Consider the following 72,089-nt stretch of genomic DNA (forward strand, 5'->3'; position numbering starts at 1 on the left):
TTCTAATACTTCTTGTTGCCTCCCATGTACTCCAAAATCAAATTGCTCATGCAAGCTTCAGACTAGACCTGAGGGTTAATTAAGTAAATAAAAAATCATTTTATGAGGTTTTCTCACAAGCTGTGCTAAGCCCTATTTTGGGGTTGTGGAAAGATCATGCACTTTGTAATCAAGCAGATCTAGTTTTGGATCTCAGGCTCAAAACTGCTTTCCAACTACATGATTTTATGCAAATTTCTTAATCCCTTCAGGTCTGAGAATCTATACTTTAAAAGCGACAATAACAACAACTACTTCGTGAAGTAGAGGAATAACACTTTATAAGGGGCCCAAAGCACTGCTCTACAAAAGTGTGGTAAGTGTATGTAGGCCGTAGAAAGCAACATGCACTAAGGAAGGAACCGAAATTTTTTAGGGTAGTCCCAGATAATTTAACCGGGATTAATGGCTTGAACTGAAGCAAGGAAGTATTAAAACAAAGAACAGGAAAAATAGAAAGGAAGTTGTATTAAGTGATGTAATGATATTCTCCAAGGGGAAAGATGGAAGTTCCTTGGTTTGAGTCATTTCACACTGAATTGATGTAAGGTAAAATCAAATCCTTTTGGGGATCAATCCTTCCCTGGCTGAGAGACTAACAAGATGAGCTAATAAAGGCTTTGCATCTGTCTTTTTTCTAAACTGAGAATGGAAAAGTCTTCTAGATGCACATCTGTCTGGGGTCTGAGCCAGCTGGGAATGATAAGAAGCAAAAGAAAGGTGAGAGAGAGAGAAGAAGGAATATAGAACAAGGATAATGAGAAGGAATGAGCAAAGAGAGGATAAGAAAGAAAAGACAAAGACAATTAAGAGGAAGAGAAATGAGAAGAGAATAAAGTATAGAGGACTGAAGCAGAAGGAAAGAAGAAAAAGCAGAGAGAAGAGTGACTGAGAAGGGCTTCACCCAAGGCCATGGAGGTGTCACTATGCACAGTGGTACTGATCTCCACTGTTCATTAGTGATACATGCTCCCATTACATGGGTCCATGACCTGGGACTTGGCTTCAGAAAACAGTTGATTCCTAGCAGCTGATAAATAAACAAGCACAAACCCAGAGACAATCAGACAGAGATATCTTTTTTTTCTCCCCAGTGAAAGAAATGTCTTTTTTTTTCTGCTCTCCAAAAGGTAAACAATGCTTGTTTCCTAGAAACAGCTGGGAGTATAGGGAAGAATATCATCTGTTCTTGCCAGCCCCAGAGTTCATTCCAGGGATCCAATTCCCTTTCCCATCATTCTGGTTCTTTAGCCAACCCATTTGCAGAGACAAAGCTCCCCACCCTTTATACCTGTGCCAAAGAAAGTAAAGACTTTTGTTCTCTTGCAGAGCGCCCATGCTTAGGAAAATTCTCTTTATCCTGAAGTGGCACTACCTAAATACTGTTGTACAAAAGAATAACCCACTTCTAAAAGTTTTCTTTTAGAAAGTACTGGGAACATTTGTATCATAAGAAACTAACTACCTGTCTCAACCTGGATTTTTATTAATTCTGGTTCTGCTGTACCCAGTCTCCTCTTCCTCTCATTTCATATATAGTTCTTGCTCTTCTACTCTGCTCCCTTTTGCCCAAAACTACTCATATCCTTCAACCATCTCTGTCCATCTGTCTTTACATGGCTCCAGTGGAGAAGTAGATGATTTTAGAGGTAATTGTTAGCTTAGCAATCTTTAGTCAGAGGCCCTAGAGGCAAACCATCTGCCTTTTCCTATCTTGGGGAAGCTGTTCTTTAAATTCTATCAGAGATTAAATTGTACTCAAGCCAGTGAACATGATAACACTGATAATAACAATCTTCTATTTTTTGTGGCACTTATATTCATTATTATATTTGAAACTCAACAACTTTGTTACATTGTGATTCAAATATTGAATTTTCACTTTGAAGAAACAGATGAGCATGTCCAAATTGAAAGAGAGGGCGTTTCTTTTAGTGCTGGGGATTAAACCCAGGGTCTTGTGCATGCTACTACTTTACCCCTAAGCTATATCCCCATCCCAAAGTTTTGAGTTTGAAGAAACAGTGAAAAAAGTTGTAAACACTTTAACATAGCAATTATATATTTGTCTCATGACCAGTGGGCAGAACCAGCCTTATAACTGGTGGTATACAAGTTGCCCTGACTTAGAATGTCAAACCTTGTGAATAAAATTCTCTTTTTTGCTAACTTGATCACTAACATGGAATGATTGACTTTCAGGTTTGAAAGGGACTTAAAGATAATTTGATACACTCCCCAGGTGATGTCTTACCCCCTATACATTATTTCTATCAAATGGTAATTTGGCCTTTCCTTAGACATTTTCAATAACAGGAACTTGATACTTCTTGAGGAAGTCTATGCATCTAAAATATAGCAGGATCTTTCTATTAACTTGAAATCTGCCTCTGTATTATATCTACCTACCCCCAGTATACCTGCTGATTTAGGTTTGAAGTCACTCTTCTTTCCATCAAGAGCCCTTCAGATGAGCCCAAACCTTCATGAAGGGATATCTTGGCAAGATATCCCTGGTCCCTGTTCCTCCTGCTCTTCTCTTTAGCATAGTACAGAGTTCCTTCATCATCTTGATCACAGCCCTAAAACCTTTCCAGCACCTCTGTATCTCCCTTAAAATGTGATGCTTAGCTCTGGGCACTACGCTATTGCTATAACAGGTAAAGTAGGCCTATCATCATCAGAAGAAGAATCCTGGATTCTGAATTCCTGACCAAGAAGCCCCATCAGAAGGCTCTGTTAATTGGGAACTGCTTTAAGAGATATGCATTCAATTGGGAAAAATTTTATGTCTCCTGGAAAGGTCACACTTTACCCAATCTATTTATTTCTTTGCTCAAACTACTATCACCCTGAGAAGGGTAATTCCCAGTACTCTTAAACTTTCATGAATTACAGAATGTTTGAGCTGGAAGATGTTTTAGCAAACTCAGAGGCTCAGAGAGGTAAAGGTGTCATCCCAAAGTCACACAGAGTAGCTAAACTTGGTCTAGTACACAAATTAAATTCCCTGAGACCCAGGCCAGAGCATCTTAGGGCCTCAGAGGAGGTCAGCCTTGGGTAACTCCTACATCCCTTGTCTTTCAGGCCAGACCTCACTAGTTGAAACACAGATTTCCTAAGCTGCCAAATATTTTTCCTGGCTCCTCACCTTTGCCATAACTTGCACACTAATGCCTGACAATTGGAGGAGCTATAACATGGGAGAGTCTCGGAGTACATTAATAAAGCACCTAAATAATATGAGGGAAGCATAACCCGGTGGCAGAAATACTGCCACCAGGAAATTAAAACCTCTGGGGGTCACATGGTACTTGATTGGCTCCATGGTCTGTACGCTGGTGCCAAGCCCAAGGTCTCAGTTATTTCTTGGGGAAATTTAACTATACACTAGAGTATGATGTTCATTCAAGCTCTGGAGGCTGCATGGTAACACAGAGGCTTACGAGAATATTACTTTCTTGACACAGCCTCTGGAAATCATGGATGACTCTTCCAGATCTATCAACTGTGATTGATGGCAGGATCCCAAAGGAGCTCATGGTGTTGACACAGATCAGAGGGACTCAACTTTCCCTAAAGATATTTGGCTAGAAATTAAGCACTGTTAAGTACTGCTAAGAATGCTAATGTCACCAGGCACTGGTAGTTCAGGCCTGTAATCCTAGCTACTCAAGAGGCAGAGATCAGGAGGATGGCGGACTGGGAAAATAGTTTTCGAGACCTTATCTAGAGAAAACCCATCACAAAAAAGGGCCAGTGGAGTGGCTCAAGGTGTAGGCCCTGAGTTCAAGCCCCATGCCAGAAAAAAAAAAGAATGTTAATGGCATGGCTCAGTGCTGGTGACTCACGCCTGTAATCCTAGCTAATTCGGAGGCTGAGATCTACAGAATCATGGCTCGAGGCCGCCCTGGTCAAATAGTTCTCAAGATCCCATCTCCAGAAATAACCAGAGCAAAATGTTCTGGAGGTGTGGCTCAAGCAGTAGAGCTCCTGCTTTGTAATTGCAAAGCCCTGAGTTCAAACCCCAGTCCCACCCCCCAAAAATGTTAATGTCATGATAGATCTTTATTGTGAACAGTCTTTAATGTTTATTTTTATTTAAATAAGCTAAACTGTTGGGGACAAACAGTTCTGACCCTTTGGTTGACAGCTGAGACTACAGAAGGCAAGAGACTGAAGAGCCAAGGCTGTAAGAGCTGCAGGCCCTGGTCTCTGGAAGAGTTCCAGAGAGCTGAGCAGTCTAGAGTTAAAAGCCCAGGTTCTGACATCCAAAGCTGGGTTACTAGCTGCTGGGTGATGGGCCACCAGCACTCAAAGTACAGAGGAGTAAGCTTCTATCCTGAGAACCTAGAACTCTGAGTCTCTGCCTTTGGAGGTGTGAAACAATAATCCTCTAGTTCTCAGGACCCAAAGACATAAGCCTCTAGCTTTGAAAGCCCAGAGTACGCTCTGATCTGACCATCTACAACTATAAGGTCTCTGGATTTTTAAAGCCATAAACCTCTAATCCTTGGGCCTAGAACTATAAGCCTCTGAGTTTGTAAACCCATCCTGTAAGCCTCTGATACTTGAGAATTCAGTGCTGCCAACACCAAGGTTGCTGCTCTTAGCTGATTTGTGATTTCCATCTGAATAGAGCAAAAGAGGCCCCTCGCTCAGCCATTAGTGATGATACGGGTCAAAATAAAGGCAATACATCCTTTAGTATTCCTTCATCTTCTGAGTGTTTTAGGTTCTTTAGAGATAGAAGGAGTTTGGATTAAGATGGAAGAAATAAGCGTGCAAGGTGGGTGAGATGAAATTTATGAACACACAAGCACACATCTAATTTCATTATCTCTTGAAACATTACTAAAACTAAAACAAGGCAATATTTTGTGAAGGCATAAACCTACAAGGTGGATGTGGGTGTGGGAAAGGAGATAGAAGCAACTAAGTTTTAGCAGCCAGAATGAAGATGAATCATAACCAACTTAACAGGCCTCAGAAAACGTAATACAAGCTTATTGGAAATGGGAGAAAGCTGACACAAATATTTTATGCTGAATTGTGCCTCCAAAGCTCAGGCATGGTAACAATAGTTAAATCAGAAGTAAGGATAAAGGGGATTCTTATGATAGGCTATATTATCTTATGACTACAGACTTAAAACACAAATATTTATTTATTACTCATGGTTGATACCTAATGTAATCATTCAGGGGCTTAGGATTATGGGGTTCCATCTTGAAACATGCATCTATGATTATTGTATCAGGGAAAAAGTAAGATAGTAAATCACATACTTTTAAACTTTCTGCCCAGAAATCTCATGTCGTCTGCTCACATTTCAAAACTGAAACATGATATTATCTTACAAATAGGATGGAAAGTGAAATCCTATAATAAGTTTAGAATGAGGAAAACTAAATTATTACACTAATGTTTACCACGAAGGAAGCTAAAATAAGGATTATTGGTTGAAAGCTGTTTAGCAAGCAGTTTAAAGTTCTGGATTCTCTTTCCATTTTCTCCATGTTATTGGACAAGTACATGTCTCCACTCTGACAGAAATTTGGGCATTTGTTTTAGGGAGCTGGTAAAATGAAAGATATCTTGTTTGAAGAATACAAGGTACAACTGGGGACAGGGCTATTATATAAAATTGAAATTACCTCCCTCAAGTCTTCCTCCACTGGGTTCCCAGAAACCTGGCAGATAGGCCTTTGCTTTTTTGTGAAGAGCTACAATGGAAATGTATTTTAGGGGCAATATGACCATTCTAAAGAAAAGATACAACTGTACTGACAGTTTGTACAGTAATATGAATTTAAAATGAAGCTCACCATCAGCAAGTTCTACATGTAAGCTTAGAGATTCCAATAAGCTTAAAGTTAAGAGCAGTCCTCTCAGAATTATAAAACAACTAAGGAGACTAACAAACAGAAAAAGCAATTTAGAATGAAAGGAGATTATGTAGAGAGAGGTATAAACAAATAAGAATAAGATGTTACACAAATGGAACATCCAGAGGGGAAAAAATTCTCAGAACTTAAAAACATTATAATAAAAATAAGAAATTTCATCAACATTTTTGAGGATGAAAATAGAACAAAACAACAGAGAAATAGAAAATAGGAAAAAAAAGATAAATCAGAGGATAATTCCAAAAGATCTAGTATCTATATTAAAGGACTTATAGGAAGACAAATGAGTGAAAACAGAAGCAGGGAAATCATAGCATCCAAAATTTCAAGAAAACATACCAGGAATGAAAGGCCTAGGTTTCTATTCCAAAAGGATCTATAAAGTATCTATAACAATGGATGTAAGATCACCGTAAGATTTTAGAGTGCTTGGAGCAAAGGAGATATATTAGAGCTGTCCCTTTGCTCTGTTAATTATTTCCTTTACTGTCCAGAATGTTTTTACTTTAATGCAATCCCATTTGTCAATTCTTGCTTTTATTTTCTGACCTATTGGAGTAATTTTTCCCCTACATTTTCTTTAGTAGTTTCAAAGTTTCAGGTCTTACTTTAAGGTTTTTGATTCATATAGAGCAATTTTTTCTGTACTAGGTGAGAGGTTGGGACCAAATTTAAATCATCTACTTGTGGATATTATGTTTTCCCCAACATCACTTGTTGAAAAGGCTGTCTTTTCTCCAACATGTTTTTGGCACCTCTGTCTAAAATCAGATGGCTGTAGCTGTGAGGATTTTTCCCCCTGGGTCTTCTATTCTATTCCAGTGGTCTACATTTCTGTTTTGTCCCAGTACCATGGGAGTTTTTGTAGCTGTATAGTATAATTTGAGGTTGAGTATCGTGAGAACTTTGTCATTTCTATTTTTGCTCAAGATGGTTTTCTCTATTGGAAACTTTTGTGCTTCCATAAGACTTTTAGGATTATTTCTAGTTCTGTGAAGAAAGTCATTAGAATTTTGATAGGGATTGCACTGAATCTGTAGATGGCTTTGATAATTTGGCCATTTTGCAGAATATTAATTCTGCTGATCTATGAACATGGGCTGTCTTTCCACTTTCTAATGTCTTCTTCAGTTTTCCAAGGTTTGATAATTTTTATTGTAGTTCTTTCACATGTTAGGTTAAGTTTATTCCTAGGTATTTTATTGGGGGAGGAGAGCTATTGTGATTGGAATTGTGTTCCTGGTTTCTTTCTCATTAAATTTGTTATTGGTATATAGAAGAGCTATTGATTTTTTTATATTGCTTTTGAATTCTGCTACATTGCTGAAAGTGTTTGTCAAATCAAAGAGACTCTTAGTGGATTCTTTAGGGTCTTTTAAGTATAGGACCATATCATCAGCAAATAAAGATAATTTGACTTTTTTTCTTTTTTGCTTGTATTACTTTCATTTCTTTCTCTTACCTTATTGTTCTGGCTAAGATGTCAAGCACTATATTGAATAAGAGTGATGATAGTAGGCAACCTTGTCTCATTCTTGATTTACGAGTAAATGCTTTCAGTTTTTTCTCATTCAGTACATTCAGTATAATGTTGGCTTGTAGGTCTGAAATACATGGCTTTTATTATGTTAAAGTATTATCAGATAGCCTTCACAATGGGATAAAATCTTTGCCAGCTACTCACCCAACAAGGGAATAATATCCAAACTATATAAAGAATTTTAAAAATTAAACACGAAGATAACAAACAATCCAGTTAATAAATGGGCAAAGTGGATACTTTTCAAATGAAGAAATACAAATGGTCGATAAATACATGAAAAATGCTCAACATCTTTAGCCACTAGAGAAATACAAATCAAAATCACATAGAAATTCTCACCCCAGAAAAAATGGCTACCATCAAGAAAACTTAAAAAAAAATGTTGGTGAAGATGTGAGGGAAAAGGGGCCAAATGCACCATTGGTGGGATTGTAAATTAATCCAATTACTATGGAAATTAGTATGGAGCCTCCTCAAAATCTAAAAATAGAAATACCATATGATCCTGCTACACTATTCCTGGGTGTGCACTCAAAGAATCAAAAGCAGCATACAATAGCAGTACCTGCATACCCATGTTTAGTGTAGCATTATTCACAATAGCCAAGTCATAGAATCAGCCTAGAAGCCAATCAACAGATGAATGAATAAAGAAAATGTAGAAAATAAGCACAATGGAGTATAACTCAGACATTTAGAAGAACAAAGTCATGTCATTTCCAGGAAAATGGATAAACTGGGAATATCATGTTAAGTGAAGTGAGGAAAGAAGTCAGACTCAGAAAGACAAAGTAGCACATGTTTTCTCCCAAATGTGGTATCTAAAAAAGAAGACATGAAAGTAGAAAGCAACCAGTCTATACTAGTACAGTAAGGTTCAGAACCCACATCAACTGGATTCTTGCTGCTAGGATACCATTTATGCATTTAGAAAGTCCATACAAGGATTTTTAAATTTTATTACCTTAAACTTTTGTCAGTGCATATGTTTGCTATTTTTATTTGCTTCAACCATTTTTCAATGGTGAATACAAATAAACCCACTGATCCTTAAAACACAAATGTTCAGTGATCTTTAAAACACAAGGAATCAGTGAGTCAATTTGTAAGGATAGTAGGGGAGATAAGAGTTGAATAAAGTATACCCTACTTTCCAGCCAGCTATAGAGTGTAGAAGAGACATTCCCAAAATATACTTAGTTGTGGTAGCTCTGAATGTGTATGGGCTATGTTCTGTGAGGGGTGGGCTCTTCACCCTATCAGTAAGAAAGACTGAGCTGGTACTGAGAAGTGAACCAAGCAAGGGCTGACATGACATAGTATTCTATTTGCATGTGGGGGTGTCCTGATACATTCTGTGCCAGTAGTTAAGTGATACTTAGGGTCATATCTGGGTTACCCTCTTTCCATTTTACCAGGAATTGCAATTTGTTATGGCACTAGTGGAATTCAGAGCTTCCTTTATTAACTATATTTCTTCCATTTTGTCTGGGATGGCTATCTAGATATGATGTCATGAGAGGAAATTTGTGAAACAGACATAGAAGAGTGATGGAAAACTAGGTGGGGCCTTGTAAATGGTGAAATTGAAAGTATATACTTGGTAATTTTGACAACTTATTTTTTGTATTAAATCAGGAAGAATGTCTCAAAAAAGTACAAACTCAAGAGTTGATTGAACTTTTTCATTAGCTGAGTTTGCTCATGTGCCTTAAAGTTTTCTCCGATCTATAGAAATTCTTGGATATAAGAGGATAGTTTTTCTCAGCTAGGAACAGAGAAACTTTGAAAACATGTGCAAGGGTGCAATATTCCATGGATTGGAGTCTTCTTGGGAAGCCTTGACATAGTCACAGCATTGAGGACATCAGTTTAAATGACTTACAGTTACTATGTTCTCAGAGTAGTTCATACTTAAAGAGGAATTTTTGGAAAAGGTTTTTTTTATTGTTGTGCTGGGGGTACATTGTAGCATTTACAAAAGTTCCTACAATACATCAAATATATCATAGTTGAATTCACCCCCTCCATCATTCTCCTTTATCCGCCTCTCCCCATTCTTGGAATAGGTTCAACAGGTCTCATTTTTCCATTTACATACGTATGTACACAGTATTTACACTACATTCACCTCCTCTACCCTTTTCTTACATCCACCTCCTCTACTCTTTCCCTACATCCTCCCCCTCCCACTGGTAACAACCCCCCAGATAAGATCTGTTCTCCCCTCTTGTTCTCTTATTTTATAAAAGAAAAAAAAATGCCATTTTTGTTTGTTTAAGATAGCAATGCAAGGACATGACACTTCCATGTATATATGTATTATAACCCGAATTGGTTCATCTCCTCTATTTTCTTCTTTCTACCTTGATCCCCTTCTTGTGGTGATTTCAACAGACTTAAAAATTCTATATTTGTTCTTGTATAGAAAGTACCGTGTTCACCTTCTTAACTTCTTTTTTTTATCATCTCCCTCTCGTACATGACTTCCCCTTAGCATGACCTGTTTTTCATAATATTGCCTGTATTTGTATTAGGTCTATATTCTATATAGAGAGAAAACATGCAGCCTTTGGCTTTCCACAATAACATTTGTTGTTTGTGTCCTTGATGATAGCCATTCTAACAGGAACAAGGTGGATTAATGTCGTTTTGATTTGCATTTCCTTTTTTTTTAATTCTTATTTTATTCTTATGTGCATACAATGTTTGGGTCATTTCTCCCCTTTTCCCCCTGCCCCTGCTTTACCCGCCCCCTCCTCCCTCCTCCCCCTCCCTTACCCCCCCCTTACCCCTCGCTACCCGGCAGAAACTATTTTGCCCTTATCTCTAATTTTGTTGAAGAGAGAGTATAAGCAATAATAGGAAGGAACAAGGGTTTTTGCTAGTTGAGATAAGGATAGCTATACAGGGAGTTGACTCGCATTGATTTCCTGTACATGTGTGTTACCTTCTAAGTTAATTCTTCTCGAACTAACCTTTTCTCTAGTTCCTGGTCCCCTTCTCCTATTGGCCTCAGTTGCTTTAAAGTATCTGCTTTAGTTTCTCTGCATTGAGGGCAACAAATGCGATCTAGTTTCTTAGGTGTCTTACCTGTCCTCATATCTCCCTTGTGTGCTCTCGCTTTTATCTTGTGATCAAAGTCCAATCCCTTTGTTGTGTTTGCTCTTGATTTAATGTCCACATATGAGGGAGAATGTACGATTTTTGGTCTTTTGGGCCAGGCTAACTTCACTCAGAATGATGTTTTCCAATTTCATCCATTTACCTGTGAATGATAACATTTCATTCTTCTTCATGGCTGCATAAAATTTCATTGTGTAAAAATACCACATTTTCTTAATCCATTTGTCAGTAGTGGGGCATCTTGGCTGTTTCTATAACTTGGCTATTGTGAATAGTGCTGCAATAAACATGGGTGTGCAGATGCCTTTATTGTAACCTGACTTACATTCCTTTGAGTATATCCCTAGGAGTGGTATCACTGGATCATATGACAGCTCTATTTTTAGTTTTTTGAGGAGCCTCCATACTGTTTTCCATAGTGGTTGTATTAATTTACATTCCCACCAACACTGCATTAGGGTTCCTTTTCCCCCAAATCCGCAATAACATTTGTTGTTTGTGTCCTTGATAATAGCCATTCTAACAGGAACAAGGTGGATTAATGTGGTTTTGATTTGCATTTCCTTTATATGGCCAGGAATGGTGAACATTTCTTCATGTGTATTTTAGCCATTTGTTCTTCTTCCTTTGAAAAGGCTTTGTTTAGTTAATTTGCCCATTTCTTCATTGGATCATTGATTTTTTGGGGAGTTTAGTTTTTTGAGCTCCCTGGATATTCTGATTATTAAACACTTGTCAAATGTATAACTGGCAAAGATTTTTCTCCCATTCTGTGGGCTGCCTCTTCAATTTGGTGACCATTTCTGTTGTTGTGTAGAAGCTTTTTAATTTCCTATAGTCCCATTTGTCAATCCTTTCTCTTAGTTACTGAGTCATTTGAGTTCTATTGAGGAAGCAACTGTCTATGCTTATTACTTCCAGTGTACTCCCTGCTCTTTCCTGCACTAGCTTCAAAGTTTCAGGTCTTATATTGAGGTTCTTAATGCACTTTGAGTTGATATTTATACAGGGTAAAAGATATGAATCTAGTTTCAGTTTTCTGCATGGAGATATCCAGTTTTCTTAGAAACATTTGTTGAAGAGACTGTCTTTTTTCATCATATATGTTTGGTGCCTTTATCAAAAATCAGGTGGGTGTAGCTGTGTGGACTCATATCTGGGTCTTCTGTTCTGTTCCACTGGTCTTCATGTCTGTTTTTGTGCCAGTACCATGCTGTTTTTATTGCTACAACTCTGTAGTATAGTTTGAAGTTGGATATTGTGACACCTCTAGCATTATTCTTTTTGCTCAGTATTTCCTTGGCTATTGGTGATGTTTTGTGCTTCCAAATGAGCTTAAGGGTTGATTTTTCAATCTCTGTGATGAATGTCATTGGAATTTTGATCAGGATTGCATTAAACTTGTAGATTGCTTTTGGTAATATAGCCATTTTCACAATATTGATTCTGCCAATCCATGAATGTGGGAGATCTTTCCACCCTCTGTAGTCTTTGATTTCTTTCTTCAGTGGTTTATAGTTTTCTTTGTAGAGTTCTTTCAGATCCTTTGTTAAGTTTATTCCTAGGTATGTTTTTTGAGGCTATTGTAAAATGAATTGTTTTCCTATATTATTTCTCAGTCTGTTCATTGTTGATGTATAGAAAGGCTACTGATTTTTGTAAATTGATCCCACTACTTTGCTGAAGTTGTTTATGATGTCTAGGAGCTTTTTGGGGGTCTTTTAGGTATAGATCAAATCATCTGCAAATAGGGAGAGTTTGACTTCTTCTTTTCCTATTTGTATTCCTTTTATTTCTTCTTCCTGTCTTATTGCTGTGGCTAGGAACTCCAAGACTATGTTGAATAAGCATGGAGAGAGTAGACACCCTTGTCTCATTCCTGACTTTGGAAATGGTTTCCGTATTTTACCATTTAGTATGATGTAGCCAACATAGGCTTGTCATATATAGCCTTTATTATGTTGAGGTACATTCCTTCTATTCCTAGTTGAAAAAGTTTTTTCAGCTTCTGAAAAGGTCTAGAGGAATTTCTCTCTTCCTTGAATTGGTGAGCTTGGGGGCAGCATGAGAAAATACCTCAAAGGTTAGCATTCTTCAGTTAGGTAGATTCTTAATGTCACCTCATCTTTATTTCCTCAGAGTTATATTTTAAGTTATTTTTAAGCACCTAGCTTATTTGGTTGATGGAAATATTATTTAAAACAGCAGTATTGTGGAAGCAGCCTAAATGTTTCATTTCAAAGAAAACAATAGCTAACTTACGCTTATCCATATGAAAATTTTTTCCATAAGCATTAAAATGGTATCTAAAAAGTCTGAAATTATAAAGTATTTTTAAAGTTTTAAAGAACATGTAAATTCACTTATGAGATATAAGTGATAAATAACAAAAATACTAAATTATATGTACCATATGATTACAATTATATAAAAATGTGTACAAAGAAACCACACTGGAGAGACTTGCTTCAAACTGTCAATGGTAGCACTCTGTTGTTTATGGGATTATAGATGATGTTTATCTTCTACTTTAACCTTTTCTGTGTGCTTCCAGATTTTCTATAATGAGCAGGTGTATATTTTATAGCCAAGAAAAAGTTATTGAAAAAATGAAAAAAAGAAACAGAGAGATCATGGGAGCTGCCTGACCTTCCTTTCCTATATAATCAAGAAAGCCTGTTCAGTGAATTATTAGGGGTAGGTTCCAGGAAATCTCCTTTAGATGCAAATCCCAGACCCAGATGCAGGACATTTTTTCAAGTAAAATAAACTTATTTAAATTGTAGGTGTTTTTCAAAAGCCAAGGGTGGGAGGAAAGAATTATTTTATTTCAGTGGAGCAACACTGCCACCAATAGAAAAATTACTGAAGAAACCCCCATGTCCAGACAGAAAAGTAGAGAAGAGAGGAAAGGGTAAGAGAGGAGAACAAAGGAGAGCAGAAGAAAGGAACGAAGAAAGGGAGATTCTATATGTAACTAATAGCTTGCCTTTACCAAAGTCACTCACCAGGGATTATAAGAGAACCAGTATTATTCCCCTCAGTAGTCACTAATAAGAATGATTATAGCTGCCCTAGTCTCGAACCATTTCAGTGGCTGATGTGAGGGTGAGATCTCTGAGGATCTGAAAGCTCTCAGGGAAAACAAGAGACCCTATGGCAAGGGTTATAGGGTGATAGAATATGATAAACAAGCAGGTTAGCATCAAGCTCTTTGGGTGGATTGCTGAACAGTAGTTTTGAAATTGTACTTCATGGAGTGTTAAGGATTTGGTAGAAATGGTTCAGGAAACTCCTCATTTTACCAGAGGGTCCCACTTCATATATTTTATGTATTAAATATCCAAATACAATTTTGTCAGAAAAATAAGACAATATTGAAACCATTGGCATAAAGTATAACCTAGTTTTTGATGCCTGACTTTATGTGTGTAGGGTCATGATATATGGGAGGCTTAATCAGGTTTGTGGGGATAAGAATGGAGCATGAATTCCTCTCAGTTGCTCCTTTCCCCGGAATTAGATGAAGTTAGGATGGGTCTAGGTTCATTCACCTTTTGGAATTCATTATATATTCTGAGGTGTTCTGGAAGGGAGAAATGGTTTGCCATAATGACATTAAAGCTGACCATAGTATCACTGGGAATTTAAAACTCATATCTTAATTTACTTCAATTTCTCATCTGGGATTATTGTGACATGGCACAGGAGATGTTGTGGAGAGGAAAGTCATGAGTGTTTCAAGCAGTGGAATGATACAGCAAGGATTCTATTATTATTTAATTAAAGGTCTCTTAATCTCATCTGCAAAAATGAAACATTTAAAAATAATAGTTCAGAGACAAAGCGAGATGGTGGAGGAGTAGAAGCTTTTGCTACCTGACCCTGTGACTTAGAGCCTGAATAACAAAGAAGAGTCCTCTCACAGAACAGCAAAAAGGAGGAAGAGCACCTCGAACCACTCAGGAGAGACAAGCCAGCTGAAAAATATGGGGAAAGGAAAAGCAACAGAGTAGGTGAAGAACCAGATTATGCTTCAGCTATGACTCCAGCACAAGCTCCCCCATGGGAGAGGGGAAGCCGAAATCCTCACTCTTGGAACCATGGATAAGGTTGCTGTGCAAACAGGTAAGGTGCCCAGTGTGCAACCTGCTGCAGAAAAGCTGCTGGGACACGGTGAGTAGAAGTGGTGGCCCACAGAGTTCCTGTGGAATGTCCTCAAGTGGCAAGTCTTAGAACAAAGAAGTTGACTGGATCTGGACAGCAGCAGCAGTGGCAGCAGCCACAGGTACAATAATAGAGGCTATAGCACTAGGCCTAATGCAAGGTCTCTAAAGTGGTAGAGAAACTGGGAACTGCTGTGCTGGCTTCCAATCCCACTGCAGAGATTGCTGCTCGTGAAGACATCTGATAAAAGTCTTCTTCTGGGGAGTTTGAGAGAGGAGAAAACTACAAAAGGAGATGGTGTATGACTGGCAGGTTGACAGTACAAACTCTAGAAGCCTTCACCAGAGATCAACTTTAGATCTCCAGACACTTCCTCCTCCCCACCCTCACCTGGAGAAGGATCACGAGGCTGTCAACAGACATCATACCAGAGGCAGGTATCCAATTAGACTGCCATCTAGTGGACTGAAATACTTGGATGCTGAGGAGACAAAAAACACCTGCTCAAAACAGCATTAGAAAATTCTGAATTTTTATGTTAAGTTGTTTTTGTTGCTGTTAAGTTTGGGATGTAGATGGTTTTTAAAGTATGCTTATATTTTTTTCTGTACATTCCAACTGAACAATTTTGCATTCTCTCTCTTCCATTTTCTCTTTAGTTCTGCTTTTCCCCCTTCCCTTCCTCTGTAGTCATCACATGAGAACACTGTAACCTGCCTTTCAGTATGTAATATTAAACCATTTCTTTTCCTTTCCTTTTCTCTCACCCTCCCCCATTTAAACGTTCCTCCTGTTAACAACCAGAACTTCTTTCTAGCTCATACTTTCCCTTTTCTCTGTCTACCCACTCACAATCTTCCTTCACTACTCATACTTTAAGTGGGTAAATAAATTCCCAGATTATTTTGCAGTTCTGTTGTATTTATATTGTTTGTTTACTCAATTTTCTCCATTTTTCTTCCCCCTCTCTCTCCCATCTTATTATCTACTAGACCTCTTTTATTAACCACTTCTATTAGCTCAGCCACCACCCCTTCCTGCCACATAAAACTTTATACCTCATATTATTTACTAGGATTATCCCCTCTGTCTCCCTCCCATCACTATCCTCATTACCCTTAGTCCTCCAGGATTATGAAGATTCATCTTTGCTCCAATAGACAACTAAAGATACTGAAATAGTAGCAGCAATTTATCTCCTTTAGGAATTGCTGTAATTTCAAGGCTTTAGCTTTAGGAGCTAAACCTCCTCTCCCTGTGTAGAAAAGGGGATTGCACCCAGCATCTTGAGAACAGAAGCTGACAGGTTAACTATTGAGCCACCATCCCCATCAAGAGATAAGAAAACACCAAGAGTTCACCCACTACCCAGTCCTAAATAATCTTTTAGAAATCCCCAACTAAAGAGATTGGAATCTCCAATCAAAAATGACCCCAGATGCATAAATCTCAATGTAGAAACATGAAGCAACAAGGCAACAACTCTCTCTCAAAAGCCAACTTCATAAGAACTTGAACAATAGTGAAGAGGAGGAAATAACAATTATTGAATTCAAAATAATAATAGTAAGAATGATCAATGAACTCAAAGAGAAGACACATAAGTTAGCAATTGTACTCAAAGAGGATATGAATAAACAACTAACTGAGCTCAAAGAGAATTCAAATAAGCAGATGAATTAAATAAGGAAAAATGAAGGATATGAAAGAGGAAATCAAGAAAGATATAGAAATCTTGAAAAATAATAATTTGAAATGAATAGCACATTATCCCAAATAAAAACTTAAATTGAAAGTTTGACAGAGTGGAGTAACTTAAAAATAAACTATCAGGAATGTAAGATAATGTAGAGGAATTAGATCAATTAGTTAAAGACCATGAAAAAATGCCAAGAAAATATGAATGGGACATGCCAAATCTCTAGGTCACCAGCAAAGGAACAGATCTATGAATCATAGGTAGAAGAAGGAGAAGAGATACAATAACAAGTGAAAACTTCCCTAAATATCTAGAAAGGGAGGGGCATCAAGGTGTAGGAGGCTATCAGAACACCAAACTGGCAGGACCAGAAAAGAAACAACCCCAGACATATTATAATCAAAATACTCAATAGGCAGAACAAAGACAGAATATTGAAAACTGCAAAAGAGAAGACACAGGTCACATATAGAGGCAAACCCATTAGAATAACAGCATATTTCTCAACACAAACTCCAAATGCAAGGAGGTCAGGGAAAGGTATATTTTAGGCCCTAAAAGAAAACAACTGTCAACCTAGACTAATCTATCCAGAAAAACTATCCTTCCTAATTGAAGGAGAAATGAAAACCTTTGACAACAAAAACTAAAGGAATTAATGACCACTAAACCAGCACTGCAAAAAATATTTAAAGGAATCCTGCATAAAGAAGAAGTTAGACTCAGCCAGGAATATTCAAGAAAGACTAAATCCCACTGACCAAGTAGATTAGCAAACAAGGAAAAGGGGAAAAGTAACATCAGGAAAAAAACAATAAAATGACTGGAAATATTACATATCTCAATAGTAACACTGAATGTTAAAGGTCTCAATTTCTCACTCAAAAGACATGGAATAGCAAGGTGAATTAAAAACTAAGACCTGACTATTTGTTGTTTATAAGAAACACATGTCACTGACAAAAACAAACATTGATTTAGAGTGAAAGAGTGGAAAAAATTCTTCCAAGCAAATGGACCCCCAGAACGGACAGGAGTAGATATACTCATATTTGACAAAGTACACTTCAGACTAAAATTAGAAGAGACAATGAAGGTCACTTCATATTAATAAAAAGAACAATTCATCAAGAGAAAATAACAATTCTTAACATATATGCACTAAACATCAGTGCACCTAACTACATTAAAAACAAAACACTATTGGACTTCAAAGCATAGATAGACTCCAATGTAGTGATAGTGGAAGACTTCAATACCCCATTGTCACCAGTAGGCAAGACATCCAGATAAAAAAAAAATCTACAAAGAAACAGCAGAATTAATACACCCAATAGGCCAAATGGACTTAATAGACATCAACAGAGTATTTCATTCAACTACCAAACAGTACACATTCTTCATTTTGGAACTTTCTCCAAAATAGATCATAGTCTAGGACACAAAGCAAGTCTTAACAAATTAAAAAAAATTAAAACAATCCCTGTATCTTATCTGATCACAATGGAATAGATTGTGATCAGATAACTAGAGCTCAACAACAAAAGAAACTATAGAAAATATTCAAACATTGAAATAAATCTATACAGTTAAACATTTTTTAAATTTTAAAATAAAACTGCAGAGATGTTGAAAAGTAAATATGGGTAAATATTTTTGTAACTATGGTTTGTGGGAAGGTTTTATTGATATAAAGTCACAAAATATAATGGCAGATTTGACTGTAAATTATAAAACTTTAATAGCAAATAATAACAAAGATAGCAATATAAAATAGAATAAACAAGATTAAAATACTTTCACAATATTAGAGGTTCTCTATAATATGCATAAGCAAAGATGACTATGTCTACAGTAAAAGAACTCTTTTTAATCAATTAAAATTGATCTATATCATTCAGGCCACAATATGTTATACTAAGATAAAAAATACAACTCCAAATTTTCAATAGTTTACCACAAAAATGTATGCCTTTTTCAGGTTGTGTATCTCCATCAGATCAGCTGTGGTTCTGTTCTCTATCACCTTCATTCCAAAACCTAGGATGAAAGAAGAGCATCAGCTATCTAAGCCATTTCTGATCTTATTGCAAGATAAGTAAAGCTCCCTTTTAAAGAATCTTTTTTTAATTGTACTGCGGGTACATTGTGACATTTACAAAAGTTCTTACAATATGTTGTAGTTAAATTCACCACCTCCATCATTCTCCTTTATACACCTCCTCCCACAAGGTTTCTTAAATCTTTCTTGTAAGTAGTACATCACCTCCACTTATATTTTATTAACCATTGTTGTCACAAAGCCAGTCCTGATATTCATGGGATAAGAGTATAAGCCTATTCTAGAAAAATAGAGAAAAACAGCATCAAGAAAAATAACAGATATTTCAAGTAATAATACAACTTATATGAACTTCAGAAAAATAAAGAATGGAATGCTCAAATGTATTTTAAACACTCAGTCTCACCAGTAGTCGGCCAAATGCAAGTTAAAACAATTGCTATCATTTATCAGATTGAAAGCAAATTGAGTAAAAAATATAAAACTATCCATTGTGAGTTAAAATAAAGGAAAATGAGCATACGTTTACATGCTGACTTTACAAGTATAAATTGGTTAATCACATTTGGAGAATAATTTGATAGTATCTATAAAAAATTTAAGCTTTTATACACATTGTGCAAACAATTCTATTCAGGATCTCTACTGCATACCTGTCTTCTAGTATCTAGTGTCACAAACAACAGATATGAAAACAGTTTAGTTTTCATTTCCTTCAGGTCATTTATCCCTGCTCTCCACTTTAGGCATTTTTAGGAGTTATGACACCCTTGTTTCCAAAATTTCACTGTGATGCACCATATTGTGGAGTCCTTTCCCACCGTTCATCACAGTTACCACTCATGGGCCACTTCAATTTGGGCTATTTCAGAAATGAGAGACATTATGTAGTTTGATAGCTGCATTTGCCTTTTCCCCCTCTTCTTCCTGGAACTTCTGCAACCCTTGAACTTATTCTCAGTCTCTCATGTTTGCTATCACAATTTTCCTTGTGTGCACTCACTTTCTTTCTTTCTTTCTTTCTTCCTTCCTTTCTTTCTCTCTCTCTTCCAGATTTCCTCATATTTATTTTCCAGTTTTCTTTAATGCTATGCCAATCATATTGTTTATTAATTTTTCAACCTATACACATAGCATTATAAAACTTTGGAAATGTAAAGATAAAGGTACAGATGAAAGAAGGTGATAGATAGGCAATGGGGAAAAGTAAAGAAAATAAGGACATTACTAGCTTGTTTCCATTAAGCTGAAACGGTTTTGGTGATATTCAACAATTTTTAACTGAAACTGGTAGTTTTATATTGCTCAGCATTTATGTTTATATTGATAGCAGATGGGAGATGCTATCAAGTGTAGATGGAACAAGATATAAAAACAAAAATTAGTATTGTAATTAAAACTGTTTTAATTTCTCACTGTTTTCATAAAAGAGTCAATAAGGTAACTTGCTATAATTGAAAGAGTTTTTTTGTAAGCTTCATGGTAATCTAAGTGTATCCTTGAGACTTGTGGCTGTGAGACTCTGCGGCAACCCAGTCTAGCATCAGCTTTGGTGGCCAAGGGACTGCCTTCACTAGCACTAACCCACCTTGGGCAGCATAACATGGAAGAAGACTCCATTTCCTGGAGTACACCAGGGTAGTAAGCTCAGGACTTTGCCTTGGAACTCAGTGGCAGATTGGTGAAAGCTAACACTGGTAAGATCCTAACAGCTTCTATCCTGAGGCCAATGCCTACATATGGAGACTCTGCACAGCCCCATTCTATTGAACACCTATTCCAGCTAGCATTACCTGTGGCTGATTGCAGCAGTCTTGAACCATGAGTCCACCTCAGCAGTAGACAGTGAATAGTAGCGTGGACTTGGTCCTACCCAACACTATGCTAGTCTCAGCAAGCTGTGGGCTCAGAGGATGACACAATAATGCAGTGTTGCTGATCTCAGGTGTGACAAGAAGACAAGGGCTGGTCACTCTAGGGTTATTCTGCCTAAAGCCTGTCAGAATCACAGTGTCTGACCAGAGGCTGGTGACTGTGTATGACACATTTGAACCTACTGCAGCCCCAAGAAAGGACTTGTGGGAATGGACTATTTTTTTAAGGTGCTCACCAAATTCATGCTGGACAGTTCACCAATCACATATTTGGAGAAAACATGAGTTTGGATTGCCCTCTAGTGCTGAAACCATAACAAAACACCAACAGAAGACTGATAGGAAACTTGGACTCAGGACACAATCTAGTGCTGAAGTAACAGAAGTGAATATAGGCTTAGAAAAGCTAAGCAGTCTCTGTAGAGTGTATGGAAAGGCAGGCATAATAAACAAAGTCAAAAGTAAAGACTGGAATAACTACCTGATCCTTCAGTGAGCAGATGACACAAGAATTTTCGAGGTCACATTGGAGGTGGGGTGGAACAAGATGGCAAATTAGATGTGACAGTGATATACCTGTGAGGCAGGTTACTTTTGTAGAAGAAAGACATTTTTACTCCCCATATCTCAGAGCACTATAACAAAGTGCTATCTTGAGAGGGGAACTATTGTTTGAAGCTGAGCTATTTTGGGAACTTGAAAATAAGGAACAATCATGGCTCAGTGTGTATTGGGACACTTTGCCACGGTTTCTGGGTGGGAGATTGCCATGAGAAGTGGTCATAGAGAGGAGGATCTAATGTGGAGCTGCTAAGAAGTTGAAGAAGCAGGGAGCTTGGGCAGTGAAAAGTACAGTGGTTGGTGAGACTCCCTGGTGAAGAGTGAGTCCCACCTCCTGAGGATCACCATGGAAACCTAGTACTCTGTCATTGCTGGTGAAGTACTTGGCTTATAGGAGCTGCCTCCTGCTACATGTGCTTACTGCAAGAAGGGACTGAGAACTCTGAACCCAGGTCTTGTGAATCACATGTTTCCCCAGCCTCTCCTCTCATAAAGGGTGGTGAACTGCTTGATAACGTCTGAAAGGACTGAGATCAGTCTTTGGGAGCTGCTTGCTAACTGCATGTGTTTGCTGCCAAGCAGAACTGAGAGATGTGAACCCAGCCATGGATCACATTATCACAGAGGCAACAGAAAAAAGCACCAAATAGCTTCAACCCCATCCCCAGTTTTCCAGGAGGGGGAAGAGAAGCTGAAGATGCCACCACAAGGTAAGATAGACAGCCCTGGTGACAGACTGACAATTCTATCTGTAAGCCCACACCTTCCCCAAGCTTTAAACCTACTGTGGGCATTTGTGAGACAGTGATTGCTCTGTTGTGGAAGGCTACCCTCTGTGAAGAAAGACATTCTGTTGCTCTTCTTATCTCAGAGGGCAATAGCAAGGTGCCATCTTGAGAGAGGGCCTCTTGTTTGAGACTAAGATATTCTGGGTGTCTGAAAACAAGGAACACTCATGATTCAGGGAGTCTCCAAACACCCTGCCAGAGTTTAGGTGGGAGACGTTTATGAGAGGTGATCGAGGAGAAAAGTGTCTGACAAGTTCCAGCAGCAGGGAATTCTGGTGGCAGTGAAGGGCGATAGTTGGAGGTCCCACCCTCTATGATGAGGACCAAGTCCAATTGTCTATGGCGCAGGCAGAAACAAAGCCCGTGACTGGCTCAGTATTCAACCTCCAGGGCCTGCCTCCTGGCTGCAGGTGTTGTCTGCTAGGTGGGTCAAAGCCCTGTTACCACTCCCTCCAAATAATGTAATAATCACAGCCCCCTCTTCCTTACAGGGAGGTGAATTGTCAGGCATGGCCTGAAAGCACTGATACCCAACCCTGGGAATTGCAGCCTTGTAGATGTTTACTACAGTCAGGATTTAGGGCCGAGTCCTAACACTCTGAATCATAAAACTTCTATAACTACCTCCTCCCCACAGGGAGATGAACTGCTGGCTAAGGTCTGTAAGCATTGAGACCAGCAGGCACTGTGACTAGGTCCCTCAGTTCTCCTCCAGCCAGTGCAGAACTCAGTGCTCTATTCACTTCACTCACTCTCTGACACACTCAGGGATCACCATGAGGCTTGAATAACTGCTACTCCTGGGGACGTGGAGCTAGTGGGAAGCTACTATTAGGTCTGAGGAATCAGAAGACGAATGAGCAAGTGCCCCCATCCCTCATGAGAGCACTGTGGTGTGGGCCCCATATCCTGTAAAGGGACAGGGGGCTTCACAAGTCATGGGCCCCTGGGGATACCTCAAAATGCCATAAGCAGGAGCCTTTTGTAGAATTGTGTATATGTTCCTGAAGAGATATGTTAAGAGACCACTCCACTCCTGACTCCTGTACTTCCCCTCCCCAACAGAGTATGTTTCTACAAAGATATGTTAAAAGGCCACTCCACCCCTGACTCCTGACTCTCCTCCCGAACAAAAAGGACCAAATTAAAAAAACCCTCAGTGAATAACAGGGAGCTACTGATTTTCCGGGCTCCCTGTCCACCTCTAAGGGTAGCTTTTCCTTCCTCTCTAATAAATCCTACTTTGTGCTGACCTTGTCATACTGTGAGTCAATTTGCTGCCTCACAAGCCAATTCTTTGGCTAGTGAAGGCAAGGACCTTTGACACTGGCCTGCAACATTTCTGGCGACCACACGAAGGGATGCCTCTCCTGGACCAAGGTCAGTACAGTTGAGCGCCAAACCAGCAGAAGTCTGCCTAGGGTGTGACCCTAAGTCTCCAGCACCCTATTGGATGCGGATGCTCCTTCTGGGGGAATCCCCCTGCTGAGGACTAGCCAAAAGCAGACTTCCTGTGCCTCTCTCTCTCTCTCTCTCTCCCTTTCTCTGTTTCTGTCTTCCTGAGGGACTTTTTCATCATGGTATCTGACCAACAGCTCCTAGCCAATTTTGGCCTTATGGGGATTCCAGCTCTGGGAGTGCTTTCTGCTCCCTCCCTGCAAGCTGAGACCAAGCCCAAGCCATTGGAGGAGGCCTGTTTGGTTTCTGCACCTGGCTATCTTCTTATCCCACCTGTCAATACCCACTTCTGCTAGAGGCAGAGTGGAGATTTTGTGTGGCAGACTGTGTTCCAGTACCACCTAGTGGAAATGACCTGAAAGCACACCTAATCGTTAATCCCTTGAGTTTGTGTCATGTCTCTAGGCTCTGTTCCCCCTCCCCCACCTAGGATGTCAGGTTGCCCTTTCTGTCCCTGCCAGAGGTGGCAAATTTTCTTCCTGGATCTTTGGGAACAGATGCTCCCTCAGTCCTCTCGCCACGTCCTAAGTTGTCTCTGTCCTCCACTCCCTCCCCAAGCCTGTCCTTACTGTGACCCCCACCTTCCCATGGGGACTATGCTCTCTGTCTTTCTATGACCTCTTTGACTTCCTCCAGCATTTACTCTACCACCCTCCCTGGCCCAGGGGTGTGAGTGTGTGATGATTAAGGAAGAGCTTAGGGAATTTGACATTGCCATGGTGGCCCGGCATTTGCTGTGGGCTTATCTGGGAGAATGTCCCTGGGAGGAAGAGGGGTACCCCTTCCACCCTTTTAAGTATAATGATCCCTTTTGGGGCCCTCCTGGTCTACACCTCCCCAGAGAAAAGAAGAAATATTATCAGCCCTTTCCCCTCATGTACAGAGACTTTATGGTGGTTATCAGTCTATGTATTCATAGAGTCTTATTTGAATTGCCTTTCTTCTTTTGGTGGAAGCATATCAAATACTTGGGATATAGGATAAGGAGACAAGGCACCTCATCAGTTAGTGGCCTCAGTAAGGTGGCTGGAATCAGAGCCACAGTTCCATTTCCTTCAGTCCTAGCCACAGGCAGCAGAAGGGAGTCACAATGCTATGGGGATGCCCACCATTCTTCAGTCAGCCCCCATAAGGATGCCAGTAAAGGGGGAACTCTGACTGTGAGTTCTTTGGCCTTGTAGATGGGACCTGCTCCTTCCAGTCTTCCGGCCTCAGTGCCTGAAAGATCCCCACTGACTTGCTATTGAAATGTTGGAAGGACCTAGACCCTGACAACCTTAAGAAGAAGACCCTCACCTTTCTCCGTACTGAGGCATGGCCCAAATATCCTTTGGGAGATCAAGAGAGGTGGCCCCCTGAGGGCTCTATACACTATAATACCATCTTACAATTAGATCTTTTCTGTAAGAGGAAGGAAAAATGGACCAAAATTCCCTATGCCCAGCTTTTCTCTCTAAGGCCATCCAGAATGCTCAACAAGTGCCGTTTGGACATGCAGACAATGGCTATGGTCTGTGGCCCCCAGCTCCCTAAGGAAACTCAGAGCCAAAAACCCTTGCAAACACCCCAAAGCCAAAATAAGGGATCAAAATATCCTCCCCAATTAATAGCCACAGCCCCTCCCTTGCCACCTAGCTACCCTTGGCCTCCACATGGGTACTATCCCTTACAACAGGGAGTGGAGGGGAAGGTAGGATCTATATTTCATTCTAACTGTCAGATCTAAAAGAGATGAAAAAAGACCTGGGCAACTATACAGACAATCCTTATCAATACATCCAGTTTTTTATCACCATAATCCAAACTTATGAATGGCTTGGTAGGATGTCATGCTCTTACTGAACCAAACCCTTACCTCCCTTGAAAAGCAGAGAGTTTTGGCCCAGGCCACCCAAATGGGAGAAGATTTCCACCTCCAATGGGCCCCTATGCCCCCAACCCCAGTGAGTGGGGGAATAGAGATGGCCCAGATACCAATAGGGGCATAAGCAGTCCCCCAAGCAGACCCCCGGGATGCAAACGATCCAGGGAACAAATGGAGGAGGTGCCACTTTATTTACCTAGTAGTGGAGGGACTAAAAAGGGCCAAGGTTAAGCCACTAAACTATTCCCAGGTGACTACTGTACAACAGGGCCCTGATGAATCTCCCTCTGCCTTTTTACAGTGTCTTAAGGACACAATTCAAAAACATACCACTGTGGACCCAGAGTCACAGGTGGGGGAGGTTCTCCTCAAGGATAAATTTACTTCCATAGAAAACTTCAAAAGGTGGTAGCCAAAGGAGAAAATCTTTGGACCAACTGGTGCAGCTTGCCACCTCAGTGTATTACAACTGGGACCTAACTAAAAAGAAAGATAAGGATAAAAAGCACACCAGGACCTTATTGCTGTGCTCAGGGAACTCCCCACCTGATGGGGCCTCACTACCAGGACATGCTACCAATGTGGACAAGAAGGACACTTTTGTAGAGAGTGTCAAAGAGGGGGGCAGCCCAGGAGACAGCTCCAGCCCCCTCTGGAACCATACCTCATATGTAAGGGCAACCACTGGAGGTCTAAGTGTCCCTGTCTCTGGACGGAAGGTGGGGTGCCACCTCCCTTGGATTGATGGGTCCTGCGGCCTCCTGTCCAGGCTCCACTGCTTGTTATCAAAACTGAGGAGCCTTGGGTTACCATCATGGTAGAGAAGTGAAAGGTCATTTTCCTCCTGGACAATGGAGCCCACTTCTCTGTCCTCCCTTTCTCTCCAGGTCCCAGGTCCAAAGATAAAATAGTCATTAGGGACATATCTGGCCAGCCTCCTGAGCGTTATTTCACCTGGCCATTGGCCTGCTCCTGGGGAAACCTCCATTTCTGTCACTCTTTCCTTGTGGTCCCAGAAACTCCAATACCTCTTCTGGGAAGAGACTTATTGTCCCAACTTAAAGTCCAAATTCTACTTTCCCCCAGGGAATACTTCTGTTTTCTCCCTCATTGAAGAACAGGTAGATCCCACAGTTTGGACTGATGGTACAACTGTTGTCCAAGCAAAAACTGCTCTTCCTGTACAAATAAAGCTAAAAGACCCCCTCCAGTTCTCTCATCAAAAACAATATCCCCTAAAGCCTGAAGGGAAACATGGTATATTGCCCATTATTAACTCCCTAAAACAACAAGGACTTTTAGTGGAATGCTCAAGCCCCTATAACACTTCTATTCTTGCTGTCAGTAAGGGGCCAAATTAATGGAGGTTGGTTCAGGACCTCCAGCTCATTAATGAGGCTGTTGTTCCCCTTCATCCAATTGTCCCCAGCCTCTATACTTTATTGGCCCAAATACCCCCAGAAGCTCAATTCTACTCTGTGCTAGATCTAAAAGATGCCTTGTTCTGCATTCCTTTACATCCTGACAGCCAGCCCTTGTTTGCCTTTGAGGACCCCACCAATCTCTCACAACAGCTGACATGGATGGTGTTGCCTCAGGCCTTCAGAGACATCCCCTACCTTTTTGGGCAAGACCTAACCAAAAACTTACTGGATTGGCACACCCAGGGGTCACCTGGGTGACCAGGTATGTTGATGACCTGCTCTTGTGTGGGTCCACTGAGTCTCTTGTTTCCAGAGCAACTGAATCCCTTTTAAACTTTTTGGCCTCTTGATGCTGCAATGTCTCAAGAGAAAAAGCCCAACTATGCCTTCCTCGGGTTACTTACCTTGGCCTAATCCTGGAGGGGTAAACCCGCTCCTTAAGTCCTGAACAGATTAAGTCAATTTTGGGGAATCCCTTGCTTCCTCAGACCCTGCACCAGCTGTGAGCCTTTTTAAGTGTCACTGGGTTCTGTCGTATTTGGATTCTGGGATAGGCAGACTTAGCCAGACCCTTATATCGGCTTCTTTAAGAAGTCTCAACAAAACTCTCAGTCCTATCTTGAATGGGATCCAGAGAGCAAAAAGGCTTTCCAAACTCTCAAACAGGCACTCCAGTTAGTTCCAGCCCTGAGTTTGCCTACTCAGGACCATTTCCAACTATATGTATATGAAAAGGGAGGCCTAGCCCTTGGGGTACTCACTCAGCTCTGAGGGCCCACCCTACAGGCAGTGGAATATCTGAGTAAGGAAATAGACAATGTGGCCAAAGGATGGCCTGGATGCTTAAGAGCCTTGGCAGCAATCCGTCTCTTAATCCAAGAAGCCCCAAAACTAATTCTTGGGTGGCCTCTGACCATATACACTCCTCATGATCTGGGAGGACTCCTAATCTCATAACAGACTGCCTAAATACCAGGCTCAGCTCTTAGAATGTCCAGATATAAACCTCTGAGTGCATTCAACTTTAAATCTGGCATCCATTTTCCCCACAGAGGAGGGCCCAATTACATGCTTATGTGAGGAAGTTCTAGCTGAATTGTATTCAATTAGGCCTGACCTCTTTGATCAGCCATTTCCAGATCCAGACCACACCCTCTTCATGGATGGGAGCTCATCAGTCCAAGAGGGAATTAGACAGGCAGGGGAAGCTGTGGTGTCTCTCATTCAGACCCTATGGGTTGAGCCCCTGCCCCCTTCCACTAGTGCCCAGTTGGCTGAGTTGATAACTCTCACCAAGGCATTACAATTATCTCAGGGAAAAATTGCCAATTTTTATATAGACTCTAAGTATGCCTTCTGGGTCCTCCATGCCCATGCAGTTCTTTGGAAAGAGCGAGGATTACTAACTACAACAGGATCTCTGATTCAACACTCTCAAGCAATCTTTGACCTCCTAGAGGCAGCCCTACTCTCAAAGCAGGTGGCAGTAATCCATTGCCCTGGGCACCAAAGATCTGTGGATGAAATGCCCAAAAACCTTATGTTCAAGCCCTCCTTCTATGGGAACAATCCCTTCTACCCCCACTTCCCCATCCGCGGCCCACATAGTCCTCAATACTAGCCCACTAATCTCCAACAGGCCTCTGAGCAGGGATATTTCCTTGATCATAGGGGATGGTAGATAACTCCTGAAGACAAGCTATTTCTTCCACAAAGTAGCCAATGGAAGGTCCTCAAAATCTTACACCAGAAGATGGCGCCTAGAGGGAGGAAGCAGAAAGCGTGCCTCCTAAAGTAAAATCTTGGAGAGACACTGGAGATACACCTTACAGGAAAAACCACTGAGAAGAGGCAAAACTTTGACTCCTCCACACCTCCAGCCTGCACATAGAATCTCCACTTCACGTTAAATGGAGAAACCAAGAGGGCTCCCATGCCACCACCAAACGGCAGCACCCAGATAGCTTGGGAAGACACGGACCACAAGGTGAGCTAAGCAGCACTCAGTACTCCCACAGACAATCCTGGGCCAGATCAGCATAGCCCCCTGGACAGACCGAGCCCCTACCCAGGGAAAAAAAGAAAAAAAAACTGAATAATAAGCAATAACAACAAAAAAGACACGTAGCAAAGAGGGCAAGGTGCTCTGAGTGCCAAAGAGGGGGAGGAGGGGAAATCCCTCACAACAAGCCAGCCGGAGAAGGCAGGAGTGGCTGCACATGCCCAGCAGCCAGGAGCGGGAAAGCTTGTAAAAGCAGTGGTGGGAGGAAAACTCCACAGGAGAGGGGGGAAGACCCACTTCCCATGTAAGCTGTAAATAAACAAGCCAGCTGGAGAAGGCAGGAGTGGCGCACATGCCCACCAATCAGGAACAGGAGAGCTCGTAAAAGTGGCAGTGGGAAGAAAACTCCACAGGAGAGGGGGGAAGACCCACTTCCCATGTGAACTGTAAATAAACACGCAGTCCTGAGAAAGCTGGTTCAGTGTCACCTTCCCCAGTGTGCTTGGAAAGGGAAAAGCTTGTAGTAGTGGCAGTTGTGCCAAGGAGAACTCTAAGTAAACAAAGCCTGAGGGGCTAGGTGAGTGTTAAGCTCACTCCTGAGATATGCATAAAAAAAGCCTCCAGCAACAGCAGGCTGACAGCAGTGTGCAGGTGACCCACAGCCTCAGATAGCCATTCATAGAACTGTCTACAGACTCTTTTTTTTTCTCCCTACCTTTGATGAGACAACAACCGAACTACACCTGCATGCTGAAAAACTTACTGAAATGGTATTGCATTTGAACTTGGGACATTTTGTGGGGTTTTTTGTTTTGCTTTGTGCTGGTTTTTTTTTGTTTTAGTTTTTTTCCCCATTGATGAGACAACGACAGAACTACTTCTGAGACACCATCTCCAGGATTGGAGGCTGAGGAAATAAAACCAAAAGTATTAAGACTGAAACTTTATTGCATTTGAACTTGGAGGTTTTTTTTCATTTATTTATTTTTTATTTTTATTTTTATTTTTTATTTTCAATCTTCTCTCTGTCTCTGTAATGCCTGTTGAGCTTACTGCTGATTAGTACACTATCTCTCCCTGTTCATATCTTTGAAATTTTTGTTTGTTTGTTTGTTTGCTTTGTTTTTTCTACTTGTTTGTTTCTTTGTTTTTCCCTTTTTCTTTAACTTCTTTGCTTTCCATCTCCTTTCACCCTTCCATTCTAAATATCACCATTGTTATTATTACAAGCTAGAAAATACTTAATTGCACACAGTAAAGGGACAATAACAACACTAAGGGCAATGACGGTAAGACAGAAAAAAACAGGGAAACCAGTTTCCCCACAGCAAAAAATTAGTACAGGAACCAGAGGGAAATGAAGAAAACAGACACTCAGATCCAGAAGACTCCAACAAAATAAAGATAAACTATGCCAAAGAACCCAATGAAGCCCACAAGGACAATCTAAAAGAAGAAATACTACAGGTACTCAATGAGAATTTTATAGAGATGATAAAGGACATAGTCAACCAAAATGTACAGGAGACACTCAAGAAAATCCAAGACAACAAAAATAGAGAATTTGAAAAAGCACAAGAAGAAATAAAAGAAACCATAGAAACACTGTACAGAAATCAAAGTGAAACAGAGAACACAATTAATAAAGAGATAAATGAACTCAGGACAAAAATAGACAACATTAAAGAGGAAGCAGCACAGAATATAGAAAACCTCAGAAAAAAGAACAAAACAGAATTGCAAAACAAAATGGAAGGCCAATCCAGCAGAATAGAACAAACAGAAGACAGAATCTCAGAACTCGAAGATGAAATGGTAATTAAAGGAAAAAACAAAAAACTATTAGTTAAACAACTCAAGACCTGTGAAAAGAAAATGCAAGAACTCACCAACTCCATCAAAAGACCAAACCTGAGAATCATGGGCATTGAAGAAGGAGAAGAGGTGTAAGCAAAGGGAACACGTAATATATTCAACAAAATAATAACAGAAAATTTCCCAAATCTACAGAAATCTATTCCCATACAGATGCAAGGGGCCTCCAGAACATCAAACAGACCAGGTCAAAATAGAACTACCCCACGACATATCATCATTAAAACAACAGTACAGAAACTAGAGAAAGAATATTGAAGGCTATAAGAGAGAAAAAACAAATAAAGTACAAAGGTAAACCCATAAAAATCACAGCAGACTTCTCAACAGAAACATTAAAAGCAAGAAGAGCTTGGGGTGAGGTATTCTGGGCACTGAATGAAAATAACTTCAACCCCAGGATACTCTACCCAGCAAAACTATCATTCAAAATAGATGGAGCAATAAAAGTCTTCCATGATAAGCAGAAACTAAAACAATATGTGACCAGGAAGTCACCACCACAAAAGATTCTTCAAGGGATTCTGCACACAGAAAGTGAAACCCAACAAAACCATGAAAGCACAGGCAGCACCAAACTACAGGAAAAGAAAAAGCAAGAAAGTAGAGAGTAACCTCAACTTAGGTACACACAATCAAACCTTCAAAGAACTAAGACAACTAAATGACAGGAATCACCACATACCTATCAGTACTAACACTTAATGTTAACAGATTTAATTCACCCATCAAAAGGCACTGCTTGAAGAAATGGATTAAAAAGGAAGATCCAACAATTTGTTGCTTACAGGAGACCCATCTCACTGACAGAAATAAGAATAGGCTTAGGATGAAAGGCTGGAAGAAGATTTACCAAGCCAATGGCCTCTGAAAACAGGCAGGAGTAGCAATACTTATCTCTGACAAAGTAGACTTCAAACCTATATTGATCAAATGAGATAAAGAAGGACATTCCATACTAATACAAGGGGAAATAGACCAAAAGAAATTAACAATTATCAGCCTATAAGCACCCAATGTCAACATATCCAATTTCATCAAACATACCCTGAAGGACCTAAAAGCATACATTAACTCCAACACGGTGGTAGTGGAGACTTTAACACCCCATTATCATCAATAGATAGGTCATCCAAACAAAAAATCAATAAAGAAATCCTAGATCTGAAATATATAACAGGTCAAATGGACCTAGTTGATGTCTACAGAACATTTCATCCAACTTCCACACAATATACATTCTTCTCAGCAGCCCATGGAACCTTCTCCAAAATAGATCATATCTGAGTACACAAAGGAAGCCTCAGCAAATATAAGTAAACAGAAATTATACCATGCATTTGATCTGATCACAATGCAAAAATTAGAACTCAACAACAAAAGTAAAGACAAAAAACATGCAAACAGCTGGAAACTGAATAACTCATTGCTTAATGAACAATGGGTCATTGATGAAATAAAAGAGGAAATTAAAAAGTTTCTGGAAGTCACTGAAAATGAAAACACAGCCTATCGGAACCTATGGGACACAGCAAAGGCAGTCTTGAGAGGAAAGTTTATAGCCATGAGTGCATATATTAAAAAAGACTGAAAGATCCCAAATCAATGACCTAATGATACATCTCAAACTCCCAGAAAAACAAGAACAAGAAAATCCCAAAACAAACAGAAGGAGAGAAATAATAAAAATAAGAGCTGAAATCAACGAAATAGAAACCAAAAAAACCATACAAAGAATTAATGAAACAAAAAGTTTGTTCTTTGAAAAAGTAAACAAGATCGACAGACCCCTGGCAAACCTGACTAAAATGAGGGGAGAAAAAAATTCAAATTAGTAGAATCATGAATATAAAAGGGGAGATAACAACAAACACCATGGAAGTCCAAGAAATCATCAGAGACTACTTCAAGAACCTATATTCAAATAAATTTGAAAATCTTAAAGAAATGGACAGATTTCTAGATACATATGATCATCCAAAAATGAACCAAGAGGACATTAATCACCTGAATAGATCTATAACACAAAGTGAAATTGAAGCAGCAATCAAGAGTCTCCCCAAAAAGAAAAGTCCAGGACCTGATGGATTCTCTGTTAAATTCTATCAGATCTTTAAAGAAGAACTGATACCAACCCTCCTTAAACTGTTCCACGAAATAGAAAGGGAAGGAAAACTGCCAAACACATTTTATGAAGCCAGTATTACACTTATCCCAAAACCAGGCAAAGACACCTCCAAAAAGGAGAACTATAGGCCAATCTCCTTAATGAACATTGATGCAAAAATCCTCAACAAAATAATGGCAAACCGAATTCAACAACACCTCAAAAAGATTATTCACCACGACCAAGTAAGCTTCATCCCAGGAATAAAGGGGTGGTTCAACATATGAAAATCAATAAACGTAATAAACCACATCAACAGAAGCAAAGACAAAAGCCACTTGATTATCCCAATACATGCAGAAAAAGCCTTTGATAAGATCCAACACCATTTCATGATAAAGACTCTAAGAAAACTAAGGAATAGAAGGAAAGTACCTCAACATTATAAAAGCTATATATGACAAACCTTCAGCCAGCATTATACTTAACAGAGAAAAACTGAAACCATTCCCTCTAAAATCAGGAACCAGACAAGGATGCCCACTATCTCCACTCCTATTCAACATAGTACTGGAATTCCTAGCCAGAGCAATTAGGCAAGAAGAAGGAATAAAAGGAATACAAGTAGGTAAAGAAACTGTCAAAATATCCCTATTTGCAGATGACATGATCCTATACCTTAAAGACCCAAAAAATTCTACTCAAAAGCTCCCAGACACTATCAATAGCTATAGCAAGGTAGCAGGATATAAAATCAACATAGAATAATCATTAGCATTTCTATACACTAATAATGAACAAACTGAAAAAGAATGTATGAAAACAATTCCATTTACAATAGCCTCAAAAAAATACCTAGGTGTAAACCTAACAAAAGATGTGAATGACCTCTACAAGGAAAACTATAAACTTCTGAAGAAAGAGATTGAGGAAGACTATAGAAAATGGAGAGATCTCCCATGCTCATGGATTGGTAGACTCAACATAGTAAAAATGTCGATACTCCCAAAAGTAATCTACATGTTTAATGCAATTCCCATCAAAATTCCAATGACATTCATTAAAGAGATTGAAAAATCTACCGTGAAATTTATATGGAAACACAAGAGGCCACGAATAGCCAAGGCAATACTCAGTCAAAAGAACAATGCTGGAGGTATCACAATACCTGACTTCAAACTATATTACAAAGCAATAACAATAAAAACAGCATGGTACTGGCACAAAAACAGACATGAAGACCAGTGGAACAGAATAGAGGACCCAGATATGAAGCCACACAACTATAAGCAACTTATCTTTGACAAAGGAGCTAAAAATATACGATGGAGAAATAGCAGCCTCTTCAACAAAAACTGCTGGGAAAACTGGTTAGCAGTCTGCAAAAAACTGAAACTAGATCCATGTATATCACCCTATACCAAGATTAACTCAAAATAGATCAAGGTTCTTAATATCACACCACAAACTCTAAAGTTGATACAGGAAAGAGTAGGAAATACTCTGGAATTAGTAGGTATAGGTAAGAACTTTCTCAATGGAACCCCAGCAGCACAGCAACTAAGAGATAGCATAGATAAATCGGACTTCATAAAACTGAAAATCTTCTGCTCAACAAAAGAAATGGTCTCTAAACTGAAGAGACCACCCACAGAGTGGGAGAAAATATTTGCCAGCTACACATCAGACAAAGGACTGATAACCAGAATATATAGGGAACTTAAAAAGCTAAATTCTCCCAAAATTAATGAACCAATAAAGAAATGAGCAAGTGAACTAAACAGAAATTTCTCAAAAGAAGAAATTCAAATAGCCAAAAAACACAGGAAAAAATGCTCACCATCTCTAGCCATAAAGGAAATGCAAATTAAAACTACACTAAGATTCCACCTCACCCCTGTTAGAATAGCCATTATTAGCAACACCACTAACAACAGGTGTTGGGGAAAAAGAACCCTCTTACACTGTTGATGGGAATGTAAACACTGATCTACCATTTGATCTAGGAATACCACTCTTGGGGATATACCCAAAAGACTGTGACACAGGTTACTCCACAGGCACCTGCACACCCATGTTTATTGCAGCACTATTCACAATAGCCAAGTTATGGAAACAGCCAAGATGCCCCACTACTGATGAATGAATCAAGAAAATGTGGTATTTATACACAATGGAATTTTATGCAGCCATGAAGAAGAACGAAATGTTATCATTCGCTGGTAAATGGATGGAACTGGAGAACATCATTCTGAGTGAGGTTAGCCTGCCCCAAAAGACCAAAAATCGTATGTTCTCCCTCATATGAGGACATTAGATCAAGGGCAAACACAACAAGGGGATTGGACTTTGATCACATGATAAAGCGAGAGCACACAAGGAAGATATGAGGATAGGTAAGACACCTAAAAAACTAAATATCATTTGTTGCCCTCAACCCAGAGAAACTAAAGTAGATACCTTAAAGCAACTGAGGCCAATAGGAGAAGGGGACCAGGAACTAGAGATAAGGTTAGATCAAAAAGAATTAACCTAGAAGGTAACACACACGCACAGGAAATCAATGCGTGTCAACTCCCTGTATAGCTATCCTTATCTCAACTAGCAAAAACCCTTGTTCCTTCCTATTATTGCTTATACTCTCTCTTCAACAAAATTAGAGATAAGGGCAAAAAAGTTTCTGCCGAGTATTGAGGGGGTGGGGGGGGAGAGGGAGGGGGCGGAGTGGGTGGTAAGGGAGGGGGTGGGGGAAGGGGGGAGAAATGACCCAAACAGTGTACACACATATGAATAAAAAAAAAAGCCTTACACCAATCCTATCACCTAGTGATTCATAAGACTCTCTTGCTGGGTAGTCAATTATTTGAGGGGATAAAACTTAAAGATACCCTCCAAGATATTATCAAAGGATGTAAAATTTGCCAGTGCAACAATCCCTGCAACTCTGCCCTGCCTGTCCCTGGCACCCAGAGACAAGTGCATATCCCGGGGAAGACAGGCAACTTGACTTCACTCACCTGCCAGGAGGCCCAACCTCTCAATCACTCCTGGTCTTGGTAGATACATTTACTGGATGGGTAAAGCATTCCCCTGGTCCTCTGAAAAGGCCTGGGAGGTAATTAAGGTACTAATTAATGAGATTATCCTGAGATTTGGACTTCCTCAGACTCTCCAGAGTGACAATGGGCCGGACTTCCGAGCTGAAGTCACCCAGGGGATCTCTAAGGCTTTGGGAATCAAATATCACCTCCATTGTGCCTGGAGATCCCAATCCTCTGGTAAGGTGGAATGTGCCAATGGACTATTCAAGAGACATTTGTCTAAGCTGGCTCAAGAAACTCACCTCCCCTGGCCACGGCTGTTACCACTGGCTCTGACCCGACTCAGAAATACCCCAAACTCATTGGGTCTGACATCATTTCAGGCACTATATGGGAGACCATTTCTTCAAAATGATCTCCTCCTGGACACTGAGACTGCCAATTTGGTGTCCCACACCACCCAGCTAGCCAAAATCCAACAGATACTTTCTGAGCTGGGATGAGATGAGCCAAAGGGGGATTCTTCACCACCGTTTTGCCCAGGTGATATGGTCTTAGTTAAACTTCCTCATGCCTCTCATGGCCTCTCTGAAGCTCCTTGGGAAGGGCCACAGGAATTAAGGTTGCTGGACTGGATTCCTGGATTCACATCTTCTGAGCCAAACGTTGGACACTAGAGCCTGATGAGCCCACCCAAAACCACACTCAGCCCCACTAGCCTTCTTCTGCGAACCAGTAGAAGGCCTGAAATAACTCTTCAAAAAGCCACGTCGGACACGTAACTTAGTTCTCTCTCCTTCTTTTTGTGGGTTGTTTACATTCTTGTTCCCCTTATCTTGAGTGCTGGTTTGTGGGTGACCTCTCCCGCTGAGTGGACATGGCTCCAGTGATTGGCCTTAAGTGGTGGGTCCCTTATCCTGTGTGCTCTGTTCCTTGTGCTCCACTTACTCTCATAATCTGTGCCTTACTCTGCCTTGTAACAGTGGATTCCTAACCACCCCCCCCCCGCAGATGCAAAGTATATTACCCCCTCCCTTGGGACAATCAACTTGATTTATGCGTCAAACAAGGACCCACTTTCTGTCTCCTCAAGGGAAAAATCTACATAATGGGGCCACGGTGGGACTCTTGTTATACCTGTTATCCAGCCATGCCTCCTAGAGATCCAGTTCCACCCCGTGTCCCTCTTCCTCCATGTGTAATGACCCTCCCTTCTCCTCTAGTTGCAGCCATACCTCTTCATAACCTGACTCCAGCCCCTGTAGAACCAGCACTGCCACCATGTCCCTGCACCTCTGCCTATCCCCATATGCCACAAACGTGTTACAGAACAGACAGACTGCTTTCCTGCTGTACAAACAGGAGAAAATATTTAATTGGAAATTTAACAACTAACAGCTATTGGGGTTATGCAGATCCAGTTTACCCTATGGTGACAGAGCTTATCTGCTGGGTGTCTAACCAAAATGACCAGCCTGAAAGCCTCCCTCAACCCAATAGGATTTATGACTTAGACCTCCCTGATATACAGACTACTTAATTCCACCCATCATCTCCTAAACTATACAAATCCCTCTTTAGCTGAGAACTGCTGGCTGTGCCTCTCCCCAAGTCTCTTACAGGTATTGGTACCCTCATGTACTCACTTTGCTAAGTAAAATATCGAGCCTTCCCCTGACAAGACCCAATATTGCCAGGGTAAAACTGACCCAATCCAGCCCTCTAAAGCCTAGATGGGTCGAGGCCACTGGGGAAGATTCTTAAAGAGCTTTGTGTTAAAATAATGCTGACAACTGATCTAACATTTCGTCCTCAGTGTTCGCCCTTTCCTGGACTTATTTTGTTTGTGGAACCATAGCCTATGCTGGTCTGCCTCCCGATTGGAGGGGAATCTGCACTGTAGCCCTTCTAACCCCACAAATCAATATTATCCCTAACAACCAATCTCTCCCTATTCTTCTAGTGACCTACACTCGATCAAAGAGGGCCACTGAAATCATTCCCCTACTAGTAGTTATGGGTATAACCACTGGAATAGGTGCTGGCTTCGGGGGCATCACCTTGTCAGTCCATACTTATCAAAAGAACTTTCTAATGACATAGAACAAATCATGCAGTCCTTAGAGGCTTTACAACCAAGTAGATTCACTTGCATCAGTAGTGCTACAAAATAGGCATGCACTTGACCTATTAACTGCTGAAAAGGTTGGAACATGCCTCTTCCTAGATGAAGAATGTTGCTTTTATACTAACAAATCTGGGGTGGTCAGAGACGTGGCCCAACAATTAAGAGAATGCATTACAAAAAGGAGACAGGAATTAGCCAATTCACTGTCCTTCTGGAGCAACATGTGGAACTGGGCTCCCTGGGTATTACCTTTAGCTGGCCCCCTCTTTATGCTTCTTCTGGCACTCCTATTTGGGCTTTGTGTACTAAATGCTCTTTCCAAGTTTATATCTCAACAGGTGCAAAAGATAAAATTCCAGCTCTTAGTCAAGGAATATTCACCTCTGCCTATGAATGAACCTTCTGTCCTGTTCTATCAGAGTCCCCTGAAGACCACATGGGTCAACCACTGAGACTAGTGCCCCTACCCCCCCTACCCCCTTCCACCCCACTGTCAGCAGGAAGTATCTAGATGAGTCATCATCCCCTTTCCCCAACAGCAGTTGGGTGCTTGTCTCAGAAGGGGAACTTGTTGGGTCTGGGGGATCATAAGACAAAATGAACCAGTACCCTCATCCCCCATGAGAGCACTGTGGGCCCCATATCCTGTAAAGGGACAGGCATCTTCACATGTCATGGCCCTCTGGGGATGCCTCAAAATGCCACAAGGCTGGTAAGCAGGAGCCTTTCATAGAACTGTGTATATGTTCCTGCAGAGATATGTTAAGAGATCACTCCACTCCTGGCTTCTGCACTTCCCCTCCCCAACAAAGTGTGTTTCTACAAAGATATGTCAAAAGGCTGCTCCACCCCTGACTCCTAACTCCCCTCCCCAACAAAAAGGACCAAATTAAAAAAAAAACAACTCTGTGAATGACAGGGAGCTACTGATTTTCTGGGCTCCCTGTTTGCCTCTAAGGACAGCTTTTCCTTCCTCTCTAATAAATTCTACTTGTGTGCTGACCTTGTCATCCCACAAGTCAATTCGCTGCCTCACAAGCCAATTCTTTGGCTAGTGAAGGGAAGGACCTTCAATACTGGCCTGCAACACTACCTAGCCCGTAAACTGTAAAACTGCCTGCAACCAACAGAGGCTCCCAGTGCCCAAAGAAGGGAAGCTTCTGTTATGAAGCAGCCCTGATGCAGACAACCAACCTTTCTACAAATGACTTCAGCTAATTTACATTGATCTGATCGGTGCTGGGGATTAGCCTGGTATCCTGAGCAAGTTGGTAAATGCCTGGCTAATGACACACCCTCCGGGCCAATATAAGAAATACCATCTCAAACTGACCACTACACTGTCCTGCCTGAAAATTGAGACAATTTTTAGTGACTCAAAGTAAACTAGGTAGTAGGGCTCCACTCTCCCTGGGACACTGGGACAGAAGTTAAGCATTGTTAGACCATTGTTAAATATTATTAAAGTATTGTTAATAATAAGACTTTTGCAAGTTTTTTTTCTTTAAATATGCTGAGATGTTGGGACTGGGAGATTTAACTTCCTAATTGACAACTTCTAGATCCTTTTTCAGAACCCTGGCTGTCTTGAGCAAAGAACTGCCAACCAGGCAGTCAGACTGCTCTCATGTCAACAGCCAAAACATGATTCCAGCTCCAGAAGGCACTGCCCCAGCAGGCAGTTTGTATGGGACTTCTACTCAACAGAAGACTGTCACAAGTGCCACTTCGTGGGGCCACTTTGGTCCAACAGAAGACCTTGTGATTGGTGTAAATATAATCCTTCATTTCCATAATAAACTATACCATGACTGGTGCAAAAATGAAGGAACTGTCATTATCAGTGCATTATTGTCCTCTCCCTCTCTGGCTATATAAGAACTCAACTAATTTTGTGAGCAGCTTGGAGACACCTACTTCTGTCTTCCTCCCCCCTGTGTTTTAACATCAGTGGTCTTGCCCACCTTTGTAGAGAAGATAACATGAAGAAAAAGAAGAGCAGAAGCACTGTGGTAGGGAGGAAGGTGCCCTGGAAGCACAGTAACAGGAAGGTTGGCAAAACTGACAGAAGTGGTGGAGGTAGGTAGCAGCTGGCAGCAGAGAATATCAGCTGGCTGTGGAAAGGTATGACACTTAGGGCCTCAGATTATCTAGGGTGTAAAGAGCTGTGACACTTAGGGCCCTGAATGGCAGAGAGACCCCTGCTACCACAGAAGCTGTAATACTTAGGGTTCTGAATTCTGTGCTGCCATCCTGGCTGTCAGAGGCCTCAAGCTTCTGTCCCAAGGTTCAAACCCATGACATCCACAAGTTTACAAAAGCCCAGAGCTGACTGTTGCTGCCTGCTGTCATTCACTCAGCTGCCTGCAAATACTGCAAAGGCCCAAAATAACTGGAGGAGCTTCTCCTCACCTAACCATGTTTTTTAACTGGCTAGAGCAAAAGAACAGTAGCCAGCTAGTTTGTAACAAAAGAGTAAGGTTGAGTTACATATAATTCCAGCAATAGGGCTCCACCAGACATGATCCAACATGCTGATTTGAATAAGATTTTGTTTAACTGGGAATCAAAGCTCTTTGACCAATGGCCTAGACAAGAAAATATCAGTTTTTTTTATTTTCTATGTGCCAAGTCTACATGAAGTTCCCCATCACCAATGAAGTTCCCTTTACTTCCAGCATTCCATAGACTTTGTAACAAAAATTCGCATTATTTAAAAGTATATATAATTATATTGAAAATACTTCTTTTAAAAAGTTTATTATTTAAAAATTTCTTTTAACAGCACATCACTAAGATGTGGAATAGGACTCTACAGTGTTTGTCCTCTCATGGAAACATCAATTCAAACAACTAGGCATACTTGAAAATACTTTCACAGGTGGTAAGGACATCAGATGAGAGATTATAGCACCTGAGTATAGCACAGAAGTAAGAAAAGATGCATTGAAGAGAGTACAAAAGACAGTTTTATGTTGTGTGCCTCACCCCTGCTCCAACCCCAGACAGCACAGCATGGAGAGTAATCCTCCACATAGCAGAAGGAGAGAGAAGTGAGTACCAGACTTTGATGAACTCAAAGCCTGAGCCTGCCCCAGTATTTCATATAAGATGAAAATCAATAGATTGTTCTTTTTGAAATCATCAAATGTTTTATTCTCAAAGGCACTCAAAGTCTCAAAGGAAGTAAATTAAGATGATCTTCCCTTATACTTGCTGTAAGTTGATCATTTTGTTGCTGATAAAAGTATGAAAAGTTTTTCTGTAAAACTCCTTGGAAAGAATAATATTGGAAATTTTCTTCAGCTTTTCATATTAACTGTGAAGATACTACACAGACATCTGTAACATCATCATAGTAATATATTTTCTTTGATAATTTGTCTTTTATACATATGCCAGAGACACTTTTCAGGCCCAGTTTTAAGAACAGTAGTGAGATGGTAAAGCAGAGAGACGAATTTGGAGGTAGCTTTCCAAGATCCTTTCCTGAACATCCACACCAATGAAGAGAAACTGTATCACACATTTTCAGAACCAGTTTCATTTTCTTATCACTATAGTTTGTTATCTTGCAGGTAATAGAAAAAGGCTCTTCCAGAATTACGGTATCTGGGATTTTGTCCAAAGACAGCTTCATGTTTCTGTAATCTGGAGTCTCTTTTTCAAGTTGGACTGTCTGTAGCATTGCCATTTCACCTAAATTTCTTTTCCACAGTATAGCTAATGTTCCCATTTCTGTTAGCCTGGTACCAGCATTCTCTGAATATTTCTGCTTGAATTGAAGGTGGTATAAGTACTGGCGTCCTTCTGTTGGCTGCAAAAATGTTCTTGTTCCAAATGTACACTCATTTTCTCCACCAAGGTTGACAGTATTTAATTCTTTTCCAGTGTACATTTCAGATGGCTCTAAGGAAACCTTTTGAATAAACACAGTTGAAGATGAAATATTCTGAATCTGGATTTCAAGAAATAAGTCATTCATTTCTGAATTGTAAAATTTGGTTTTAACATCGAATGGTAGGAGGAGAAGAAGTAATCCCAGTTTCCTAAAAAACATCTTCTCTCCACACTGAGCTGAATAGATACTGAGCCCACAGGGTAACTATTCCAATGTCCATTACTTTGTCATGAATGACATCATCAGTAGAATTGGTTGCAAGTTCTGCCACTGTAGCCATAGAAACCAAAAGATGTAAGGACAGAGTAGTTGTCTAAAGATCAATGCTTTCAATATTATTTTACAACTTAATTGCTATTAATGGGGATTCTCCTATAACTGTAATCTCCCCTTCTCAGAAATATAGTTCTGGGGATTTAGAGTGGTAACAAACTTTTCCTCAACCATTGTTGTTTGAGGGAAGGCTACTTCTCATGAGCTTATTAGAGAAATTAGTAAGTTGACATGAAAAGTTGGTGAAAAATTATGTTTAGTAGAAAGCATCCACCTGTCTGGGTGAATTCCCTTCCATTTTTACTATAATTTTACCCCATTGTTTTAAAGTATATCCAGGATTTGTTTTAATAAGGTTGGTGAGGTGATAGGCACAGAGACAAATGCCTTGGAAAGAAGAGTTAATTACTTACAATTCCCAAGAAAAGAGGTCACAATGTGTCTCAAAGGGCTACATGGAGAAATACCAGGGTTGATCAGGAGACAGGAAGAACAGGGGCTTTAAAAGCCTTTATTGTGGTCTCTGTGGTAAATGCAAAGCAGGGTAGGGCAAGTGACTTAGGACAAGCTAGTAGGTTTAACACGAGAAGATTCAGATCTGTACGGACTACCCCAGTTGTCTGAGTCTGGCCTTGGGATGAAATTAGGACAGGGCAATACTGACCCAGCCTGTGACAGCTCAATACAGGAAGTAGTTGACAGGTGTGGGCTCTGGATTGGTTGATCTACATATGACAGGAACACTCACAGGGGAGTTGTTTGCTATCTCTAGGAATTAGCTAGCTCTGAGAGGGCCAGTCTCTCAGGCAGACCAGCAGGGCCCCCGAGAGTTCAAAGCATCATTAAATATAGACGATAACAAAATATCATTTATATACCACTGGCTATGGTCACTGGGGATAGGATGAGGCACAGATAGGCTCAAAACAAATCAAGAAAGATGGTGCATAGAGGAAAGTAACTGGTCTCCAAATAACTCCTGTGTCAGTGCATGTCCAACCTGAGAACTAGAATCAGTAGGAGACAGATGATAGAGAGGTAAGACAAATAATATAGGAATTTGACTTATACCATTGCAGAGACTACTCAAACAATCCCTATGATTCTGTCCCTGTGACTGGTGCAAGTGCTTGAATTCCACAGGGTAGAGAATTGGGAAGGGAAAATCATGAAAAAATTGAAGCCTCAAGAGCACAAGCTGGAAGGCCATAAGATGAACCACAACTCATATTAAACACTAAATGAGGCAGTTCTATTTCAGGGCAAAGCCCTATATTAGCACCCCTTCAAAGTATCCTTTCTTTTTTTCAGTTAAAACTTTTTGGAGAAAACTGAGCATGCCCTAGAAGTGTTTATGTTTGCTGCTTTAACCTTTTGAGTATGTGTTCCATGACTTTGAGCAAAGCATGCCCCAAAACATGTCCACCATCTTTCTTTCTTGAACTATGACCTTAAACTGAGCATGCTCAGGAATGTGTCCACCCCTAAAGTGCTTTTCTATATGAATATGTGTAGGCTCTCCAAGTAAAATCCCCACACTTCATTTATTCAAGGAGGGCATTGCTTTGAAAATAACTCCAGTTATTTTAAGGAGTGTTCTCCTTACCTGCTGCAGGTAATAAATCTTTCTCCATTCTTTTATTTCTTGACCATGTTTGATTTTTGGCTTTGCACTCACCAAAATGTCAAACTATTATATTCAGTCATAATGTCTGTTCTAGATACCTCTGAGATTGGTAATGATATGTATTCTGAAGAAAATGGCCCTTTGTCCTGGAGCTATACACACTCAACTGGCTTAGTTGCTGTTTCATCTTGAATTGAGTCAGCAGATAAGCAATAATGTGTTTATACTACAAATGTCTGCTACCTTCCTTCAACCTTCTGAACTCTTGGAAGAATCTCCCTTGTGGCTGACCCTAACTGGAAACATATGATAAATGGAATTCTGGGAAATTTAGCTGAGCCCAGAAAATTTGGTACACTATAAATCTACCAATAACATCCAGCCATCTCCTGTGGCAACTTTGATCCTGAGCACATTGGGAAATGAGAGGAGTGGCAGGTGAAGGACCTTGCCGTTTTATCCACCTGATTATTGAAGTCCTCCTCTACTTGGGTTTCCCTTTGGTGAACATTCACATAAGACGTGAGTATCTTCACATTCTGTATTGGTTTTGAGAGTCCTACCCACATATTCTTCCCCACACCTCTTCATCTCTCATTTTCCAGTCAAGTTTCTTCTTAATCCTGGATCATTTTGCCAGACCATTGGCTACAGTTCAAAGATTGTTTTAGACTGTTACTTCTATCCATTTCTTCTCCCAGGTGCTGAACAAACAGGTGCACTGCTCAAAGATCTGTGCATTGAGAAAACAGGCTCTTCACTATTGTGCCTTAAGGTTGACCCAAAATTGGCTGGTAGTGCTAATGTTGTCTACTTTTAGGTCATGCATATCATGGGGAGCCATCTGCAAACAAGGGTAGAGGTCTTGATTCCTCCATCAGCTGGCATAGAAAACTCATGAGGCCATGGGGTGGAGGAGAAAGTAGCATAAATAAGGACTAAAGGCAATTGAGATGCTTTTTCATGCAATGTACTTGTGTCTTTAGGAGTTTCTTGAGCTTCATCTCATGTAATGCTTTTGGGAACATCCAAATTTATGGCTGTATGCCTTCAGTCCCCAAAAACTCAGTTCACAATGAAGAGTAATTTTTTCCTAGGTTATTCAATTTGTTGGCATATAATTATTTGCAGTAGTCTCTTATGTGATAACAATTGTATTGTCTTTGTTTCCGATTTTGTTTATTTGGATAATCTCTTTTTTATTATTTTTTTCCTATGCGTATACTTTTATTTATTCATTTATTCACATGTGCATACATTGTCTGGGTGATTTCTCCACCCTGCCCCCTCCCCTACCCTCTCCCTCCTCCCCTACCCTCTCCCTCCTCCCCCCCTCAGTTCCAGGCAGGTCTTATTCTGGCCTTATCACTAATTTTGTTGAAGAAAAGACACAAGCATAATAAGGAAGACAAAGCGTTTTTACTAGTTAAGTTAAGGATAGCTACACAGAAATATTCCTAACATTGCTTTCGTGTACCCATGTGTTACGGCCCATGTTGATTCATCTCTAACTGATCTTTACACTGGTTCCTGATCCCCTTCTCATGTTAACCACTGTCGTTTTCAGGTTTCTGTATTAATTCCTCTGGAGTGGGGACATCAAATGCTTTCATGTTTTGGGTTTTCTACCTATTCCTGTATCTCCAGTATGTGCTCTCCCCTTGTCATGTGATCCAAGTCCAACCACATTGCTACATTTGCCCTAGATCTAAAGTCCGCATATGAGGGAGAACATAGGATTTTTGGTCTTCTGAGCCTGGCTGACCTCTCTCAGAATGATGTTGTCCATTTCCATCCATTTACCTGCAAATGATAAGATTTCATTCTTCTTCATGGCTGAGTAAAATTCCATTGTGTACAAGTACCACATTTTCTTGATCCATTCATCAATAGTGGGGCATCTTGGTTGTTTCCATAATTTAGCTATTGTGAATAGCGCTGCAATAAACATGGGTGTGCAGGTGCCTCTGGAGTAATCTGTGTTGCATTCCTTTGGGTATATCCCCAGGAGTGGGATTGCTGGATCATATGGCAGGTCTATGTTTAGATTTTTAAGAAGTCTCCAAATTTTTTTCCAGAGTGGTTGCACCAGCTTGTATTCCCACCAGCAGTGGACTAAGATTCCTTTTTCCCCACATCCTCGCCAACACATGTTGTTGGTGGTGTTTTTGATGATGGCTATTCTAACAGGGGTGAGGTGGAATCTTAGTGAGGTTTTGATTTGCATTTCCTTTATGGCTAGAGATGCTGAGCATTTTTTCATGTGTTTTTTGGCCATTTGAATTTCTTCTTTTGAGAAAGTTCTGTTTAGTTCAGTTGCCCATTTTTTAATTGGTTCATTGATTTTAAGAGAGTTTAGTTTCTTAAGTTCCCTGTATATCCTGGTTATCAGTCCCTTGTATGTTAATCTAAGTAAAGTTTTGTCCATTTTGTTCATGTTTTTAAAAATAATTTTTTTGATCTTTTCTATTTTTTCTAGTCCCTATTTCATCAATTTCTGATGATCATAATTATTTCCTTCCTTCTGCTAATTTTGGGCTAAGTTTAGTCTTCTTTTTCTAGTTCCTTAATGATTTCTAAATCATTTATTTAGAAATGATCTAAATAAATGTTAGATCATTTATTTGAGATGGTTCTTCTTTTAGGATGTAGACATTTATTGCTATAAATTTTTCTCTTAGAACTTCTTTAGGTATATCACATAAGTTTTGATATGTTGTATTCCCATTTTCTCTTATGTGAAGATATTTTTAAATTTCCTATTTGATTTCTTCTTTGCCTCATGTTTGTTCAGCTACATGTTGTTTAATGTTTATGTATTTGTGAATTTTCCAAAATTCCTCCTATTATCAATTTTTAGTTTCCTATCATTTTTATTGAAAATGATACATGTTATCATTTCTGTCTTCTTGAATTTGTTAAAATGTGTCATGTAGCCTGATAATTAATCTTGTCCAGAGTGTGTTCCATGTATGCTTGAGAAGAGTGTATATTCTGCAGCTATTAGATGAAATACTCTGTATATGTACATTAGGTTCATTTGATCTAAAGTTGAGTACAATTGCAATGCTTCTTTATTTTCTGTCTGAATGATCTGTCTATTGTTGAAAGTGGGGTATTGAAGTCCCATACTATTACTATTTTGTAGTCTATCTATCCCTTTAGATCTATTATTTGTTTTATATATTTATGTGTTGCAATGTTCATTGCATATAACTGTTTTTTATTCTTTGTTAGGTAATCTGCAGATCTCCATTGGTAGGGGCAGCTACTATGAAATCATTGTGTTCTTTTGGTGGTGATAAATCTTCTTTTTTAAAAAATTTCTTGTTGCCCTTTATTGATGTTTGCATAGCTTGTGAAACAGTCACCTTTTCCATATAGGTTGCTTTTGGAAGGCTAAGGTATTCTGTCACTCATAGAATCAATGCAATGTAATCTCTGACCAGTTCTGTCAGCAGAGGTTAGTGTTGATGCATATTGCATGAATCCTCAGTGGCCAATGCTGTGGATGTTTCCAGCATTGGCAAGGGTTTTGGTGGTCTTCAATGGTGATGAATATGAGAGTAATCTAATTCTCTTACCTGGGAAGTTGTGGCTGATGGACTCATTCATGGTTCTGGGCCCAGCTGTAGGCTTATTTGCAATGGTGAGGGCACCAGTGACTAATGAGTAGCACCCATTAGCTTACTCAATTTGTAACCTGAATGCTTGGAGAGACAATGGCTCTGAGGAATGGGTCAGTAACGGCACCAGTACCTGAGCTCAGGCACTGTTGAGTTTGGGGTGGTATTTGAGCTGAAGGTACTTGTGAAGCAGCTGAGGATCATAAGTAAAAGCATGGCAAGTCTAAATCTATAGTAGCTCTGGGGTGGGGCAGGGCCTAACTATCTATGGAATTGAGCTGGTGTCCAGAGCATGGACACACATAGATATCTTGGATATAGGGCTTAGGGTATAACCTAGCTTGTTATGGAGGTGATTATGGTATTTGAAGAATGGGCATGTTCAGTGCAACCTGAGAGCAAAGAGCGAAAGCATGAGGGTGTGAATAGCTAGAGCAGCCATTGAGTCTGATGCATGGGTGATCGTGTCAGCTGCAGTCCTAAAGCAGCACAGTGGCAGCTGCTTCTTGAAGGAGGAGGATGTGTAGCTACATCTCCCTCCCTGAGGATCCCCAGCAAGAATGGCTTTTAATTACCCTAGTGGCAAGAGATGCCAGTATCTTAAGTGAAACAGGCTGCTGGAGACCCACAGTATGGATGGCTGATACTGGTAGCCTTTCATATACATGCCTAGTCACTTCCTGGTGTCTTAAGTATGTTGATCTTACTTGCAGTTCTTTCTATACAGATACTTCTTTTTCTAAACTGTGTTGTGACTGGTTCTTTTTCTTCCCCTTTATTGTTGTGCTGGGTGAGGGTACATTGTGGCATTTACAAACATTCTTACAATGTATCAAATATGTCATACTTGAATTCACCTCCTCCACAGCTCTCCTTTATCCCCCCTCCCCCAATTCCTGGAATAGTTTGAACAGGTATCATTTTTGCATTTACATACATGTGTACACATTGTTTGCACCGTATTCACCCTCCTACCCCCTTTCCCCACCACCTTCCCCTTCCCACTGGTACCAAACCCACCCCCACCCCACAGAACCTTTTCTACCCTCCTGTTCTCTGATTTTGTAAAAGAGAAAAGAAAAAAACGTGACATTTTTGCTTGTTTGAGATAAAGGTAACTACACAGGGGTTTCCTGTGCTATTTCCATATATATGTGTATTACAACCCTAATTGTTGTATCTCCTCTAATTTTCTTAGTTCTTTGCTTATGCTGATTTCAGCTGGTTTAAGATTTCTGTATTCATTCTTGTATAGACAGTATATCAACCATATCAACTTCTTAGTTTCCTTCTTTTACACCTACCCCTCAGTTGACCAGTGTTACATAATATTGCTGCACTTGTATTAGGTCTATATTCTACATACGAGGGAGAACATGTGGCTTTTGGCCTTCTGAGCCTGGCTAACTTTACTTAAGATGATGTTCTCCAGTTCCAACCATTTGCCTGTGAATGACAAAATTTCATCCTTCTTTGTGGCTGAATAAAACTCCACAGAATGTAAATACCACATTTTCTTAATTCATTCATTAGTAGTGGGGCATCTTAGCTGTTTCCATAGCTTAGCTATTGTGAATAGTGCTGCAATAAGCATGGGTGTGCAGTTGCCTTTGTTGTAACCTGATTGCTGTGACTGATTCTTAAATGGCCCTTGAAACCTCCCAGAGCGGGATTGGTTTGTGGATAGTTGTCTACATTTGTCATTCTTTGAAGGAAGATGAAAGCTGTTATTTCATAATCTAATATCTTGCTGATGACACCTCCAAAAGTTTCAGCTCCTTTTTTTATTTTAAAATGTGCTTTGTCTGAAATGTAGCTACTTCAGTATTCTTTTATTAGTTTTAACATGGTTTAGCTTTCTTCATCTCTATACTTTAAATTTACTTGATTGTTTATATTTATAGATTTTTGGAAAAAACAGTTGAAATTTGTTTTTATATACTCTGACAATTTCTAACTTTAAATTGGTATAATTGATTCATTCACATTTAAAGTATTTATTGTTATTATTTGACTAATACCCACCATGTTTGTAGTTGCTTCAGTTTCATTGAATTTTTTATCTCTCATGCCTTTTCTTTTTATTCCCTTTTTTGTTTTAATTGAGTGTTTTACATAATTCCATTTTATCTCCTCCCTTTGCATATCAATTTTACATAATAAAAATTTCTTTAGTGGTTGTCTGAGACTTTTCAATATATTTTAATTAATCTCAGTCCACCTTTAAAAAGCACTATACTACTTTGTAGAAGAGCATTCTCATTTCCTTCTCATGTCTTATGACATTGCTGTCATTCATTTTTCATATACATGTGCTATAATCACCCAACAACATACTGTCTTTATGTTAAATAAATGTTTGCTTTTAGATTAGTTAGGAAAAGGAAAATGTGACACTTCCTTTATGTAGCTCTAAGTTTCTGACTTATTTCCTTCTCCATGAGGAGCTTCTTTTAAAAAAATATCTTGCAGAAGATGTCTACTGAAAGTGAATTTCTTTGGTTTATACTTGTTTGAGAAACTGTTTCCCTTTAACTTTTGAATGATAATTTCAGCACTAGAGATAGAATTCTATATTGGTGTCTTTTTCTTTCAATACCTTTTTTGAGGTACTGAGGATCCAACCCAGGGCCTTGAGCTTGCTAAACAAACACTCTATCAACACTAAATATTTTATTCCACTTTGCTCTTGATTTCATGGTAACTGATGGCAACTTCTTTGGTGTCTTTTTTTCTTTCACATCCTTCAAGATTTCAGTTAGTAATTATTTTATGCGGTTTAAGTATATATTATACCTAGAAAGAATATTCTCCTCCTGGTGGAATAAGGCTTGGTTGAAGTTTTTTGCTTGGAGAGTAGGCCTTTGTTATGGATAATGTTCTGTGTGTATTTCATGATAGTTACCATTCCCTCCTACTGACAGGGCCATGAGGAGCTCTTTCTAAGCTCTTTACCCTAAGAAATTTGCAAGATTTCTGGAGGTAAAATCTATAGATGTATGGGAGCTCCTCTAAGACTCCACCCTCAAAGGTTTTTTCAATGTCATGTTAGTGAAAACTCATCCTCTAACAATTTGAGAAAATTACCATGTATGTGTTACTACCAGTTTATGATTCCAATGTATATTGTTTCAGGTAAGTAGACCTTGGCTGTGAATCTTTGAATTTATCTCTCTCAAGATCTTGGGGTAGCAATTCCTCCCGTGACCCTAGCCACAAGAAATGTCACTGATTTTCAATTTGTTTGCCTTTTTTTAGGTCTTTACAGGTCAGAGCTGAAACCAAAGTCTGGTTTGTTAATATTTTGTTGAGGATTTTCTTATTTGTATTAATGATGGATATTAGTCTGTAATTTTATTTTGCTGTGACGACTTTATCTGGCTTTAGTGTCAGAACAGTATTGGACTTATCTGGAAAATGTTCCTCCTGATTTGTTTTCAGGAAAGTTTTCTGAAGGAGTGTCATTATTTCTTATTCAAACACCACTATAATTCACTCCTGAAGCCATCTGTGTCTGGACTTCTCTTTGTAGGATGATTTTTTAAATTCTAATTCAATTTGTTTAATTATTATAGGTTTATTCAAGTTTTCTAATTTTTCTTGAGGCTTTTTTTGTAATTGTATCTTTCTAGGAGTTTGTCTATTTCACGCAAGTTGTCTAATTTTGTGATACACAGATATTTATAGCATGCTTTTATAATGCTTCTGGTTTTGCAAAATATCAATTTTGAAAACTGCCATTTAATTTCTGTTCTAACAATCTGTGAGATTCCTCTTTTCTTCATTCTTATAATTCTTGTTGACCTCAAAAAAGTACCTTATTTCCTTTATTTTTTTAGCTTTCTTTTTTCTCTTTGTTTTGAGTACTATCCTTTGTTATTTTATTCTTTCTGTTTGTTTTGAGTTTAGTTTGATTTTTTTTGTTTCTTAAGTTTGAGATTGAGGTTACGGATTTCAACCTTTCTAATTTTAGAATATGGGAATTTGCTGCTATAAACTTTACTCTTATTGCTGCTTTAGATCTACCCAATATATTTTAATATAATTTTCCTTCAGCTTAAAATGATCTTTAATTTGCCTTGTGATTTCTTCTTTGACACATTGTTATGTAGAAGTATGTTGTTTAATTTCTATTTATGAATTCCCTAAATTTATTTCTCTTATAGATTATTAGATAGTTCTATTATGATTGGAGGAACACATTTTATAATATGATTTTGATGTTTTCAATTAAAAATATGTTTAATAGACAGGAATACGATCCGCCCATGAGAATTTCCATATGCACTTAAGAAGAATGTTTAGTCAGCTATTTAGAGTTCAGTATTCTACAGATATCAAACTGATCAAATGACTGATAGGGATATTCCAATTGTCTCTATTCTTGCTGACTTGATCTCTAATTCTTCTATTCATTGTCAAAAGTGGGTTGTTGAACTCTCCAACTCTTACCGAATTGTCTGTTTCTTAAATTTTGTCAGTTTTTTCTTCATGTGTTTTGGAACTATTAGCCATCTATATAATTATAATTATTGTTTTAATTTCTTGCTTGGCACCCGTTGTCAATATAATATGTTCCCATTGTCTTTAGTAACATACTTTTAGTAAAAGTGTATTTTTCTTATATTTTTGTAGTTACCCAGGTTCTCTTATCATTTGTTTGTATGAAAAGCCTTTTCTATTCTTTTAGTTTCAATTTAGTTATTCATCTAAGCTTTGCCCATATCTTGTGTAAATAGCATATACTGGGATTAAAAAACTCAGACTGGCTCTGCTTTTTAATTAGGGAATTTGATAATTTGCATTTAATGTTATTATTTATTGATATTGTTGAATTAATATCTGTATTCACTACATGCTTTCTCTATATCTGAATATTTTGACCTGCTTTTATTTGTAGATATTCTAACTACATTTTAAGTAGTTTTCAGTGCTTATGATAGGGATTATTAAGTAGCTTGACTTAGCACACTGTTCTTTAGATTAATACAATTTGATTTTTGAAAATAAAGAAACTCTTACTGAAAACAGATCTATCCTCCTCTTTGTCCTTGCTATTTGTTACATTTAAAATAGCTCTATATATGCTGTACATCGGACAGTAAAGTATTATAAGTTACAAGAAGAAAATTACAAAAATGTATATATAGAATCTTTTCATTAAGGCACATATTTATGGCTTCTAGTATTTTTATTTTTTCCCTGTGGATTTTAGTTATTATCTGGTATTATTTTGTTGTTTTTAATAGATCTTTGCCCCATACTCCTGTGTGCTCTTACTATCTTAGAGATTTTATCTTTATGTGCTACAAGACCAGCAATGTAGCTTAGTGATGACTATGCATTTATCTTTTCAATTATTTAAGAGAATAAAAGTAAACAATATACTTATATTATCTTTTAAAACTGTACATTACTAAATTTATCACTACTGTTTGTTTTTTGAATGGATTCAAATTACTATCTTAATTTATTTTTAGACTGATAAACTTCTTTTATTATTTCTTGTAAGGAAGTTCACCCACCAATAAAATCTCTGTCCCCACAAAATTTCCTGTGTGTAAGAAAAGATAAGCAAACAAAAACATAAATAAGTAAATCACACAATTTATTTGAATGTCATATTTACTAGGAAAAAATTATTAATCAAGGAAGAGGTTAATTGAGCAAAGGGTGCTAAATTTTAAGATAGGTGTACCTTATTTTAAAATTCTTTGAGAATATGTTATTGGAAAAATACCTAGAAAAAGTTGTGGAAGATGTTTCCTATATCTACTGTAATAAATCACCACAAACTTGGTGGGATAAAAAAAATTTTCTCAAAATTCTGGAGGCCAAAAGTTCAAAATCAGTATCATTAGGCCAAAATCCAGGGGTTTCCAGAGTCATGCTTCTTCTAGCAGCTCTATTGGAAAATATATTCCTCATTTCCTTCATTTATTGTTGGCCACCAGTATTCCTTAGATTGTGGTTATATCATCTTAATATTTGCCTCTATAATTATTGCCTTCTTTTCTGTGTATGTCTAACCTCTCTCTGCCTTCCTTTTATGAGTATAAATGTAATTTCATTTAGGGCCTATCCAGATAATCCAAGATAATCTTCCCATTTCAGGATCCTTAGTCACATCTGCAAAACCCTTGCCATATAAAGTAACTTTGACATGTTCCAGGATTAGAACCTGATATCTCTGGTGGGCATTATTTAGCCTATTACATAAATCAATCCATATTTATATCCAAGGCAAGATCATTCCAGGTAGAATGAACAGAAAGGGTAAATTCTCTAATAGTGGAGCATGCCTATATATTAAGGAAAAACAAGGAAGTGAAATGGGTCGAATATATTGAGTAATGTCAGAGATTACCAGGAAGTGGAGAGTACAATTGATGTATGTCATTTTAAGCTATTTTGTGTATATTATGTCTTTTATTTTCTTTGTTCTAATGTGTTGACATCTGAGGCTTTGCTAGAGAGACTAACTGTTCCAAATCTAGCCAATTCCTAGATATAGTAAATGTCTCTCCCATAAGGATAATTTTCAAATACAAAGCAATCATTTTAGAGCACAAAGCCACCCACCTTATCAGGTGCTCACACTCCTGAGGTCATTATATACTGCTTCTTTCACCCCTGAGACAACTAAGGACAGCCCCTGTGTCCCAGATCCTACTGAAATTATTAAAACTAGACAACCTTAAGCTTGCTTACTTGACCTTGTCCATTCTTTCTCATGGAATCAGCAATAAAGGCTCTTACCCACACTTTTCCCTCTCCCCGTGCCACATCCTTCTTTGTGTGACTCCCCATGCTATGAAATGCCCCCATTCTCCTGGGAACTGTGATTAATACAGTACATTTTCAATAACTATCATATAATCTGATGTCTTTGACTATATCAAACTTTCTATTACTACACTATCTTTTCGAACGGTAAGATCTTTTGGTTTTGCCCTGAGAAACGAAACTATTGTAGGAGCTTGATGGGAAAAGAGATATTCTTTGCATATATATATATAGCCCTGGATACTTTTCTAAGAAAAAATAGAGGAAGAGGTTGAAAATCAATAGAACAGTTAAAATGCTGATGAAGTAATCAAGGAAGAGGCAATAGTGACTTGGACTAGAGGGTATCAATTGAAGGTAGAAAAAAGTGTTTTTATTGTAGAGATATTTTTAAGAGTTGACAGAATTTCCTAATAAATTAAATTTAGGTTGTGATTAAAATAGGTGAGTTAGGGATGACTACAAAATGTTTAGCCTTAAAAACTGAAAGCTAGAGTCATCATCAATGTCATTCATTAAAATCACAGGTGTAACAATAATTTGAGAGAAATATTTGTAGTTCTGTTTTAGGCAAGTCCTGTTTGATATGTGTATTTTTCATTACTAGGTGGTGACTTATACATATGAGCTATCAGAATAAAGGTGATATTTATATTCACAATATTGCATGGTATTTTCAAATAAATTGATGTGAAAGATAAGAGCTCAAAAGTATAAGTTCTGGGACACTCCTGTATTAAATAAATTTTTGAAAAATTAAAAATCAGGAGGGACCTTCAAAGAAAACTTGAAAGAAGGATTGGAGTGAGGTAAACTTAAAACCAGGAGTGTGTTGTCTCCTGAAACCCAAGGCAAGAAAGTGTTTCTACCAGGAACTGGGGAGAGGGGAATAAAGGAGAATCATGGAAGGAGTGAATTCAAGTATGATATATTTGATATACTGTAAGAACTTTTGTAAATGCCACAATGTACCCCCACCCAGCACAATAATAAAAAAGAAGGTGTTTCTAAAATGAGAGAGTAATAATTGCTTTAAATGTTACTTTATAAAAGTGATCATACCACCATGTTTCAAATGTTCCAAACTGGGATGGAAATGACTACTGGTTTTGGGAATGTGGATGTGATTGCTGACTTTCAGGAGAGTAGACTTGATGGTGTTAGAAGAAATAAATATTTATTCAAATACATAATGTGGAAATGGAGACATTGGGTATAGAAAATTGTCAGCAACTTTTCCTTAAAAGGAATGGATAAATGAAGAATTAAATAAAAGGTCTTATTCAATGGTCAAGAGAGTTATTTTTAAAGATGGGTTAATAAAAGCATAATTATATATAGGTGTAGCAATATAGTATAGATAAATAGTTGATATTTGAAAGAAGAGGAAAATTCTCATAGCAATGATTTTGAGCACACAATAGGAGATTTCACGCATAGGAATTAATAGGAAATTCATACATAGAAGTTTTGGCCTTACATAGGAGTATGAACATGGTCTCTAGATAATTAGGGAATGCAGAGTTTGAGTACAAATGATGAAAGATAAATGTGATATTATAAGCTTATGGAAATTATGTATGTATTGCTTCTATTTTTTATTTTCTTGTGGAAGTGGAAAACAAGGAAAGATAACAAGAAAAATCAGGTAAAAAGAGGGAGTGGGGCAGAGATATTGGAGACAGAAGAGAGAGGATAAAGTGTAGAAAGGTATCTAGGAGAATGACACAGTAATTAGACTTTGATATATGATTTTTGGTCAGATGTAGTAGCCAGATATCCATGAGGTCAGTGGTCATGAGATAAATGTAAAAACATTTACCACGTATTGTGATTTTTCCAGACTTCATTTGCATAGGGGAAGTCCTGAAGTAGCTGGAAGGTGGTTTAAATTAAGGTTGTAATTTTACCAAAAGTATAATGAAATGGTAGAGAAGCAAAGGGTTGGATAAGAAAGAAAGAATTATGTTCATTGAAAATTTCCATGGATTATACATTCAAGAGGATGTGACCAATTACATGAACTTGAGCCTGAAAGAGTAATCTGGAAGGAGAGCAGGAGGGGGGTTAGAATGTACGATAGTTTGAATCTTGAATGTCCCCAAAATGCCAGACTTGGTTGCCAGTCTGTGGTGCAATTGGAAGATAGTAAGCTAGTGAAAGAAATTAGGTCTCTAGGGCAGTGCCCTCGAAGGAGATATTGGGGCTCCAGCCTTTCTGACTTTGCTTCTTGACCTCCATGAGGCGAGCAGATTTTCTCCTTCACATGCACCCTGTCATGATGTTCTGCCTCACCACAGGCCCCAAAACTATGGAGCACACTGATGTAGACTGAAATTCCTGAAACTGTGAACCAAAATAAACCTTTCATTTTTAAAGTTAGTTTTCTCAGATATTTTGTCACCATGACAGAGAGCTGACTAACACAGAATAAGATGTAGAGAATTTGAGGTGAATTTCAGTTGTTAGAACAACATCTACTGTATGATCATAGGAGTGACTAGTTAAGGAAAGTTGGATGACCAAGTAATTACAGCATATGAAATGTTGGCACACCCAACATTCCAGTTTTATAAAGCAAACACTACTAGACATAAAAGCACAGATAGATCTCAACACAATAATAGTGGGTGACTTTAACACCCCAAATCATCAAGGAAACTTCAGAATAAAATAAATGATTTAGCAGACATCTACAGAGTATCCCACCCAACAATTGCAGAATACAGCTTCTTCTCAGCAGCCCATGTAATTTTCTCTAAAATAGATCATACCTTACATCATAAAGTATGTCTTAACAAATACAAGAAAATTGAAATAATTTCCTGTATTTTGTCAGACAACAATGGAATAAAACTTGAAACCAATAACAAGGGAAACTACAGAAAATATCCAAACACATGAAGACTGAAGAATTCACTCTTGAATAATTAGAGGGTCATCAAAGAAATAAGAAGGAAAATTTTTTTAATTCTGAGTTCAAATGAAAATGAAAATAAAACTTTCCAGAACCTTTAGAACACAACAAAGGCAGTGCTAAGAGGGAAGGTTATAGCTATGAGTGCCTTCATTAAAAATCAGAGGGATCCCACATAAATAACCTAAAAATGTTTTGAAAATTTATTCTAGTAAACTGCAAAATCTAGAAGAAATGGATAAATATCTAAATGCATATGACCTACAAAAATTGTACCAGGAGAATATAAACCACCAAATAAGACCTATAACAAGCAATGAGATTGAAATAGTAATAGTCTCCCAACAAAGAAAAGTCCAGGAATGAATGAATTCACTGTTGAATTCTACCAGAGCCTTTAAAAAAGAACTAACACCAAGGTTCCTCAAACTGTTCCGTAAAATGGAAAGTGAAATGTTCCAAACTCATTCTATGAAGCCAGTATTACACTGATAACCAAACTATGACAAAAAAGAAAATTACATACGAATTTCTCTGATAAACATAGATGCAAAAAATCTCAATAAAATATGTGCAAAACAAATTCAACAATACATTAAAAAGATAATACACCTTGATCATGTTGGCTCAATCCAACAAGAATGGTCCAATATATACAATATATACCACATACACAGAACAAATGACAAAAATCATGGGATCATTAAATCCAAAAAAAAAAAACTTTTACCAATTCAACATCTGTTCATTATAAAAGTTCCGAAAAAACTAGGACTAGAAAGAACATACTTCAACAAAATAAAGGCTCTATGTAGTAAGCCCATAGCCAGCATCATACTAAATAGGAAAAAATTGAAACCATTCCCCTAAAGTCAGAAACAAGACAAAGTGTCCACTCTCTCCACTCATATTCACTATAGTGGCTTGAATTCCTAAGCAGAGCAAGAAGGCAAGAGAAAGAAATAAAAGGGATACAAATAGTTTCCTATTTGTAGAAATTATCAAATTATCTATATTTGTAAATGGCATGATCCTTTATTTAAAAGATCATTATAAATGAGTATTTATAAATACTCATTAAAATTGCTTAAAATAGGGGAGTGGTAGTGTAAAAAAGAGTAATAGAGGAGGTAAATTTGATCAAAGGACATTATGTACATGTATGGAATGTACAATGGAATGCCATTGTATAATTAATATATGCTAATAAAAAGAGAGAAAAAGTTAAAAGAGATTTTAAGCAATAAAAATATGGAAAGAATACAGAATCTCTGTTTCTTGCAAAAGGCCTCTTCACTGCAAGTCTGCAAACTTGATTCCTGATACCTGTATTATCACAATCTGTCCTTTGATAAATCATTTCAATCCTGTTGACCTCAATTCCATATCTATGTTCTTGTCTGAGGTTAATTGTATATCTGTCTCTAAATGCACCATTATGTTCATTTGTTTCTAATTTCAGAATTCATTTCCTGAAAGTGAAGAACTCACATCCTTAAAAATGTAATTTGAAGATGACATTTTGTTTGCTTGTTTCCCTTTAAAACAATGTTACAAGAGGGTCTTATATTCCTAACGGGATATATGGTATATAAAACTGTTCCATCACCATAATTTACCAACTATAAATGCATTCATTCCGTGTATACTGGTTAATTTTTCTAGCATGAAAATAAACAAGGCTACTCAGAAACGCCATACAAGTATGGAATTATTTTCATTAAACAGATTTTTTGGAAGTTAATGGGTTGAGGAGAGAGACAGGAGCTGTGGAATAATTTGGAGGCATCTGGGAAATTGCTGAGATTAAACTACTATGTACCTTGCCTGTATTTAAAAAAAGAGTATCTGGACTGGAGGCATAGCACAAGTGGTAGAGTGCCTGCTCAGCAAATGCGAAGCTACAAAACCCACTATTTTTACACACAGGAACATACTGGCATTTGTTTTGCGTACTTTCTTTACTGACTGGAGATTGAAGATAAGTGCAGACATGAGGACTTCAAAAGAGTCCACAGTCTACTGTAAGCAGAGAGTTTGAACACCTTCTCAGAACTTCTGCCAAGATCCAATCCCTAAGACACGGTGTGTGTGTGCATGCACGCGTTTACCTGAAGGATCCTAATTCCATGCAGTGCGATGGAGACAAAAGATAAAGGAGAGGAGGGCAAGAGAATGGGAGGATGGTAGGGAGGGAGAAAACTCATTTATCGCAATCCTTATTTTCATTCCAAGATTGGGGGCGTGGCTTAAACATTGGAGCTCCTGCCTAGCAAGAGGAGGCTCTGAGTTCAAATCCCAGTACTGTCAAAAAAATCTTAATTTTCATCCCATAAAACAAAGTCGTAACCACTGGGGACACATTGGACATCTGTCACTTGTTTCTTCTGATCTTGCATACTGCAAACTACCTCAGTTTGGCAGTAAAGTGCTTTATATTGTGGGTCCTGGCTCCAGTTGTGTCACCTAGGAAACAGATTTACTGAGGGAAGGGAGTTGCAGAGTTTTCTTATTTAAAAGTAGATGGAAGCAATGTAAAATAGAAATAACAAAATGTATTTATTTTGAAAATAAAGGAGAAACAAATCTGAAGGCAGAACATCTATTGTAATAAAGAGAGAGGGAACATGAGGGTTTCCATGGTGTGGTGGTTATCATAATTGCAGATCAAGGCAAAAGGTCCCATGTTTGAAACCAGGTGGAAGCACTGTACTGTTTTCTGGTCCACTGACTATCAACCCAACTACACTGAGAGGTACAATTTCTTTATCTCAAAAGTGAACAAGAGGAAATACAACAGTTTTTCTCATTACTTTTGGCTGAGGCAAAAACGTTATTCATATTTATTTTAGACTTTTCTTAAACAAGCTTTCAAATATACCTGTCTTTTTAAAAAATCGGTGTAATGTCCAACTACCTGACAACTTCTGGCCTAACAATTGTTAATATTTTATATCTGCTTCATTTATATAAATTTTTATGGAATTATTTCATATAAAATTACAAACTTCATCACCTTGCCCTTTAAACCCTTCAGTATGTATCTAAAAAAAAGTCAAAGTTAAGGCTCTGAGTTCAAATCCTGGTACTGTCAAAAAAAAATCTTAATTTTCATCCCATAAAACAAAGTCGTAACCACTGGGGACATATTGGACATCTGTCACTTGTCTCTTCTGATCTTGCATACTGCAAACTACCTCAGTTTGGCAGTAAAGTGCTTTATATTGTGGGTCTTGGCTCCAGTTGTGTCACCTAGGAAACAGATTTACTGAGGGAAGGGAGTTGCAGAGTTTTCTTATTTAAAAGTAGATGGAAACAATGTAAAATACAATATTTTCAATATGTGTATCCAAATGAACCAATGCCATTTAATTAAAGTGATGGTTTTTCCTCATTATTCTGTCAACATTGCCATAACAACAATTGTATACACATAGACACACTTCTAAATTGCATACTGTTTTGTTGGTCAGTTGGATTATGTTTGTAAATATATCATGCTGTGTCTATTACTACCTTATAATATGTTTTTGAAATCTATCAGTGTAAGTAATCTAGTTTCTTTCTAGTGTACCTATTCTAGGCCCTTTGAATTTCCATATGAAGATTTCAAAAGCAATAGTGAGTTTCCACAAAACCACCTGCTGAAATATTGATTGATATGTTAAATCTGTAGATAAATTGTACTATATGATATATAACTCCACTTTCTTAGATTACTTTCAATTAAAAAAAACTTTGCAGGATTGGGCTCATGGCTCAAGTGGTAGAGAGCTTGCCTAGCAAGTGTAAGGCCCCAAGTTCAATTCCCAGTACTACCAAAAAATATTTGTAGTTTTCATCAAAGTTCTTGCATATCAAATGTTAGATGCTTTTCTAGGCATTTGATGAGTGTATATGCATATATCAAAATATTTATATAGTTATTCTATTTATGATATATACATACTATATTTTATGTTGTACAGTGTATTCACATATTGTACACTGGAATATATAATACAAATAAAATGCTCATATATATACATACATATATGTTGTGACTAGAAAGTTTGCTAAATACTCTTTACATTCTAATCATTTATAGATTTTTGTGAATTTTTTATCTACCAAAATATTTAGATGTTTCTATATTTGGTGAAAAAGTATCTACAATTGCTACATCTTTGTTTTTGGTTCTTTGTTATTAGCATATAAAAGTTGTACTGCTTGTTAGATCTTCTTGACGAATTGACTCACTTCTTGGGTTCCATGATTGAGCAGGGTCACTGAAGTCTGGCAGGGTTATTATTTTGGGCTGCCTAACTAGATAGAGTTACAGGCTATGCTCTGCATTTCATCAGCATCACTGGCTAGGCTCCCTGCCCAGGCATGGACACAGGCTATGTTCAGCAATTGGACAGGGATGAGTCTCTGGGAATGGGAGTGGCTACCATTTGAACTCCTTGGTTGAATGAAGCCAGAGGAAATTCTCTACAGTATTTGATTGGCATCTGCCCAGGCAGGACCTTAGGCTGGGCTCTGTGGCTAAGGACCCAAGCCAGGAAGAGCTGCCAACCATGCTTCTGGCCAGATGGAGCCACAGGCTCAGCTCTGCAAGTGAGTGAAGCTGCTGGCTGGTCTCTCCAGTTAGATGCCACTGCTAGCAGGAACATAATGCCACCACTAAGATCTGCATATTATTCACTGTGAGCCCCACCCCTTTGTTTATAGCTGACCCCAGGATGTGTACCCTTGCCAATTCCCTTGATGTTTCCCATGAAACAATACAGAGCTAGGTCTCTTAAGAAGCACCCTGGAATGCTGAGGATGCTGATGTCTGACTCAGACTTTCTTTTTCCCATTAAAGAAACCACAGGCCCAGAGGAGCCCACTGAGTGTGATGTTGGGTTGACGTGAAGGAGCAGCAAAGTGGTTAAAGTAAAACTTCTTTTTTTTTCTTCCTTATAATGTGGTTTTTCTCATTTTTTGTTGTCCATATAGTGCCTCAGTCTCACCCTTGGGGGTTTTCACAAAAGCATTCTTGTTTGTTTTGTTAGTTGGACTTTCTATGAGGAAGATTAAAACCAGGTAAAAAAAACTGACAATTTTTAGTTCATTCTTATGAGCATTCAGCTCAAGTTTATGACTACACCCTAGTCTTGATCACCTTACTTTAAATCTATCTTTTTTTCCTTTACTCAGTTTTATTTATCTTCATATCATTAATCACCACCACATATATGATAGGAGTATGTGCCTCACGTTCCTCTGACCTAACACAGGGAAGTATTTTATGTGCTTGCTATGTGCACGATGATCTTGACAGTGAGCAATATACTTGTGTTATGCTTACTGTCTGCTAGGCACTTTTACATCTATCTTGCCTTCTGTCTGCCTGCCCTGTGGACTTCAAATGCAGGATCAGTCCCAAAGGTAGACTTAGAGATTGTATAATTAGCTTCTACAAATATGTAATGCCAAATAATTGTAACAAGCATATATAAGTAGGCTCTATAGTATGCCTTATGTATATGGTAGTCCCTCCATCCATGGTTTAGCTTACTGTGATTTCAGTTACCTATAGTCTACTATGCTGCAAAGATATTAAGTGGAAAATGCCAGAAATAAATTACCATAGGTCTAAATTGTGCACTGTTCTGAGAGAGACGATGAAATCTGCAACCATCCTGTTCTATCCCACCAGGAATATGAATCCTCTTTTTGTGTAGTGGATCCACACTGTATAAGTGACCTATTAGTCACTTAGTATCCATATCAGGTTATTGGATTGATTGCCATACTATTGCAGTGCTTGCATTCATACATACCTAGCCTTAACAATATGTCACAATGCCTATGTTACTCATGTCACTTTATCTCATCACTTAGACATATCACAAGCAGAACAATGAGTACAGTACAGTAAGATATTTTGAGCAAGATCACATTCACTTAACATTTACTACAGCATATTGTTATAATTGTTCTATTTTATTATTATTATTACTAATCTATTAATGTGTGTTTTATAAATTAAATTTTATCATAGGCATGTATGTACAGGAAAAAACAGCAGAGATGCTCCTTGACTTAATGATAGGATTATGACTTGATAAACTCATTGTAAGTTGAACATATCATAAGTCAAAATGGTATTTAATATCCCTAATCTACCAAAAACCATAACTTAGCAACACAGTACAATGTAGAGTATTGATTGTTTACCCTGGCCATCACATAGACAACTGAGATCTGTAGTTTATTGTTACTGTCTAGCATCTACAGAGAATACTAGGAAGCATTTCTGGAAAAAGATCAAAATTCAAAATTTAATGTTTATACCAAATGAGTACAACTTCTTCCCCATCATAAGTTGAACCGTTGTAATATAGAGACCAACTACATATTTAAGAGTTTGGTTTTATACATTGTTCAAGCATCCACTGGGGGTCTGGGAATCTAACTGCTGTGGATAAGGAGATACAACTGTACACACACACACACACACACACACACACGTGGTTGAACTGTTTTGATTAAACTCTTTATTCTCAAGAGTGTTTCCAAAGGAACAGGATCTTAAAGATGAGTTTGCTGAAATGATTTTTTGATTCTGGAATTGATCCTCTGATCTGATTATATTTGAAGGCATTTATAACTATGTTTCTAGTGGTAAGAAGGCACTGGTAATCCACGACATAAAATGGCAAAGTATTTAATGAAAGCATTCACCACCTTCAGATATCTATAATCAAATGGAAATCAAGCCTCCATGTGACTATTTGTTTCTTTCAAATATTTTAAACAGTATAATGTAGTTGATTAATTTCTTTCTAAGTATTATGGAGAAATAAACGAAAGAACATCTTGAGACATGGGCTTTAATTCCCAGTTCAATTTCTACATAAGGAATTCACTTATTATTGCCCTAAAAGAAACTATTAATTTATTTATTTATTGTTTTATTTTTTATTTCTATTATTCATATGTGCATACAATGTTTGGGTCATTTCTCCCCCCTTCCCCCGGCCCCCTCCCTTTCCCCCTGCCAACTCCCTCTCCCCAACTACCCCCTCGCTACCAAGCAGAAACTATTTTGCCCTTATCTCTAATTTTGTTGAAGAGAGAGTAGAAGCAATAACGGGAAGGAGCAAGGGTTTTTGCTAGTTGAGATAAGGGTAGCTATACAGAGAGTTTACTCGCATTGCTTTCCTGTACATATGAGTTACATTCTAAATTAATTCTTCTCGAACTAACCTTTTAACTAGTTCCTGGTCCCCTTCTCCTATTGGCCTCTGTTGCTTTAAATTTTCTGTATTAGTTCCTTTGCATTGAGGACATCACATGCTATCTTGGTTTTTTTGGGTTTCTTGTCTATCCTCATACATCTCTTCTGTGCTCTCACCTCATCATGCAAGCAAAGTCCAATCCCCTTGTTGCATTTGCTCTTGATCTAAAACCCATATATGAGGGAGAATATATGATTTTTGGACTTCTGGTCCTGGCTAACCTCACTCAGGATAATGCTCTCCAGTTCCATCCATTTACCTGCAAATGATAAGATTTCATTCTTCTTCATGGCTGAATAATATTCCAACATGTATAAACACATTTTCTTAATCCATTCATCAAGAGTGGGGCATCTTGGCTGTTTCCATAACTTGGCTATTGTGAATAGTGCTGCAATAAACCTGGGTGTGCAAGTGCCTTTGGAGTAACCTGTATCACATTCCTTTGGGTATATACCCAAGAGTGGTATTGCTAGATCATATGGCAGATCTATGTCTAGATTTTTAAGTAGCCTCCAAATTTTTTTCCAGAGTGGTTGTACTAGTTTGCATTCCCACCAACAGTGTAAGAGGGTTCCTTTTTTCCCACATCCTTGCCAATACCTGTTGTTGGTGGTGTTTCTAATGATGGCTATTCTAACAGGGATGAGGTGGAATCTTAATGTGGTTTTGATTTGCATTTCCTTAATGGCCAGGATGGTTGAGCAGAAGCTTCTTAGTTTGATGAAGTCCCATTTATCTATGCTATCTCTTAGTTGCTGAGCTGCTGGGGTTCCATTGATAAAGTCTTTGCCTATACCTATTAGTTCCAAAGTATTTCCTACTCTTTCCTGTACAAACTTTAGAGTTTGGGGTCTGATATTAAGATCCTTGATCCATTTTGAGTTAATATTGGTATAGGGTGATAAACATGGATCTAGTTTCAGTTTTTTGCAGACTGCTAACCAATTTTCCCAGCAGTTTTTGTTGAAGAGGCTGTCTTTTCTCCATCGTATATTTTTAGCACCTTTGTCAAAGATAAGTTGGTTATAGTTGTGTGGCTTCATATCCGAGTCCTCTATTCTGTTCCATTGGTATTCATGTCTGTTTTTGTGCCAGTACCATGCTGTTTTTATTGCTATTGCTTTGTAATATAGTTTGAAGTTGGGTATTGTGATACCTCCAGCATTGTTCTTTTTGCTGAATATTGCCTTGGCTATTCATGATCTCTTGTGTTTCCATATAAATTTAACAGTAGATTTTTCAACCTCTTTAATGAATGTCATTGGAATCTTGATGGGAATTGCATTAAACATGTAGATTACTTTTGAGAGTATCGACATTTTTACTATGTTGATTCTACCAATCCATGAGCATGGGAAAGATGGCGGCTAGAGGTAGGAAGCAGAAAGCGACCCTCCTATAGTGAAATCTTGGAGAGACGCTGGAGACACACTTTGCAGGCATAATCACCGAGAAAAGGCATAACTTTGACTCCTCCACATCTCCAGCCGGTGCAGAGAATCTCCACTTCACGTTAAACGGAGAACCGAGGAGGCCCCCGGGCCGCCAGTGGCCGGCGCCCATACGGCTCGGGAAGACGCGGACCAGGTGAGCTTCGCGGTACCGCGGTTCCCCCACAGACAAGCCTGGGCCAGAGCAGCATAGCCCCCTGGACAGACTGACCTCCACCCGGGAAAAAAAGAGAAACTGAGTACTAAGCAATAAGAACAGTTAAGACACGCTGGAAAGAGGGTGGGGCGCCCTAAGCGCTGAAGATTGGGGGAAGGGACTCCATCCCGGGACTGTAAAGAAACGAGCCGGGCGGGCCGGAGAGGCTCTGGCAGGAGCGGGGCGCGCCAGCAACCAGGAGCGGGGACGCTTGTGAGAGGAGGGAAGACCCACTTCCCACGTGAACTGTAAATAAACACGCAGGCCTGACAACGCGGGGCAGTGTCGCCTTTCCCAGTGCTTGGAAAGGGAAAAGCCTGTAGCAGAGGCCCCCCTCCCCCGCACAGGAGAACTCTGAGCAAACAAAGCCTGTGGGACCAGGTGAGTGCTAAACTCACCCCAGAGATCTGCATAAATAACGCCGCCAGCTACAGGCTGAGAGCAGCAGGCAGGCAAGCCACAGTTGCAGATACCACTCTCAGAACTGCATCCAGACGCTTTTTTTTCTTTTTCTCCCTACCTTTGATGAGAGAACAACCGAATTACACCTGCAAGCCGAAAAACTTACTGAAACTATTGCATTTGAACTGGGGACACTTGGTGGGGCTTTTTTTTTATTTTTTCTTCTGTGTGTGTGTGAGTGTAGTTTTGTTCTACTTTATGCATCCCCTTTGATGAGACAACTACAAAACAACATCTGAGGCACCAACTCCAGGACTGGAGATTAAGACGGACATCCAAATTATTAAGACTGAAATTGCATTGCATATAAACTTGGAAGTTTTTTGGTTTTTTTTTTTTTAATTTCCTATTTTCCATTTTATTTTAATTCATTTTTATAAATAGATATTACTTTCATATACTTATTTTTTATTTTTTTTAATCTTTGATTTTCAATCCTCTCTCTGTCTCTCTATTGTCTGTTCAGCTTACTGTCGATTAGTACACTAACACTCCCTGTTTATACCTTTGAAACTCTCTTGTCTGATACCTTGTTCTGCTTTCTCCCTCTTGTCTGTATATTTGTTTTCCCCTTTTCTTTAACTTCTTGCTTTCCATCTCAGCTCACTCTTCCGTTCTCAATATTACCATTGTTATTATTACAAGCTAGAAAATACTTAATTACACACAGTACAGGGACAGTAACAACACCAAGGACAATGACAGGAAGACAGAAAAAACAAGGAAACCAGTTTCCCCACAGCAAAAAATTAGTACAGGAACCAGAGGGGAATGAAGAGAACAGAAACTCAGAGCCAGACTCCAACAAAATGAAGATAAACTATGCCAAAGGACCCAATGAAGCCTACAAGAATAATTTAAAAGAAGACATACTACAAGTACTCAATGAGAATTTTATAGAGATGATACTGGATAGGGTCAACCAAAATGTACAGGAGACACTCAAGAAATTCCAAGACAATAAAAATAGAGAATTTGAAAAAGCAAAAGAAGAAATAAAGGAAACCATAGAAGCACTGTATAAACACCAAAGTGAAAGAGAGAACACAATGAATAAATGGATAAATGAACTCAGGACAAAAATAGACAACAATAAAGAACAAAACAGCCAGGATATGGAAAACCTCAGAAAAAAGAACGAAACAGAACTGCAAAACAAAACGGAAAGCCAATCCAGCAGAATAGAACAAACAGAAGACAGAATCTCAGAACTTGAAGATGAAATGGTAATTAAAGGAAAAACCGAAGAACTATTAATTAAACAACTCAAGACCTGTGAAAAGAAAATGCAAGAACTCACCGACTCCATCAAAAGACCAAACTTGAGAATCATGGGCATCGAAGAAGGAGAAGAGGTGCAAGCGAAGGGAATGCGTAATATATTCAACAAAAAAATAATGGAAAATTTCCCAAATCTAGAGAAAGATATTCCCATACAAATGCAAGAGGCCTCCAGGACACCAAACAGACCAGATCAAAATAGAACTTCTCCACAACATATCATCATTAAAACAACAAGTTCAGAAACTAAGGAAAGAATATTGAAGGCTGCAAGAGAGAAAAAACAAGTAACATACAAAGGTAAACCCATCAAAATCACAGCAGACTTCTCAACAGAAACATTAAAAGCAAGAAGAGCATGGGGTGAGATCTTCCGGGCACTGAATGAAAATAACTTCAACCCCAGGATACTCTACCCAGCAAAGCTATCATTCAAAATAGATGGAGCAATAAAAGTCTTCCATGATAAGCAGAAACTAAAACAATATGTGACCACAAAGCCACCATTACAAAAGATTCTGCAAGGGATCCTGCACACAGAAAGTGACACCCAACTTAACCATGAAAAGGCAGGCAGCACCAAACCACAGGATAAGAAAAAGCCAGACAGTAGAGAGTAACATCAAGTTAGGTACACACAATCAAACCTTCAAACAACTAAGATAACTAAATGGCAGGAATCACCACATACCTATCAGTACTAACACTTAATGTCAATGGACTTAATTCACCCATCAAAAGACACCGTTTGACAAAATGGATTAAAAAAGAAGATCCAACAATTTGTTGCTTACAGGAGACTCATCTCACCGACAGAAATAAGCATATGCTTAGGATGAAAGGCTGGAAGAAGATTTACCAAGCTAATGGCCCCCGAAAACAAGCAGGAGTAGCAATACTTATCTCTGACAAAGTAGACTTCAAACCTACATTGATCAAACGAGACAAAGAAGGACATTCCATACTAATAAAAGGGGAAATAGACCAAAAGGAAATAATAATCATCAATCTGTACGCACCCAATGTCAACGCACCCAATTTCATCAAACATACCCTAAAAGACCTAAAAGCATATATAAACGCCAACACAGTGGTTGTGGGAGACTTTAACACTCCATTATCATCAATAGATAGGTCATCCAAACAAAAACTCAATAAAGAAATCCAAGATCTAAAATACGCAATAGATCAAGTGGACCTAGTAGATGTCTATAGAACATTTCATCCAACCTCTACACAATATACATTCTTCTCAGCAGCCCATGGAACCTTCTCCAAAATAGATCATATCCTAGGGCACAAAGCAAGCCTCAGCAAATATAAGAAAATAGAAATAATACCGTGCATACTATCTGACCACAATGCAGTAAAAGTAGAACTCAACAACAAAAGTAAAGACAAAAAACATGCAAACAGCTGGAAACTAAATAACTCATTACTTAATGAAGAATGGATCATCGATGCAATAAAAGAGGAAATTAAAAAGTTCCTAGAAGTCAATGAAAATGAAAACACAACCTACCGGAACCTATGGGACACAGCTAAGGCAGTCTTGAGAGGAAAGTTTATAGCCATGAGTGCATATATTAAAAAGATTGAAAGATCCCAAATCAATGACCTAATGATACATCTCAAACTCCTAGAAAAACAAGAACAAGCAAATCCCAAAACAAATAGAAGGAGAGAAATAATAAAAATAAGAGCTGAAATCAACGAAATAGAAAACAAAAAAACCATACAAAGAATTAATGAAACAAAAAGTTGGTTCTTTGAAAAAATAAACAAGATCGATAGACCCCTGGCAAACCTGACTAAAATGAGGAGAGAAAAAACCCAAATTAGTAGAATCAGGAATGCAAAAGGGGAGATAACAACAAACACCATGGAAATCCAGGAAATCATCAGAGACTACTTTGAGAACCTATATTCAAATAAATTTGAAAATCTAAAAGAAATGGACAGATTTCTAGATACATATGATCATCCAAAACTGAACCAAGAGGAAATTAATCACCTGAATAGACCTATAACACAAAATGAAATTGAAGCAGCAATCAAGAGTCTCCCCAAAAAGAAAAGTCCAGGACCTGATGGATTCTCTGCTGAATTCTATCAGACCTTTAAAGAAGAACTGATACCAACCCTCCTTAAACTGTTCCATGAAATAGAAAGGGAAGGAAAACTGCCAAACACATTTTATGAAGCCACTATTACACTTATCCCAAAACCAGGCAAAGACACCTCCAAAAAGGAGAACTATAGGCCAATCTCCTTAATGAACATTGATGCAAAAATCCTCAACAAAATAATGGCAAACCGAATTCAGCAACACATCAAAAAGATTATCCACCATGACCAGGTAGGCTTCATCCCAGGGATGCAGGGGTGGTTCAACATACGAAAATCAATAAACGTAATAAACCACATTAACAGAAGCAAAGACAAAAACCACTTGATCATCTCAATAGACGCAGAAAAAGCCTTTGATAAGATCCAACATCATTTCATGATAAAAGCTCTAAGAAAACTAGGAATAGAAGGAAAGTTCCTCAACATTATAAAAGCTATATATGACAAACCTACAGCCAGCATTATACTTAACGGAGAAAAATTAAAACCGTTCCCTCTAAAATCAGGAACCAGACAAGGATGCCCACTATCTCCACTCCTATTCAACATAGTACTGGAATTCCTAGCCAGAGCAATTAGGCAAGAAGAAGGAATAAAAGGAATACAAATAGGTAAAGAAACTGTCAAAATATCCCTATTTGCAGACGACATGATCCTATACCTTAAAGACCCAAAAAACTCTACTCAGAAGCTTCTAGACATCATCAATAGCTATAGCAAAGTAGCAGGATATAAAATCAACATAGAAAAATCATTAGCATTTCTATACACTAACAATGAGCAAACGGAAAAAGAATGTATGAAAACAATTCCATTTATAATAGCCTCAAAAAAAATCAAATACCTAGGTGTAAACCTAACAAAAGATGTGAAAGACCTCTACAAGGAAAACTATACACTTCTGAAGAAAGAGATTGAGGAAGACTATAGAAAGTGGAGAGATCTCCCATGCTCATGGATTGGTAGAATCAACATAGTAAAAATGTCGATACTCCCCAAAGTAATCTACATGTTTAATGCAATTCCCATCAAAATTCCAATGACATTCATTAAAGAGATTGAAAAATCTACTGTGAAATTTATATGGAAACACAAGAGGCCACGAATAGCCAAGGCAATACTCAGTCAAAAGAACAATGCAGGAGGTATCACAATACCTGACTTCAAACTATATTACAAAGCAATAACAATAAAAACAGCATGGTACTGGCACAAAAACAGACATGAAGACCAGTGGAACAGAATAGAGGATCCAGATATGAAGCCACACAACTATGAGCAACTTATCTTTGACAAAGGAGCTAAAAATATACGATGGAGAAATAGCAGCCTCTTCAACAAAAACTGCTGGGAAAACTGGTTAGCAGTCTGCAAAAAACTGAAACTAGATCCATGTATATCACCCTATACCAAGATTAACTCAAAATGGATCAAGGATCTTAATATCAGACCCCAAACTCTTAAGTTGATACAAGAAAGAGTAGGAAATACTCTGGAGTTAGTAGGTATAGGTAAAAACTTTCTCAATGAAACCCCAGCAGCACAGCAACTAAGAGATAGCATAGATAAATGGGACCTCATAAAACTAAAAAGCTTCTGTTCATCAAAAGAAATGGTCTCTAAACTGAAGAGAACACCCACAGAGTGGGAGAAAATATTTGCCAATTATACATCAGACAAAGGACTGATAACCAGAATATACAGGGAACTTAAAAAACTAAATTCTCCCAAAACTAATGAACCAATAAAGAAATGGGCATGTGAACTAAACAGAACTTTCTCAAAAGAAGAAATTCAAATGGCCAGAAAACACATGAAAAAATGCTCACCATCTCTAGCAATAAAGGAAATGCAAATTAAAACCACACTAAGATTCCACCTCACCCCTGTTAGAATAGCCATCATCAGCAACACCACCAACAACAGGTGTTGGCGAGGATTCGGGGAAAAAGGAACCCTTTTACACTGTTGGTGGGAATGTAGACTAGTACAACCACTCTGGAAAAAAATTTGGAGGCTACTTAAAAAGATGGACATCGATCTACCATTTGATCCAGCAATACCACTCTTGGGGATATACCCAAAAGACTGTTACTCCAGAGGCACCTGCACATCCATGTTTATTGCGGCACTATTCACAATAGCCAAGTTATGGAAACAGCCAAGATGTCCCAGCACTGACGAATGGATTAAGAAAATGTGGTATCTATACACAATGGAATTTTATGCAGCCATGAAGAAGAACGAAATGTTATCATTCGCTGGTAAATGGATGGAATTGGAGAACATCATTCTGAGTGAGGTTAGCCTGGCTCAAAAGACCAAAAATCGTATGTTCTCCCTCATATGTGGACATTAGATCAAGGGCAAACACAACAAGGGGATTGGACTATGAGCACATGATAAAAGCGAGAGCACACAAGAGAGGGGTGAGGATAGGTAAGACACCTAAAAAACTAGCTAGCATTTGTTGCCCTTAACGCAGAGAAACTAAAGCA

The 72,089-nt window shown here is 38.6% G+C and overlaps 1 long non-coding RNA gene across 1 annotated transcript; it reads left to right on the top strand.

Moving 5' to 3' along the window:
- Positions 1-19,893: 19,893 nt before the first annotated feature.
- On the top strand, positions 19,894-30,850 carry LOC141419678 (uncharacterized). The gene is made up of 3 exons (XR_012444297.1): positions 19,894-21,690; positions 26,619-26,776; positions 28,186-30,850. It is a non-coding gene; the product is annotated as an uncharacterized lncRNA (long non-coding RNA).
- The last annotated feature ends 41,239 nt before the right edge of the window (positions 30,851-72,089 follow it).

Source organism: Castor canadensis, chromosome X, assembly GCF_047511655.1.
Source record: "Castor canadensis chromosome X, mCasCan1.hap1v2, whole genome shotgun sequence".
Classification (NCBI taxonomy): Eukaryota; Metazoa; Chordata; class Mammalia; order Rodentia; family Castoridae; genus Castor; species Castor canadensis.